Source organism: Dendrobates tinctorius, unplaced genomic scaffold (assembly GCF_039654945.1).
Source record: "Dendrobates tinctorius isolate UK_male_01 unplaced genomic scaffold, ASM3965494v1 ptg000113l, whole genome shotgun sequence".
Lineage (NCBI taxonomy): Eukaryota > Metazoa > Chordata > Amphibia > Anura > Dendrobatidae > Dendrobates > Dendrobates tinctorius.
The window spans coordinates 80,448-152,536 of NW_027361781.1; the positions used below are offsets into that span (position 1 = coordinate 80,448).

At 48.1% G+C, this 72,089-nt stretch overlaps 1 protein-coding gene and 5 non-coding genes across 6 annotated transcripts; all 6 read right to left on the reverse strand.

The window, feature by feature from the left end:
- Positions 1 to 24,901: 24,901 nt before the first annotated feature.
- On the reverse strand, positions 24,902 to 39,243 carry RPL17 (ribosomal protein L17). Its single transcript, XM_073589748.1, has 7 exons — positions 39,184 to 39,243; positions 36,628 to 36,680; positions 36,439 to 36,479; positions 33,178 to 33,312; positions 31,219 to 31,317; positions 30,426 to 30,617; positions 24,902 to 24,987 (listed from the first exon to the last, which is right to left on the reverse strand). The coding sequence occupies exons 2-7, from the start codon at positions 36,665 to 36,667 to the stop codon at positions 24,940 to 24,942; spliced, it is 555 nt and encodes a 184-aa protein (XP_073445849.1). The 5' UTR covers positions 36,668 to 36,680; positions 39,184 to 39,243; the 3' UTR covers positions 24,902 to 24,939.
- LOC141101034 (small nucleolar RNA SNORD58) lies at positions 25,220 to 25,286 on the reverse strand. The gene has a single exon (XR_012234863.1). It is a non-coding gene; the product is annotated as a small nucleolar RNA SNORD58 (small nucleolar RNA).
- Positions 30,724 to 30,790, reverse strand: LOC141101033 (small nucleolar RNA SNORD58). Its single transcript, XR_012234862.1, has one exon. It is a non-coding gene; the product is annotated as a small nucleolar RNA SNORD58 (small nucleolar RNA).
- On the reverse strand, positions 33,022 to 33,087 carry LOC141101029 (small nucleolar RNA SNORD58). The gene has a single exon (XR_012234858.1). It is a non-coding gene; the product is annotated as a small nucleolar RNA SNORD58 (small nucleolar RNA).
- LOC141101032 (small nucleolar RNA SNORD58) lies at positions 36,339 to 36,403 on the reverse strand. The gene has a single exon (XR_012234861.1). It is a non-coding gene; the product is annotated as a small nucleolar RNA SNORD58 (small nucleolar RNA).
- Positions 36,765 to 36,831, reverse strand: LOC141101035 (small nucleolar RNA SNORD58). The gene has a single exon (XR_012234864.1). It is a non-coding gene; the product is annotated as a small nucleolar RNA SNORD58 (small nucleolar RNA).
- Positions 39,244 to 72,089: the final 32,846 nt, after the last annotated feature.

Here is a 72,089-nt window from a genome sequence, read left to right on the forward strand (position 1 = left end):
TATGTGCCTACAGAGACTCTGTAAGAACTTTTGAACAATCCTATTTTGTTTTCGGTGGACAATCGGGCCACAGGACTATGTTTGGCCAAAACTATACTTGTATATAGTTATCAACTGCTCAGGAATTGGACCATGGACATTGACGCATGGACTAATCGTCACAAGGACTATTTTTGAGCTTTGGTTTTTGTAATTTTTCATTTTTGAAATCTTGTAACAGTTTTAATTGTTCATTTGTTGATATGTTTGCTTATGTTTTCTCAGTCCGAGAGTACTGAATTGCACTAGGGGGAATGTGGTGCCCCCAGGAGTACGGTCGCCACAGTGGCATTACCTCCCTCCTAAGGAGTGTGATGTCATGCTTGGAAGCAATGAAAGGGTCTCTCTATCAGGTAATTCCAGCACACAGCACAGTTCCTACTCCAGGCCAGCAGAGGGAGATTTGAACCTAACTGCTGAGGAGCTGCTCTCTGTGGTCGGGTGGAAGGAAGTTGGTTAGTTAGTGCAGAGAGAGGGAAGAGTGTAGACGTGTGGAGATGAGCTGGAACTGAGCTGAGGTCAAGCTCTCCCCTAGGCTGAAGCGCATTGACCGGACCCCGGCGTCCGAGGCTGTGTGGATACTAAAGGTCCCACAGCAGAAACCGGAGGAACAAGAGGCTGTAAACGCTCTGTTCCCACCTAAGACTTGAAGTCACAGCAGCAACGTGTGTGAGCCAGAGAGAGAGGGCTACAGCTGCCTGCCATTCGAGAGTTCTAAGTGAGAGCTAGAAAGAGGAACTTGAGTGTAATTCATAACTAAAAGTACTTCAGATTAGCTCTAGAAAGGAGACTACACAACCCATCTGCATAGAGAGATACCCAAGTTGCTTCCAGGCCGATCAACTCCTGTACCATCTGTGATCTGAACCCTGGATTGTACCTATAAAGTACAGTAAAAGATAAAAGAAACTACACTCTGTCATGTTCTTTGAACCCTCCCTGCAATACCTTCAGCACTGCTACATCTCTGTGCCTAAACACTACATCCTCTACCTTAACATCTACTACTGCCCTGGGACTACAGCTCTGCCTGTGGGGAGCTTTGCTAACTCTGCTGCATCATACCATTTGTCCCAGTGTCCCAGAGGATATGCACTGCAGCGCTGGTCACCTCCCTTCTGACCAGATACCACATGTGGCGTCCCTAATTATCTACCTATAAACTTTATTCAGCTTCATTCCACCTATTTTACATGGACACTCAGGGCCACGGACCGGGTCACTGCCACCGAGACCTATCCCTTTAAGACACCGGCCCGGTACCAAGTGAACCCCACTTGCCCCTGGGGGCGATCCACGCACGCATGCACGCACACACAGCACCTCTCCGCACGCTCTACCGCAACTGCAGCATCACCATCAGCTTCCTCTCTCTGAATGATGATGTCATCCAACCGCGGCTGACTGCTCTGTGAGACAGGAAGCATGACAGATCGCTGCAGCTCCGCTGCCATTTTTCTTGTAGGCAGCAGAGCTGCAGGGATCTCTCCCTACCCGCCGCACATGAGGTCAATCTGGCCAGGGGCCCCCGGAGCCTCGGGGCCGGATAAACAGGCCAGATTGCCCTCATTATTAGCCGGCCCCAGCAGCTGCATCGGCTGCACATGTGGTATGTCTGCCCCTGGCTTTAGTGCAGTGCTCGCTACAATCATCTGTGTCTCCAGAACCTATGGAATGAATGGTACCCAAATTGACACACATTCAGCCCTATCTACCTTATATAAGCTTTGAGGACAGCCACAAACTAACCATTAGGGGCCCAAGCATGACCACGGCACTTTTATGTGCAAACGGACACTGAATACTCAACCCTCCACACAAGTTCTTCCATACCAGATGTCATATGATCTCTAGGTAACAGGCTTCCGCCACATCCCGATATAATCTGCCAACAGTCCAGAAATAACAGGACAGTCCTTAAAAATGGGGCACTTTTTTGCCCTGCTTGTTAAAAAAAAATGATGGCCGCAGGCCCTGAATTTTTCTCTTCCCATCCTGCCACAGGTATATGGGGAGAGATATCTATTCCTGGGGAGGGAGAGTTTATTGTGGAGTGGAAGAAGAACTTTTGATCACCTGCAAAAAAAAAAAAAAGAGATAGAAAGGATGACAGACACAATTATCACCTCAGGCCTCTGCCTATCCTGTCAGAGAACAATCTATGCCTTGTATAAATGGTCAGCCAGATAGGAGAATCACCCAACATGTTCTGTGGACACCTGGGAAAGTGAAGGGATTTCTCTCATCGATCACCAAACCACAGAGCAATCCATATGCATTTGCAAATGAGCTGTATAACATTAGTCAGTTACAATCCCACTTTTTGCAGAAAATTAAAACAAGAGCTGGACAGATTGATGCTTTGCCATCTGCAGAAGACTCATTCTGCCATCTAACCCAACTGAGCTGAGCAAAATTGGAGAGGTTTTTGCTCCCCAGTCCTGGTGACAAATATTCATCAAAAGGCGACGTAAAAAGTTGAGGATTACTTTGAGAGATTTAGGCAGGCAGTTGAGACAGTAGTATCCTGAAGGACCAATGTAAAAAAATGTTGATTGTCTTCTTGGTGTTAGGATTGAATAAGGAGAATCAATTTTTTCTCATGCTGATTGGCATGAGAAGTCAGTCCCAGCACTGAGTTTGGCTAGTTCAATTCAAAGGAATGTTCAAAAGGTGGAGGAAAAGAAATTCCAGAAGGTAAGTGATTAAAATGCCTATAAACAAATAATGGGAAAGATCAGGCAAAAAAGGGTGTTCCCTGGAAGGTTGGACCTCAGCAAGGTGATGTGCTACAATTGTGATTAATTGGGCGACTTCTAGAAGCAAGTGTAAGGCCCCAAAGAAAACACTGCAGAAAAGCAGCAATTGACATGAAGGGCTTCCAGTTCTACTAGTCATCTCTGAAACTAGGGGTGTGATGCCTTTGTTCACTTTACCATGTCTGATATGCACTTTAACACAATAGAGTGTCTGGTGGACACTGTAGCAGCCCGCAGTGTCCTAAAGAAATATGAAGTCTCTACTCTGAAGGCCACAGGATTAATTGAAGTTGTATGCCTAGATGGCGAATCCATAAAGCCCCCGTTACACACTGCGATATCACTAGCAATATCGCTGTAAAGTCACCGATTTTGTGACGTTGCCGCAATATTGCTAGCGATATCGCTGCATGTGATACTTACCTCCGACCGACCGGCTCCCCCGCTGGTTATCGCTGATCGCGCGAGAAGCTCCTGGACCATTCCTCGTCGGCCACTTCCTGCTGGGCTTCCTGTGGCGCCAACGAGCGACGCGTGGAGCCGGGCGGGAGGACGCAGGATTGCCGCATCTGACAGGTAATGAAGCTGACCGCACCCCCACCATCACCCTGATGAACCCTTAGCACCTAAGCAAATAAATGAGTTAGAGACTAAAGTAAAAGGATCCCTAAACTACTCCCTCTTTTTCACCAAAAAATACAGACAAAAGTAAGAAAAAGTGATGTACTTTAAAGTGATGTACTTTAGGGGTAAGGCTCAACAGAAAGTGCGTTTTCAAAGATATGAAACAGTCATTGCTTTTGAACCATTTGCACAACACAAGAGATAAATAGCGATATTCCTCCCTGTCATCCTATATTTTGTATGTCAGACCCAAGGACAGTCATGGAAACTAATATGACTTAACTATAATGGGGGCTGTTTAATTTCAAATAAAGTTTCCATCATTTGGCAGATGCCGTAATGGAATTTAAACAGATTCCATTATTGATTAAGAGATACGGATATGTATGATTGTTTTTAAAAAAGTATTCATATTAAAATTTTTATCCTTTTAAGGCTACGTTCACAAGTTAGGTATTTGATAAGTATTTTACATCAGTATTTGTAAGCCAAAACCAGGAGTTTGTCCAAAATGCAGAAGTGGTGAGGTGTTTCTATTATACTATTGCTCTGACTATTCCATTTCTGGTTTTGGCTTACAAATACTGTGGTAAAATACTGACCAAATACTGAATGTATGAACATGACCTAAAGGGGACATCCGGGACTTTTGGAAAAGCAAAAAATGTGCCTAAGCACCAACAGGTAGGTAGTTGTTATTTACTTGCTTGTTGTGCCTGGCGCCATTCTTCCCTGACACAGAGTGGTCATGGACCACTCCTGCCAGAGAGTCAGCTGCCTCTGCTAATGTCACATTGACAGAGCGGTGGATTCTTCTCCATGCCGCACTGTTAACGAAGCGGGACAGTTAGGCAGCGGGAATCCAGTTGTCAATCAGAATGACGTCGGAAGTCCCACCCTGTTAACAGAGCAGAGCGGAAAAGAATCCATTGCTTTGTCAATGCCATGTTAGCAGAGGCAGCTGAAGCGCTGGCAAGAGCGGTCTGCCATTAGATAATAAGCAATGGGTAAGATAGAAGACCACTAGGAAAAATTGTAAGGGAACAATTAGTGGAAGATAAAACTTAACTTTTAATCAAAAGAAGCTAATACAACCATAGACAAATATTGTCCAGCTGGACCAAAAGTGCAAATTATAGTGTAACATGTAAACAGCAATTATTCAAATGCATGTGATGTCATCAGTAGTGACCAACATATAGGACTTAAAGTCCTGGCAGCGTACAAAAAATGAGTCCATGCAAACAAAATATCAGCAGACCTGGTCAGATAACAATATTTCATAGATCCATTACCGGTAATCACAGTTACCCATATAATGACAGACAATCCGACCAAATGGTCATGCACATATCCCCGTTAATGAGAGCATGTATCAACCAAGGACACAACATGGAACACTCTCACCCGTTCAGATGACATATGCTGTCACGGTAATCCATTGGGGATTAAAGCAAGATAAGGTGCACTGTTCCCAATGTGTTTCCTTTAAAAAAATTTTCAGGGGAGTCTATAGCAAAACGGTGGGGGCTTCCACCAGGATGGCACCAGGAGACCGCTGATCTCTACTCCTCCGACCACTGTGCGGTATAGCAAGGCGTCACACTATCTATAATGAGGTACCACATTTAAATCCATATACCGGCAATGCTACCAGAAGTGTAAATCACCACTTCCGGTCAGCGGAACACAGTGCCCGTCCGTGACACGCAAGCATCATTAGCGGGAGAATGTCACGGACAGCACCCTACCCGAACCATGTCACGTGAACAACATGCACTGGTAGGTGCCGCCCAGAGACCGTATGCTATGCACTCATAATGCAGGGGGTGGAACCAACAGATAAAGACACTCTACACTAACCTCCCTGACTGGACTGAATGTGCACAATAAACATGGGAAGCAAGATCCTGATCATAACGCTGATACTGTGATCTGGGCCCATGCATAATAAATTCTCAGTGGGGTGTATCAATCATAATACTACACCCGACACTACCCTTAAAGGGGCAAAGCAGGTAATAAACCAGGAAAATAATAATCTGCAGTGGGGGTAAGAGGCCCAGGTGTCCGAATAAACAGAATGAGGCATCCCCAAACCAGCAGCAAGTATCTTGACAAAAAACAGATTTTAAATTTAAAGAAATCCCTCACGGACTAATCAGGGCAAAACAAACAGAACACTTCATACAATGGCTACGGGTATTGCTTCGTGATGACTGATCACTTCACCAAATTCGCGGTGGTGCAGGGCCACCATCAGGGCATTACTGCCCTTACTGGCATATGGGGCCCGATGAGCAGAAAGTCCCCCTGTCCTCTGCTCACCGGGCCCGCAGCTGTACGATTCTGCTGGCTCACAGACTGCCCTTGAGCCCTCAGATGCACGGGCAGTTAAAATTTGTTGCCATGCGGGAGCACACACAATTAATTGTAGGAGGAGCTGCTATGGGTTAAGCTAGTGTAGGTTGTAGGAATTGGTCAGAAGGGCGAGCACACCCGACAGGTCCACAAGGGCTCTAAGCCCGGGACAACATAGCAGCTACACAACGTTGTTCAAGTGAAGCACGGGCACACTCAGGCAGGTGCTGCATAAGACCGGAGCACCCAGGGAAGTTACAGTTCACGGCAGGAGAAGGAACGGAGAAGGAAATGTGGTCCAAAAGTCGTGTAAGGGTGCAGAATGTTAATGATGTGTAGGGCTGAAGCTGGCAAGTCCGGGGTGAAACGGATAAGCGGGATCCCCTATGGACTGAGGTCCTACAGTAGTTAAGCTGTGGTACCGCCAAGGGCGCTACTGCCCCGTAATGTACATGAGGGCGAAGAAAGTCAGAAAGGGAAAGTGCAGGAGGAATGCTGTGTGGACTGCGATGTAACTGATGTGTCCAGAACCATTGAAGAAAGTAAAAGTTGATTTTGCATCAGAACCGGTATCTGTGTCCGTTATTTCATCTTCATGTACTGGAAGCAAGTGTGCAAAAGCTGGGTCGCACCGGTAGATGCTGAAGATATTTCTGTGGGAGGAGGTCAGGAAACCAAGCCACCGGTGTCCTCGGCCATGACTACCATCCTGCTCTCCTCTTACACCAGCATCAAAGCAACCCCAGACCATCACATTACCTCCACCATGCTTGACAGATGGCATCTTGCACTCTTCCAGCATCTTTTCAGTTGTTCTGTGTCTCACAAATGTTCTTCTGTGTGATCCAAACACCTCAAACTTGGATACGTCTGTCCATAACACTTTTTTCCAATCTTCCGCTGTCCAATGTCTGTGTTCTTTTGCCCATATTAATCTTTTCCTTTTATTAGCCAGTCTCAGATATGGCTTTTTCTTTGCCACTCTGCTCTGAAGGCCAGCATCCCAGAGTCGCCTCTTCACTATAGACGTTGACACTGGCGTTTTGAGTGTACTATTTAATGAAGCTGCCAGTTGAGGACCTGTGAGGCGTCGATTTCTCAAACTGCAGACTCTAATGTACTTGTCTTGTTGCTCAGTTGTGCAGCGGGGCCTCCCGCTTCTCTTTCTACTCTGGTTAGAGCCTGTTTGTGCTATCCTCTGAAGGGAGTATTACACACCGTTGTAGGAAATCTTCATTTTCTTGGCAATTTCTGGCATGGAATAGCCTTCATTTCCTACAGCGGTGTTGTGCCTGCCGGCGCTCACCTGGGGTCCTCCTCCAGCCGGCGCCCCTCCTCTCCGCTCTCGCGTCGTCCCCTATCTGGCTTTGCAGGGGTTCGGCGCGTCGGAGGCCCGAGCATGCGCGCTCGCTCTTCCTCGGCCTCTGTGCATCATGGGGGCACGTGACCCGGTGGCTCCGCTACCATCATGGCGGCGCCCACCGGGTATTTCAGCCGGGCGTCGGGACAGGTAAGACGCCTGTTTGTCTTAGTCCGTGGCGCCGCTATCCTTGCGCAGCGTCACCCCTGGCCATCAGGTCCCCACGCACCCTCTGTGCTGCGCTCTCCTGTATCTCAGCCTTTGTCCCCGTCTGTAGCCTGCTCCCATGTCTCCCTGTCTCTGCCTACCGTCCTCCTTGGTTCCTCTGCTTCCTTCTCCTGTGTTCCCGTGCCGGTCCCTGTACCTCTGCCCTATTGTTACCTCCCTCCTGTATTTTACGCTCCTTCCCCTGTCTCATTCCTTGTCTCATTTCCCAGGCCCAGCCTTTCCTAATCCCCTTTCCCTCATCTTCCTTTCAGCTTCTGGTCCCGGTTCCGTCCTGACCCTTCGGGCTTCCACAGCCTGCCTCCTGCTTCGCTGGATCTACGCTACCCCTCGTATACCTTTCTCCACTCTGATCTGATCTGCTCTCCTGTATTTACCCCGGGTCGTCCCTTTGGTTCCGGCTGTCGTGGTTCCATCTCCCTTGGGCCTGCCCCTAACACTCCCTGTATAGGGGGTGGTCATCACCTGGTCCGCTCGCCCTCGGGGGCTCTGGAGCCACGACCCAGAGGGTCCACTCTCGGGTTTTCTACCTAGAAACCCTAACAAGCGGTGTGTAATACTCCCTTCAGAGGAGAGCACAAACAGGCTCTAACCAGAAACAACACAAAAGTTCTGTTTTTCTGGCCATTTTGAGACTTTAATGGAAGCAACAAATGAAACGCTCCAGATTCTCAACTAGCTCAAAGGAAGGTCAGGTTTATAGCTTCTCTAATCAGCCAAACTGTTTTCAGCTGTGCTAACATACTTGCACAAGGGTTTTCAAGGGTATTCTAACCATCCATTAGCCTTCTTACACAGCTAGCAAACACAAAGTACCATAAGAACACTGGTGTGATGGTTGTTGGAAATGGGCCTCTATACACCTATGAAGATATTGCATTACAAACCAGACGTTTGTAGCTCGAATAGTCATTTACCACATTAACAATGTATAGAGTGTATTTCTGAATCATTTAATGTTAGCTTCATTGGAAAAAACTGCTTTTCTTTCAAAAATGCCGGATTACTTACCGGTAATGCTCTTTTAATGAGTCCATGACAGCACCCACTGGAGGTATCGGATCCGCCCCATTTGGAACAGGAAACTCTACAGAAAGATAAAAGGGGGCGGTCCGCCTTTCCTCCTCAGTTTTGCATTTCAGAGTACCAGGAGGACCGCCAAGGGTTAGACAATGTCTTTCCATCTCTAACTTTACTTATTCATTTTTAGCAGATATATTTTATTATTGATATCTTAACAGGGAGGGAAGTGAGCGTGTGCTGTCGTGGACTCATTAAAAGAGCATTACCGGTAAGTAATCCGGCTTTTTACCCTTCGCCACGACAGCACCCACTGGAGAGATTCCAGAGACCATCACCTGGGTGGGACCACCGTGCCAAGGACAGTCCTGCCAAAGCTTAGGTCAGAAGTTGATGAAAGGTCAAGTCTATAGTGATTATAGAAGGAGTTGACCAAATTGCTGCCTTATATATTGCTTCAATTGGGACGTCTGCCCTCTCAGCCCAGGAGGTTGCCACTGCTCTAGTAGAGTGTGCTCTGATGTTCTCCGGAGGATCTTCATCTTTTGCGGAGTAAGCTAAGCGAATGGCATCCCTGATCCATCGGGAAATGGTGCTCTTCATGACTCCGTACCCTTTTTTACAGCCCTGAAAAGATATGAACAGAGCCCTACACTGCCTCCAGCTCCTGGACCTTTCAATGTATTTTAGGACAGCTCTTCTAACATCCAAGGTGTGGAATTTCCTCTCCTCCGGAGTGGAGGGATCTCCAAAGAAGGTCGGGAGAAGTATCTCTTGAGATCCATGGAATTTTGTTGATACCTTAGGCAGGTATGAGGGGTCTGGTTTTAATATTAACCTATCCTGGTATATCTGAAAAAAGAGTGGGTCTATGGATAGGGCTTGGATATCACTCACTCGCCTAGCAGACGTTAGTGCCACTAAGAGGGCCGTCTTGAGTGACAAGCATTTCAGGGATATTGTGTCTATTGGCTCAAAGGGTTCCTCCATCAGGGCGTCTAAGACCAGATTTAAGTCCCATGCAGGGACGGCAGGTATATGAACCGGAGTTATCCGTTCGCAAGCTGTAATAAATCGTGATATCCACTTACTTCCTGCTATATTATGGCCGTACAGTGCCCCTAATGCGGACACTTGGACTTTCAGCATGTTTACCGCCAGGCCCAAGTCCTTCCCTTTCGGTAGAAATTCCAAGATAGGAACTATCGGAACGTCTGTTGTTGTGAATGAGTCACCGTAGGAGGCAAAAGCAGAAATACAAGCTAAGTCCAGAAAACCAGAGAAGTTGGCAACTATCAGATTGCAGACCCCTGAACCTATCAACACAACTAGCAGTAGCCATGGGGGGTTCCTACGATGCTCTAGACACCTCGATCACAGCCGGAGAATTAAATAAGCCTAAAGAAAGAAAGGGGAAATCTAAACTGCCCCAGAGCAGACCCCAAAGCAATAGGCAGCCCCCCAACATATAATGACGGTGAAGCAAGATGAAAACACTAACACAGACAGAAAGATAGACTGAGCAAAGACGGGGCCCAAAACTACCTAGATAGGAAAGGACAGGAAGGCTGCTGTCTGCAATCTGCCAAAACCCTATCAAAGACATAAGCCAACAAGCTGATATGAAAAAGGCCCTGAAGCAGCTAGGCTTCAAAACCTAAATCAGCACTCAGGTATTTTCAGAAGACAGAGCTAAAGGAATTCAGCACACCCCAGCAGGGAATGGCAGAAATCCAGAAAAACAAAGCAAAACAAAGTCAAAGCACCAAAGCAAAAGGCCGAGCAGCAAACAGCTTTAGAGGAGCAGGAATTCAGACTGGTCTCCAAGGATCCCACAGAGAAATCACCCGCAGGGCAGAAGGGCGTCGGCAGCCTTATATCCAGTCAGTAACTCCACTCAGCCAGTCATCATCATCAGCCTCAGGTGTTTGATAATCAGGCTCACTACCTTTCTTTACCAGAAGAGGGAGTTCCTCGGGCCTCAGAAATGAAGGGGAAAATGAACTCACAACAGTACCTCCCCCTTGAGGAGGGGTCACCGAACCCTCAACTACGCCACCAGGGCGATCAGGGTGAGCCCGATTAAAGGCACGCACCAATCTTTTGGCATGAATATCAGAGGCAGGGACCCAGGAATTATCCTCCTGACCATAACCCTTCCACTTAACCAAATACTGGAGTCTCCGTCTAGCCAGACGGGAATCCAGTACTTTCTCTACCTCATATTCCATGTTACCTTCAACCAATACAGGGTCTGGAGGTGCCACCCCCGGAACAACAGGTTCAACAAACCTCTTCAAGAAAGATTTATGGAACACATTATGGATTTTAAATGTGACAGGAAGAGCCAAACGAAAAGAGACCGGATTAATAATCTCCACAATCTTGTAAGGTCCAATAAATCTAGGCTTAAACTTAGGAGAAGCCACCTTCATAGCAATAAATTTTGATGATAACCACACCATATCACCAACCTTAAACTGGAGACCAATGGTCCTATGTCGGTTGGAAAACCGCTGGGCCTTTTCCTGGGAGAGAGATAACTTATCCACCACCTGGTCCCAGATCTGGTGCATTCTCTCCACCACAGTGTCAACACCTGGGCAGGCAGAGGGCTCCACCTGCCCTGAAGAAAATCGAGGGTGAAACCCAAAGTTACAAAAAAAAGGTGACAGCAAAGTGGCAGAACTAGCTCTATTATTTAAAGCAAATTCGGCCAAGGGCAAAAATGAAACCCAATCATCCTGATCAGCAGAAATAAAACATCTCAAATATGACTCCAAGGTCAGGTTTGTTCTCTCTGTCTGCCCATTGGTCTGAGGGTGAAAAGCAGAGGAGAAGGACAACTGAATTCCCAGCCTGGAACAGAAAGTTCTCCAAAATCTAGACACAAACTGGACTCCTCTGTCAGACACAATGTTCTCAGGAATCCCGTGCAAACGAACCACCTGTTGTAAAAACAGGGGCACCAACTCAGAGGAAGACAGCAACTTAGGGAGTGGTACAAGATGAACCATCTTTGAGAACCTATCACAAATCACCCAAATAACAGTCATCCTTTGAGAGACAGGCATATCAGAGATGAAATCCATTGAAATATGGGTCCATGGCCTCTTGGGGACAGGCAAAGGCATCAACAACCCACTAGAGCGAGAACACGATTTAGACCGGGAGCACGTCCCACAGGACTGCACAAAATTCCTGACATCACGAGACAAGGAGGGCCACCAAAAAAACCGACTCACCAGATCTCTAGTACCAAAAATACCTGGATGACCAGCCAAAGCAGAGCAATGAACTTCAGACATCACTCTCTTCTTCCACTGGTCAGGAACATACAACTTTCCACTGGGACAACGCTCAGGTTTGTCCTCCTAGAACTCTTCCAGAGTACGTCTCTAATCGGGCGAGATGGCAGAAAGAACTACCCCTTCGCCTAAGATGATAGCAAGCTTGGTCACCACAGGAGAATCAGCAAATAAGCTCCTAGAGAGTGCGTCTGCCTTGACATTCTTCGTTCCAGGAAGAAAAGAAACCACAAAATCAAAACGTGTAAAAAACAAGGCCCACCTAGCCTGTCTAGGGTTCAAGCGCTTAGCCGACTCTAGGTAAATCAAATTCTTGTGGTCAGTGAGGACCTCGACTTGATGCTTAGCTCCCTCCAACCAATGTCTCCACTCCTCAAATGCCCATTTCATGGCCAACAGTTCCCTATTCCCCACATCATAGTTACGTTCAGATGGAGAGAACTTTCGGGAAAAGAAAGCACAGGGATTCATTTTAGATGTTACAGGATCCTTTTGGGACAAAACAGCTCCTGCACCAATCTCAGAAGCATCCACCTCTACCTGGAATGGAAGTGAGACATCAGGTTGCCGCAAAACCGGGGCGGAGGTGAATCTTCGCTTCAGCTCCTGAAAGGAAGAAACAGCCTCCGGAGACCAATTTAACACATCAGCACCTTTCTTAGTCAAATCAGTCAATGGCTTGGCAATACTAGAAAATTTTGCTATAAATTTCCGATAAAAATTAGCAAAACCCAAAAACTTCTGGAGGGCCTTCAAAGAAGTGGGCTGAACCCAATCGTAAATGGCCTGTACCTTGGCCGGGTCCATTTCAATAGTTGACGGGGACAAAATAAATCCCAAAAAAGAAATCCTCTGTACTCCAAAAAGGCATTTAGATCCTTTGACATACAGGGAATTCTCCCTCAAGATCCGGAACACAGTCCGAATATGTTCCACATGAGAATCCCAATCCTTGGAGAAGATCAAAATATCATCCAGATAGATAATCAAAAATTTATCGACAAAATCTCGGAAAATATCGTTCATGAAGCACTGGAAGACAGAAGGGGCATTAGTGAGCCCAAAAGGCATCACCAGGTACTCAAAATGTCCCTCCGGAGTATTAAACGCTGTCTTCCATTCATCCCCATGCTTAATGCGAATAAGATTATACGCCCCCCTGAGGTCAAGCTTGGTAAACCAGCAAGCACCTTTAACTCTGGAGAATAGATCAGAAATCAGGGGTAACGGATACTGATATTTAACAGTAATTTTGTTGAGGGCACGATAATCAATACAAGGTCTTAATGATCCATCCTTTTTGGCTACAAAAAAAAAAAGGCACCTAAGGGTGACGAGGATGGTCTAATATGACCCTTCTCCAACGCCTCCTTAATATAGGATCGCATAGCCTCGTGCTCGGGTACAGACAAATTGAAGAGCCGACCCTTGGGAAATTTACACCCCGGGCTCAGTTCAATTGCACAGTCATAACTCCTATGAGGAGGCAGAGACGCAGACTCATTCTCACTAAATACATCATAAAAGTCCGCCAAATAATCAGGAACATCATGCGACTGAGGAGAGGTGGAAAACACCGGAGCCTCACTAAAGGCACACCGACAACCCCAACTCACCACAGACACAGATTTCCAATCCAAAACTGGATTATGAATTTGTAACCAGGGAAACCCCAGAACAATAGTATCATGCAGATTATGCAACACCAAAAATCTGCAATTTTCTTGATGGTCTGGGGCGACCTGCATTACCACCTGGGTCCAAAACTGAGGTTTATTTTTAGCCAAAGGAGTAGCATCAATCCCCCTCAAAGGGATAGGCGTCTGCAGAGGTGTCATTGGAAATCCACAACGTTTAGCAAAATCCAAGTGCATTAGGTTTAGGGCTGCTCCCGAATCCACAAAAGCCTTGGCGGAAAATGTGGACAGGGAGCAGATCAGAGTAATAGCCAGAAGAAACTTAGGTTGAACACCCCCAACAGAAAACGTGTGTGCAAAGCGTTTCTCTCGTTTAGGACAGACAGAAATAATATGCGAGGCATCTCCACAGAAAAAACACAACTTATTACGCCTTCTGAACTCCTGACGCTGCTCTCTGGAAAAAACTCTATCACATTGCATAGGTTCAGACATTTGTTCAACAGGTGGCAACACCTCTCGTGCAGCTTTGCGTTCGCGCAAACGCCGATCAACCTGAATAGCTAATGACATAGAATCGTCAAGACCAGAGGGAACAGGAAATCCCACCATAGTATCTTTTACGGCTTCTGACAACCCCTTCCGAAAGAGAGCAGCCAAGGCATTATCATTCCAGGTAGTAAGTACTGCCCACTTTTGGAATTTTTGACAGTACAATTCTGCAGAATCACGACCCTGGTTCAATGCCAGCAGGGTCTTTTCAGCCTGATCAATGGCATTAGGTTCGTCATACAACAACCCCAAGGCCTGAAAAAATGCGTTCACATTAGTCAGAATAGGATCATCTGGTTTCAAAGAAAACGCCCAATCCTGGGGATCGCCACGCAGCAAAGAGATGACAATTTTAACCTGCTGCGCGGAGCACCCTGACGAGTTAGGCTTCAAGGCAAAAAATAATTTACAATTATTTTTGAAATTCAAAAATTTAGACCGATCCCCAAAAAATACATCAGGTGTAGGAATCTTTGGTTCAGCAGCATGTGAATGAGCAAGGTAGGCGGAAATTCCCCGCACTTCCGCAGCGAGCTGCTCTACACGATCAGACAATTGCTTTATCTCCATTGAGAGAAAAAAAAATTCCCCCTACGGCCTCAGAGATATAGAGAAAAAAATATACACACTTTTTTTTTTTTTACAATTCTTTCCTGCTATTGAGTACCCTAGGATCTGCGGTATGGCGGGTGATTCTGTTGTGAATGAGTCACCGTAGGAGGCAAAAGCAGAAATACAAGCTAAGTCCAGAAAACCAGAGAAGTTGGCAACTATCAGATTGCAGACCCCTGAACCTATCAACAACTTGCAGTAGCCGTGGGGGGTTTCTACGATGCCCTAGACCCCTCGATCACAGCCGGAGAATTAAATAAGCCTAAAGAAAGAAAGGGGAAATCTAAACTGCCCCAGAGCAGACCCCAAAGCAATAGGCAGCCCCCCAACATATAATGACGGTGAAGCAAGATGAAAACACTAACACAGACAGAAAGATAGACTGAGCAAAGACGGGGCCCAAAACTACCTAGATAGGAAAGAACAGGAAGGCTGCTGTCTGCAATCTGCCAAAACCCTATCAAAGACATAAGCCAACAAGCTGATATGAAAAAGGCCCTGAAGCAGCTAGGCTTCAAAAACTAAATCAGCACTCAGGTATTTTCAGAAGACAGAGCTAAAGGAATTCAGCACACCCCAGCAGGGAATGGCAGAAATCCAGAAAAACAAAGCAAAACAAAGTCAAAGCACCAAAGCAAAAGGCCGAGCAGCAAACTTAGCTTTAGAGGAGCAGGAATTCAGACTGGTCTCCAAGGATCCCACAGAGAAATCACCCGCAGGGCAGAAGGGCGTCGGCAGCCTTATATCCAGTCAGTAACTCCACTCAGCCAGTCATCATCATCAGCCTCAGGTGTTTGATAATCAGGCTCACTACCTTTCTTTACCAGAAGAGGGAGTTCCTCGGGCCTCAGTAATGAAGGGGAAAATGAACTCACAACAGTCTGTGGTATGAGGCGCTGTATGAAACTACAGGAATTTCTTCCATATCCTTGTATAAATTTGGGTAGAGGACTGCTTCCTGCTCTGTAGGAGCATAGCAATTAGTGTTTCAGAAAACCCTCTTGATATTAGTAGCTGCCTTTCAAATTCCACGCCGTCAAGTGCAAGCTGTCCACTTGGGGGTGGAAAAAAGGGCCTTGGGAGAATAGGTTGGGAATCGATGGGAGAACCCAAGGATCTGTCACCGACATGATTTGTAGCCATGAGAACCACGGTCTCTTGGGCCAGAATGGTGCTATCAAGATTACTCTCGCCTTGTCCTCTCTGATCTTCCGAATGACCTGTGGTATCAGAATTATCGGAGGGAAGGCATATGCCAGGTCGAATTTCCATGAGGCCTGGAGGGCATCCAGTATGTCTGGATGATCTGACGGAGACAGGGAAGCAAATGTTTTTATTTGTCTGTTCTCTTTTGTGGCAAAGAGGTCCACCTGAGGTTGCCCCCATAGAGCTACTATCTCCTTGAAGACTCGGCGATTGAGGCACATTTCCCCTTGCCGAAGTGTGTGTCGGCTTAAGAAGTCTGCCTCTTGGTTGTTCTCTCCCCTGATATGAAGGGCCGAGCGGGACAACAAATAACTTTTGGCTAAGTTTAAGATTCTTGCCGCAGAAGACATCAGAGTCTCTGATCGAGTACCTCCCTGTCTGTTTATGTAGGCCACTGTAGTGGTGTTGTCCGATAAGATCCTGACATGCTTCTGTTGGAGCTGTGGAAGAAAATGGTGTAGAGCATAATATACCGCCGTCAGTTCTTTCAAATTAGATGAGTAGCCCAGTTCATCTCTATTCCACCTTCCTTGACAAAAGCTATTCCCCATATGGGCTCCCCAGCCGTGTGGGCTAGCGTCGGTGGTTAGGATACAAGATGGTACTATAACCCATGGGACTCCTGTGGACAGATGGTTATTGTCTAGCCACCACTCCAGAGAAGCCAAGACCTCCTGTGTTAAGGTTATCTTGCTCTCAAGGTGCCCACTATGTCGCCTGTCCTCTTGGAGGATCTGATGCTGCAGTGTGCGGATGTGAAAATGGGCCCACCGGACTGCCGGGGCACAAGAAGTGAGTGACCCTAATAGTGACATTGCCCCTCTCAGACATACGTGGTCTACTTATGGCTGCCTCAACTTTCTCTTTTATGAGCGCAATCTTTACCCGAGGGAGTAGACATCTCGGGGTTGTGGAATCTAACTGGAACCCTAAGAACATCTGAAGGGAATGCGGAACGAGTCTGTTCTTGAAGTTGATGATCCAGCCTAGATCCTGCAAAGACGAGACCGCGTCAGCGACACGTCTGGTACACTGGGTGACCGAGTTCCCGAAAATTAGGAAGTCATCTAGGTAAGGCACGATTAGGGTGTCTTTCTGACGAAGATAGGACAATACCTCTGCCATCACCTTGGTGAAGATTCTGGGCGCTGTAGAGAGACTGAAAGGCATGGCCGTATACTGAAAATGACGGATCTTGCCTTCGAATACCATCGCGACCCTTAGGTACCTTTGGTATCTATCATGAATAGGAAGATGTTAGTAAGTTTCTTCCAAGTCAGTCCCTGCCATTACACAGTTTGGAAAGAGAAGCTTTATAGTGGATCTAATTGATTCCATTTTGAACTTATAATTTTTTATAAATGTATTAAGCTTCCTCAAGTTTATAATTGTCCTAAACGTACCATCTGGTTTGGAAACTAAAAATAAAGGAGAGTAAACCCTCTACCCTCTTGTCCCTCTGGGACTTCTACCAAGACTCCCTTGGACAGTAGGCTCTGAATCTCTACTTCGAGGGCCTTTTGTTGAACTATAGAGTTAAGGCGGGTTATGATAAAGAAATCATAAGGGATTTGACGGAATTCTATTTTCATTCCCTCTTTAATTATACTTAGAATCCATGGACTTGAAGTTATTTGTTCCCATTTTGAAGCAAAAAATTTTAGTCTACCCCCCACTGGGAGGACAGATTTATTAGTATTTATTTTCCTTTCGGCATGTTGAACCCCTAAACATGCTATCCTTTTGCTTTTCTTCCTTTGTGGGCCATCTATTTGATCTATCCGCTTGTCTCCTTCTTCCAAATGGTCGCCTTTTAAAAGGTTCTCCTGTAGAAAGGGATAGAAGAATCAGGGAAGGCCTTCTTCCTTTCTTTCGCTTTGGCGAGTATGTCATCTAGGGCTTTCCCAAAGAGAAACTCACCTTCGCACGGGGTTGCGCAAATCTTATTTTGATTGTGCGTCCCTCTTCCAGCTTTTCATCCATAGTGCCCACCTGGCATTGTTTACCAGACCAGCCGACCTTGCTGCTAGCCGCAGAGTGTCTGCCGATGCATCGGCCATGAAGGCTGCCGCCCCTCTAATTAACGGAATAGCGGCCCGTAGTTTTTTTGCCTAGACACCTTCTGCTCGATTTGTTGATCCAATTGATCCAACCATACAAGAATAGACCTGGCGGTGCATGTGCTAGCTACTGCTGGCTTAAAAATGCCTGTGGTAGACTCCCAAAACCTTTTCAATGATGACTCCGCTTTACGGTCTAGCGGGTCCACCAATAAACCTGCGTCCTCTACCGGAATAGTGGACTGCTTCGAGGTAGAGGCTACAACGGCATCAACCTTTGGAACTTTGGTCCATTTTAATAGTTCGTCATCGCTAAATGGATACTTCCTCTTTGAGGCCGATGGGAGAAAACTTCTTTGATTGTGTTTTTCCCACTCTCTTTATTAGGGCCTTAACTGCAGGTATTACTGGAAACGCTCTCCTTTTCTTTTCCGCCAACATTATTTCTTGTGCGGTTTGGACGCCCCTTGTCTCCTCACACCCCATAGTGTTCCTCACGGATTTGACCAAGTTATCCACACTATATAGGGGAAAACATGAACGTCCCTCAATGTCTGATGATGACGATGATGTGAGTGAAGAATCAGAGATTATCCCGTTCTTCCTCTGATTGAGCTGGGGGTCACTTGTTTTTGCTCCTAGCCTCTGAGGTAGTACTGGCACAGGTGATAGCCTGTATTTCCTCCCTAATTATGGCCCGAATGTCCTTTGATGACACCGCAAAGCCTTGTCTAGTCTCTCTGGTGCATTGCTTAGAGCTTTTTGGGTTAGGAGTTAGGGAGAGGCTGAGCACATAAAGCGCATTCTTTATGTTTGGATTTCTCCTTTTTCTTCGCCTGGAAGAGGGGAGACAAGGCGAGCGGAGGGGGGAGATGGTCAGCTTAATAGGCAGAGTATATGTTTCACACTCACCCAGTGAAGCTATTATTACCGGATCAGATGGCGGAGATCCTGTCCTAGGTCTTGACTCTCCCACCTCGCTCCTGCGGGCAGTGTCTGTCCTGGTAGCGCGGTCCCTGGAGGAGCTGCCCCCTGCAGAGTCACCTGCTGGAGCGTGTACTTCCGTTGGAGATGACATGGCTCCCTGCCGCTATGCTGCGGCGCTTGTTTAAATAGATCTTTTTCCTTTTTTCCTCTGGAAGTCGCTCCTCCTCCCCGGGATTACTGCGCATGCGCCGTCACGCTCCTCAGCCGTCATGCCCCGGAAGTTCACCCATTACTTCCGGGGCCTAGGAGCAGCTGCGCCGACCGGCCGCCGCCTTAGTATGTGGCCCGCGCTTCTCCCCTCGCTGCCCTTTTTCACGCCACTGGCGCACTTACCGCTCCCAGCGGCGGCTCCTAGGTGAGACTAGGCGGCCCTTCCCGGACCCGGTCATCACCTTCTAGCCATCAGACGAGGGGGGAGCCGTCTAACGGAGTATCCCCCGACGCTGCCTCCGGACCGCAGTCCCTGCCATTCCCGCGGACACCGCACAGGTAGCATGCACAAGGCCCAGGTATGTCTTCCTGAAGGATATCCGGAGGTTCCCTGGTAACAGGAAACCAAAACTGAGGAAAGGCGGGTAGGGTTTCCTGTTCCAAATGGGGCAGATCTGATACCTCCAGTGGGTGCTGTCCTGGCGAAGGGTAAAATATGGAAATTTCTAAGTGACCCTAAACTTTTGAACAGTAGTGTATTGACACAATGACTGCACCAGCAGAATAGTGAGTGCAGCTCTGGAGTATAATACAGGATGTAACTCTGGATCTGTGGAGGATCAGTAATGTACAGTTGTGCTCAAAAGTTTACATACCCCAGCGAAAATTTTTGCTTTTTACCTTTTTTCAGAGAATATGAAGGATAACACCAAAAGAGAAAACACAGTAGTTTGGCAATAAATGACTTCATACAACCACTAACCATGAGTGGAGAAAAAGTTATGGCGTTTTTACATTCTCTGAAAAAAGGTCAAGAAATCCAAAATTCTGACGGGATATGTAAACTTTTGTGCACAACTGTATGTACACAGTGACTGCACCAGTTGAGTAGCGACTGCAGCTCTGGAGTACAATACAGGATAAGTATTGTATTCACAAAGTAACTGCACCTAATTTGTTTTTTCTTATAATTTTCTTGTAAGCTTTTCATGAGGGAAGCATCATGTCAACAGATTCATTGATTGCTGAAACAAGGAGCTAAAGCGCTCAGCTGAACTGTGTACTTTCAGCTTTCAAGAATAACTTAACTGTCACACACTTTAGCTTTGATTGCTGAAAAGAGCAGGAGGGTGAACTGCTGTGGCCCTTAGGCTGACATTGGCTCTCAGCTCCTTGTTAGATGAGGAATGTACATAGTTAGCGCTGATGACACACACAGTATAGAAGTTGGCCGGGCATTCTATCCTTTCAGCAATGATTGTCTCAGCTAAAAAAAAAACCCATTCTGACGTGAAAATTTCTGCCTGTGGTGACTATACGTCTTTACAGCTGAAAGTGCGGAGGGGGTTCAGCCGAGCGATTCTGCTCCACTCTGAAGCAATGTACTGTACCAGTGTATAAGTGTGTTCATGTATGCTCGTGGTCACAAGTCGCAGGAGAACACAGCACATTTATAAAGACACTCCGAGCCCAAGGACGGGTTCACAAGCTTTAGAAATACTACGATGCACAATCTGCGAGGAAGGAACATCAGATACATTTTAGCACTTGCTTCATATTATCAAGGAGGCATCCAAGATCTGTGCAAGTTTCAGGAATTTTTTCTTTCACTTAACCCCTTCACGACCCATGATGCCTACGTAGGCGTCATGAAAAGTCGTGCCCAAACGACCTATGACGCCTACGTAGGCGTCATGCTATAAATAGCCCCCCTGCGGGTCGGGTGACCGGGGTCACTGAAAGGTCACCCGACCCGCACACAAAGGACACTCTACAGTTAATCCCTGGGGGCGTGGCTTAGCCCCCACGTGCCTACGATCGCTCTGATTGGCTGTTAAAAGTGAAACAGCCAGAGCGATTTGTAATATTTCACCAATGAAATTTGGTGAAATATTACAATCCAGCCATGGCCGATGCTGCAATAGCATCGGACATGGCTGGACACCGACCCCCGACCCCCCCACACACCGACTGGCGGGGCTGATCGGCCCCCGCCACCGATGGACGGCGGCGATCATTCGCCGCCGTCATCATCTGCTCCCCCTCCCCTGTCTATCGCTCCCTCCCACCTTCCGATCCCCCCAGGACCTCCGATCGTGCTCCCGGTGTCCCGCCGTGGCTCCCGGCGTCCGGATCATGGGCGCCGCCATCTTGCAAAATGGCGGGCGCACGCGCAGTGCGCCTGCCATTGTCCAAGATGGCAGCGCCCATGAATTTGCCGGTTGCCCGTTCATTTTTCATTTTGATCACTGTGATACTCTCTCACAGTGATCAAAATGAAAAAAAAAGTAAATACACCCCCCTTTTATCACACCCATAGCCAGGCGCAAATAAGAAAATAAAAATATTTTTTTTTCCATTTAGGGTTGGAATTAGGGTTAGGGTTGGAATTAGGGTTAGGGTTGGAATTAGGGTTACAGATAGGGCTGGAACTAGGGTTAGGGCTGGAACTAGGGTTAGGGCTGGAACTAGGGTTAGGGCTGGAACTAGGGTTAGGGCTGGAACTAGGGTTAGGGCTGGAACTAGGGTTAGGGGTGGGTTGGGATTAGGGTTAGGCTTGTAGTTAGGGTTAGAGTTGGGATTAGGGGTGTGTTGGCGTTAGGGCTGTGGTTAGGGTTATTATTAGGGTGGGATTAGGGTTAGGGGTGTGTTGGGGTTAGGGTTGGAGTTAGAATTGAGGGGTTTCCACTGTTTAGGCACATCACGGGGTCTCCGAGCGCGACATGGCGCCACGATTTATTCCAGCCAATTTTGCGTTCAAAATGTCAAACAGCACTCTCTCCATTCCGAGCCCCGACGTGTGCCCAAACAGTGGTTTACCCCCACATATGGGGTATCAGCGTACTCAGGAAAAATTGCACAATTTTGGGAGTCTAATTTCTCCTGTTACCCTTGGGAAAATAAAAAATTGGGGGCTAAAAAAATGATTTTTGTGAAAAAAAATGATTTTTTTTGTTTTCACGGCTCTGAGTTATAAACTTCGGTGAAGCACTTGGGGGTTCAAAGTGCTCATCAAACATCTAGATAAGTTCCTTGGGGGGTCTAGTTTCCAAAATGGGGTCACTTGTGGGGGGTTTCCACTGTTTAGGCACATCAGGGGCTCTGCAAACGTAACATGACGCCCGCAGACCATTCCATCAAGTCGGTATTTCAAAACGTCACTACTTCCCTTACGAGCCCCGATGTGTGCCCAAACAGTGGTTCCCCCCCCACATATGGGGTACCAGCGTACTCAGGACAAACTGGACAACAACTTTTGGGGTCCAATTTCTCCTGTTACTATTGTGAAAATAAAAAATAGCGGGCTAAAAAAATCATTTTTTGAGGAAAAAAAAATATTTTTATTTTCACAGCTCTGCGTTATACACTTCTGTAAAGCACCTGGGGGTTCAAAGTGCTCACTATGCATCTAGATAACTTCCTTAGGGGGTCTAGTTTCCAAAATGGGGTGATATGTGGGGGAGCTCCAAAGTGTAGGCAGACAGGGCCTCTCCGAACACGACATGGTGTCCGCTAACGATTGGAGCTAATTTTCCATTCAAAAAGTCAAATGGCGCTCCTTCCCTTCTGAGCCCTGCCGTGCGCCCAAACAGTGGTTCCCTCCCACATATGGGGTGCCACCGTACTCAGGACAAACTGAACAGCAACTTTAGGGGTCCAATTTATCCTGTTACCCTTGTGAAAATAAAAAATAGCGGGCTAAAAAGTCATTTTTGAGGAAAAAAAATGATATTTTATTTTCATGGCTCTGCGTTTATAAACTTCTGTGAAGCACTTGGGGGTTCAAAGTGCTCACTACACATCTAGATAAGCTCCTTGGGGGGGTCTAGTTTCCAAAATGGGGTCACTTGTGGGGGGTTTCTACTGTTTAGGCACATCAGGGGCTCTGCAAACGCAACATGATGCCCGCAGAACATCCCATCAGTCTGCATTCCAAAATTGCGCTCCTTCCCTTCTGAGCTCTCCCATGCGCCCAAACAGTGGTTTCCCCTGACATATGGGGTATTGGTGTACTCAGGACAAATTACACAACAACTTTTGTGGTCCAATTTCTCCTGTTAGCCTTGTGAAAATAAAAAATAGCGGGCTAAAAAATCATTTTTGAGGGAAAAAAAATTATTTTTTTATTTTCACTATTCTGCGTCATAAACTTCTGTGAAGCACTTGTGGGTTCAAAGTCCTCACCACACATCTAGAAAAGTTCCTTGGGTGGTCGTTTCCAAAATGGGGGTCACTTGTGGGGGAGCTCTAATGTTTAGGCACACAGGGGCTCTCCAAACACGACATGGTGTCCACTAACGATTGGAGCTAATTTTCCATTCAAAAAGTCAAATGGTGCTCCTTCCCTTTGGGACCCTGCCGTGTGCCCAAACAGTGGTTTATGACCACATATGAGGTATCTATGCACTCAGGAGAAATTGCCCAACAAATTTTAGGATCCATTTTATCCCATTGCCCATGTGAAAATGAAAAAACTGAGGCTAAAAGAAAATTTTTGTGAAAAAAAAAGTCCTTTTTTTTTTATGGATCAATTTGTGAAGCACCTGGCGGTTCAAAGTGCTCACTATGCATCTAAATAAGTTCCTTGGAGAGTCTAGTTTCCAAAATGGGGTCACTTGTGGGGGAGCTCCAATGTTTAGGCGCACAGGGACTCTCCAAACGCGACATGGCAACCGCTAAATATTCCAGCATATTTTCCATTCAAAAAGTCAAATGACGCTCCTTCCCTTCTGAGCCCTGCCGTGCGCCCAAACAGTGGTTTATGACCACATATGAGGTATCGGTGTACTCAGGAGAAATTGCCCAACAAATCTTAGGATCCATTTTATCCTGTTGCCCATGTGAAAATGAAAAAATTGATGCTAAAAGAAATTTTTTATTGGAAAAATTAAAATGTTCATTTTTTCCTTCCACATTGCTTTAGTTGCTGTGAAGCACCTGAAGGGTTAATAATCTTCTTGAATATAGTTTTGAGTAGATTGAGGGGTGCAGTATTTAGAATGTTGTCACTTTGGGGTATTTTCTGCCATATAGACCCCTCAAAGTGACTTCAAATGTGAGGTGGTCCCTAAAAAAAATGGTTTTGTAAATTTTGTTGTAAAAATGAGAAATCGCTGGTCAACTTTTAACCCTTATAACTTCCCAACAAAAAAAAATTTTGTTTCCAAAATTGTGCTGATGTAAAGTAGACATGTGGGAAATGTTATTTATTAACTATTTTGTGTCACATAACTCTCTGGTTTAACGGAATAAAAATTAAAAATGTGAAAATTGCGAAATTTTCAAAATTTTCGCCAAATTTCCGTTTTTTTCACAAATAAATGAAAACATTATTGACCTAAGTTTACCACTAAGATGAAGCCAAATATGTCACGAAAAAACAATCTCAGAATCGCTAGGATCCGTTGAAGCGTTCCTGAGTTATTACCTCATAAAGGGACACTGGTCAATATTGCCAAAAATGGCCAGGTCATTAAGGTCAAAATAGGCTGGGTCATGAAGGGGTTAAAGAGGAAAAAAAAGCTTTGGTGCCTCCATAAATGAAGAAAATGTGACCTTATGGAAGTTTCTTACAGAAGCAGCACAGAATGTCTACGTTCAATCAGTAAGCCTGTCTGCGGCAGAGATAGAAGTCGCAGGATATTAGATTTTTATTTTTTACCTGTAAAAAGTAGCCCTCAAAGCAATGGACACTGATGAAACCCCGACAGCCCGTCTGTTTTCGTGCCATCCCTGTACCTGGCACTACTAAGGTGGGTGGAATAAACGTCTCGATAGGTCTCTCTCAAAGTGGTTTCTTACAGGTTGCAGATCCTTTGTGAGGATTTCACTCTTCTCTAAATGCAATGGATGAAATCAGCATAAAACCAGCCTGTAATGAGCACATTGTGCTGCAAGTATAGGAAAACTAGAAACGCAGCTCTGACTCCCCAACTAGGACGCCCACTGACTATAAGTTTGTGCAAAGTATTGAAAGTGGCAACAAAACACAGATGCTGGATTGAGAAGGACGACATTTTATTTCTGTACATTTTATTTTCACTCCCGAGCCATGAGCTTCTGCTTCTTCAGCTTCTTTTGAGAGATCTGCAATATAAAAATAGGTAAATAAATCAATAAAATTCATTAACTATTAATCCACCACATCAGTCATGTGAAACATTGTGCCCACCACCCATAAGCTTGGTGATGCTGCCCTCTGGATGGGTCCACAAGACATGTGTGCACCACCCTGAGGTCGTATGTTCGAGTTAGTGAGCGTCCATCGTCCCCCTCCGCCTCTCCAGGCAGGACCATTACCGGATCGTGTGAATACAGGGCAGCTCAGAACAAAGGTTTGTTTCATGTTTGATTCTAAAGGTGTCCTAAGATGGTCATCATTGCTGCCAGTACTCACAGGAGGTGCCAGGGGTCATTTAGGACTAACTTCCCACTTATTAGTTATTTCACAGCCAGAATCTCTTCCCACCCAATGACTTTCTATTACGTTACAGGAAGAAGTCTAAAACTTCACTAAACCATAACATGTGCTGATGATCATCCCGGAAACAGGAGTCCTATTAGGCCTCTGGATGTGTATAAGAATGTTGCCGTTCACTGACAGCAAGCATACATCTCAGACTGGTCACAAATTAGGAGCAATTTACCATACATAACTTGGCTTTAGGCTAAGTGCACACATACCAGAACTCTCGCGGAAATTACCTCGAGAATTCCGGAATTCCATTCCACGGGAAAATCGCATTTTAAATTCCCGCGATTTTCCCGCGGAAAAACTAGCATTTTGCAAGCGTATTTAGCTTGCAAAATGCTAGCGTTTTCCAAGCGATCTGTAGCATCGCTTGGAGAACGGATTGACAGGTTGGTCACACTCGTCAAACATAGTGTTTGACAAGTGTGGCCAACTTTTTACTACTGAGGCCGCCTATGCATTCTGTAATGCTGTAGATAAGCCCCCGATGTAACCTGAAAGATAAGAAAAACGAGTTAGATTATATTTACCGGGGGTCCGTTACGATGGGTGTCGCGGTCCGGTGCCTCCATCTTCTAGCGATGACATCCTCCTCCTTACTTCTGCCGCAGCTCCTGCGCAGGCGTACTGAAGAGTAAAGTACTGCAGTGCGCAGGCGCCAGACCGCTCTGACCTTTCCCGGCGCCTGTGCACTGCAGTACTTTACTCTGCCCTCAACAGGGCAGATAAAGTACCCCTGTGCAGGAGCCGAGGCAGAAGTAAGGAGGACGTCATCACTAGAAGATGGGAGGTGCCGGACCCGAACACCCATCGGACCAGAACCCTGGGTGAGTATAATCTAACTTGTTTTTCTTATCGGGGGCTTATCTACAGCATTACAGAATGCTGTAGATAAACTCCTGATGGCGGTGGCCGCATCTCATAGGTCAAAAATGAGGTGACAGATTCACTTTAAATATCAATGGCAGAGATTAAAAGCAGCATTTAAATTGCTGCAGTTTAGCCATCGGAGCGCGCTCCAGTCACTGCGGTCACAGGCAGATGCCGGCCTGTCGCAAAATGTCGCCAGAGCCCCGGGATTGGAACCGGAGACACCACTGGGCACGTGGAGACACGGCTGGGCACCCGGAGACACCCACAGCGCCGACAGACAGCCGGACACCCCTGCGGCCTACACCCGGTAATGTATATCCTCTTTGTAAGACGCACCCCCATTTTCCCATTTGGGGGGAAAAAAAAGTGCGTCTTACAAAGCGGAAAATATGGTATATACACACATATATATACACACATATATACACACACAGTACAGACCAAAAGTTTGGACACACCTTCTCATTCAAGGTGTTTTCTTTATTTTCATGACTATGAAAATTGTAGATTCACTCTGAAGGCATCAAAACTATGAATTAACACATGTGGAATTATATAATTAACAAAAATGTGTGAACCAACTGAAAATATGTCTTATGTTCTATGCAAATTGCCTCTTCAGAAAGAAAGAGGACTTTTACTCTACAGCGCCACCTATTGGTAGTAGCGATCCTACAAGTCACAATCAACCCTTTAACGAGTCTTGTAGTATGACTTAGGATACAAGCCAAATCTTATGTTCTAGGTTCTTCAAAGTAGCCACCTTTTGCTTTGATTTCTGCTTTGCACACTCTTGGCATTCTCTTGATGACCTTCAAGAGGTAGTCACCGGAAATGGTTTTCACTTCACAGGTGTGCCCTGTCAGGTTTAATAAGTGGGATTTCTTGCCTTGCAAATGGGGCTGGGACCATCAGTTGTGTTGTGCAGAAGTCTGGTGGATACACAGCTGATAGTCCTACTGAATAGACTGTTAGAATTTGTATTATGGCAAGAAAAAAGCAGCTAAGTAAAGAAAAACGAGTGGCCATCATTACTTTAAGAAATGAAGGTCAGTCAGTCGGAAAAATTGGGAAAACTTTGAAAGTGTTCCCAAGTGCAGTGGCAAAAACCATCAAGCGCTACAAAGAAACTGGCTCACATGAGGACCGCCCCAGGAAAGGAAGACCAAGAGTTACCTCTGCTGTGGAGTATAAGTTCACCGAGTCACCAGCCTCAGAAATCGCAGGTTAACAGCAGCTCAGATTAGAGACCAGGTCAATGCCACACAGAGTTCTAGCAGCAGACATCTCTACAACAACTGTAAAGAGACTTTGTGCAGCAGGCCTTCTTGGTAAAATAGCTGCAAGGAAACCACTGCTAAGGACAGGCAACAAGCAGAAGAGACTTGTTTGGGTTAAAGAACACAAGGAATGGAGATTAGACCAGTGGAAATCTGTGCTTTGTTCTGAGGAGTCCAAATTTGAGATCTTTCGTTCCAACCACCGTGTCTTTGTGCGATGCAGAAAAGGTGAACGGATGGACTCTGCATGCCTGGTTCCCACCGTGAAGCATGGAAGGGGAGGTGTGATGGTGTGGGGGTGCTTTGCTGGTGACACTGTTGGGGATTTATTCAAAATTGAAGGCATACTGAACCAGCATGGCTACCACAGCATCTTGCAGCAGCATGCTATTCCATCCGGTTTGCGTTCAGTTGGACCATAATTTATTTTTCAACATGACAATGACCCCAAACACACCTCCAGGCTGTGTAAGGGCTATTTGACCAAGAAGGAGAGTGATGGGGTGCTACACCAGATGACCTGGCCTCCACAGTCACCAGACCTGAACCCAATCGAGATGGTTTGGGGTGAGCTGGACCGCAGAGTGAAGGCAAAAGGGCCAACAAGTGCTAAGCATCTCTGGGAACTCCTTCAAGACTGTTGGAAGATCATTTCCGGTGACTACCTCTTGAAGCTCGCAAAGAGTGTGCAAAGCAGTAATCAAAGCAAAAGGTGGCTACTTTGAAGAACCGAGAATATAAGACACAGTATTTTCAGTCGTTTCACACTTTTGTTAATTATATAATTTCACATGTGTTAATTCATAGTTTTGATGCCTTCAGAGTGAATCTACAATTTTCAGTCATGAAAATAAAGAAAACTCTTTGAATGAGAAGGTGTGTCCAAACTTTTGGTCTGTACTGTATATATGTAATCGATATTACATAGTGTATTACATATTTACAATTTATTACAGTTTTTTGATATTATGTTCTGTTTAAATATCTTGATTATTGTATCATAAAAATGATTAAAATGTCTGGTGTTCACATTGTACTACAATAAATTTTTCACTTAAATATAAACAATATATGTGGGAGTCGTGGAGTCGGAGTAAGGGAAATTGAGGAGTCGGAGGTTTGGCTTACCGACTCCACAGCCCTGTCAGTGAGGTTGGATTTACACATCCACGCTTTGCCAAGTACGGACCGAGATGTGTATACCGGCTACCTGGCCCAAATGAGATAGCCCTATAGGCATATATGAGGCTGTAGAATTAGGAGTTAGGGGTCCCAAGGCCGGCCGTGCTCAGATTTGTGATTCCGGGCTAATTCAGTGGTCTAAACTGATGATCTGCTGACTGATTATCCATTCATAATTTAGTATTTTTTCCCTTTAGATTTTCAAATAATTTTTTGAGCAGAAACTTTCAACTCTGAAAACTCTGCATAAAGGCTGTGTGTGCAGATTAGTTTATGGAGAATCAGTCCAGGTCATAGGCCACGAAAAACAATAATCCAAAAACGTGATACTGAACATTTACAGCCATTGTGGGACTGAAAAAAGTCTGTTAGCAGGTACATATACATTTATACTACCTCCAGAGCCGCACTCAAAGCTCTGCTACTTAGAAATGCAGGGATGCTCCCTTCTAAGCTTACCTACAACCTTGTTCCAGCAATCAGCTTCCCCAGGCCCTGAAACTGCCGGTGTCTTTATTCAACACTTAATATACTACCAAACAAGGCCCTTTGGGTGGCTTATTGTCACCATCAACTTTTTTTTTTTTTTTTAAATAACCAGGCCTGTGATATGCTAATTAGCCGGTGACCAGTCGTGGGGCTGATTTTGCCCCCAGACTTAAGCTACCACCATACTAAATGCTTCAGCCGATCGTTCACCATCTAAGCAGACTCTCCCATACACAGGAGCGCTTGTTCGGCCGATCGCTCGTGTTCGCTATGAAAAAGCCACCAGTGGACATGTTGGCCAGCAGCTTATCTTCAGGACTACAATGCAATCGGCAACCTAAACTCAGACGTGTGCGATGGACATCTCTCCCAATGTCAGCATCCCCACACATTAAATAATTGGCTGAACCTGCTGATATTTCCAGGTTCTACTGATAAGTGTTGTGTATAAGGGTCCTTAATAGTCCCACTAATCACTTGTACACATCCCTTTGGGCGTGAATCTCATGATATGCGTCACCACTGCCTCCCTCACAAAGTGCAGTAAGCTGTGTGCACGTTCACCGACTATATCTGTCCACTACACATGCCCAAGGAGGCAGATGCAGAACATGGCGAACAGCGAGATTTGCGGAGCTGGCAGTAATGGCTTAATGCTGCTTTACTGCTGCCTCCCTGGGCATACGCAGTGCACAGATGAAGTCAGGGAACATACACGCTGTTTAAGTGCAAATTGTCAGGGAGGGGATGTCACTCTGGTGAAGTAACAACTCCCATGGGGAGGCCGACAGGCTCAGTGCAGCTGAAATTCGTTATCTAGGGCCGCTCACTTCTGCAGCTCAGGTGAATGGTGCCGATCACATCACAACCCCACACACCAGCAGCTATCCTGCGTGTGTCGGTGACCAGATTTCACAATACAAAATGCATTTATTAATAGATCTTAGACCTGATGAGGCTGATGTGCTGACTGAGTGCAAAATCTGGTTATTAAGCTGACCAATTTTAATATTAGCGAGACAACAACATAAGGATTTTCTCACCAGGACAAGCTACACGTCAGCAGTCGTCAGGTTATTGAAACTACAACTGGATGTAAATTAATCCGGTGGCATAAAGTGAAACTATATATTTCTAAACTGAAATTTGAAACTTATAGGTCTTCTAGATGTGACCCATTCCAGTAATGAACGACGCGGCAGCAAGTTGGCGGATTACCCAAGCCTCACCTTTTTCTTTTGAGCGACCTCCTCCTCTGGTTTGGGGACGATCTGCTCCTTTTCAGTCAGAATCATCTCGATGTGGCAGGGAGAGCTCATGTAAGGGTTGATGCGGCCGTGAGCGCGGTAGGTTCGCCTGCGCATCTTGGGGGCTTTGTTCACCTGAATGTGCTCGATGACCAGAGAATCGACATCCAACCCCTGAAAACCAGAAGGAAAAGGGATTACACAACAAGCAACAACAAGCAATATACCTGCATCTCCAGTATGAGGAAAGGTAAGACCAGAACTGAACATGTAAACACTGGGGGCTCAGAACAAAGGTTTGTTTCATGTTTAATTCCAAAGGTGTCCTAAGATGGTCATCACTGCCGCCAGTACTCACACACTGTCCAAAATCTGGTCATGATAATCTAGACAAGGTTAAAAAAAAAAAAAAAAAAAAAAAAAGGACCCGATACAGTAGGGGCACGTTTACATGGGCCTGAATAGTGTCTAGGATTTCCTGCAGATTTCATTCTGTGCATTGTAAGAGGTGAAAATTTACAGAATAAAAAACAGTCAGCGGATGGCATATACTCAGACGCAAAGAAGTCATGCAGGAAACATCATATGGCTGACTGACAGCGTCCAACGGACGCAAAAGGGTCGAATGGATTTTTTGTTAATATTTGCCACCAAAATTAAAATCCTAGTGCATTTTCTACCTGTAAAAATTGGAAGCTATGGTGGCGCCTCAGCGATACTAATGTGAACGAAACCTTATGCTGCAGATTTTGATAAGATTCTAAGCGCAGCTCACCTTCAGTTCTGCATTGCTCTCTGCGTTCTTCAGCATGTGCAGGAGAAATTCCGCGCTTTTCTTGGGCCAACGTCCCTGTGTCCAGCCCCACTGCTTGGCCTGGAAGACATAAGAAAATAGGTATTAAATCTGCAATTAAGGGAAATAAATCTGCAATTAATAAATTGGTATCGGCAGTGACGTGCTAACAAGTGACTGTTCGTAACTTTTCAGGTTCAAGTTTCTCCATCGATACCAAGTGATAATCTGAGGAGGCACAGAAGGATGCACACACCACAATCCCACTGCATCGAGCACAGACCCTATATGTTTTCATGTAAAACCCTTAGAACGGATATTACAAGATGAGAAAACAAAAACTACATAGGGGTCAGTTAAAGGGAATCTGTCACCCTTTTTTTGGCCTTTCACCTGCCGGCATAGACATCGGGGGCTTATCTACAGCATTCTGTAATGATGTAGATAAGCCTCCGATGTAACCTGTAAGAGAAGAAAACACGTTATATTATACTCACGGATGTGGGCAGTCCGGTCCGATGGGTGTCGCCGTCCCGTCCGGCGCCTCCCTTCTTCATGCGATGACGTCCTCTTCTTCCGTCCTGTAATGGCTCTGGTGCAGGTGCACTGCTCTGCCCTGTTGAGGGCAGAGCAGAGTCCTGCAGTGCGCAAGCGTCGGGAGAGGTCTGGCGCCTGCGCACGGCAGAATTCTGTTGAGGGCAGAGCAATGCGCCTGCGCCGGAGCCATTTCAGGATGGGAGAAGAGGACGTCATCGCATGAAGGGAGGCGTCGGGCCGGACCGGACCGCAACACCCATTGGACCGGACCGCCCACCTCCGCGAGTATAATATAACGTGTTTTTCCTTCTCTTTCAGGTTACATCGGAGGCTTATCTACAGCATTACAGAATGCTGTAGATAAGCCCCCAATGTCTATGCCGGCAGCTAATAAAGGGAATCTGTCACCCTTTTTTCCCCTAAGTGTAAAACACACAAGGTAGGTCTATACGAGTGGCTTTTGGTCTGGATATTTCAGGCAGGAAGTCCGCTGCATCCGCTTTATGGATTGGATTTTAAGAAATCTCATCCAGGAAGCAAGAAGAAAATCCAAAGTAGAAATTGTCTGTTGCTGCAAAAGCAATTTCAGAGCTTAAAGGGGTTGTCCACTACTAGTATAAACCTTTGTCATTCCCCATGTGTGGTCCCGTTAAAATAAAACCACCTATACTCCCCTCCCGTGCCGGCACCGCTCCAGTGGTGTTGGCATTCAAGTTCCCAGGGCTCACGTGGGGTTGTTGCACCACATGAGCCCTGCACCCAGTGTAGCCAAACAGAGGGGAATGAGGAGTTCTAGTAGTTAATTTTTTCTCATTTACAATATTTCCCCATATAGTATAAAAAAAAACTCAACCACTGATGTCGGCATCTCTTCAGCCATGTCAGATCTCACATGGCATTGTGAGCCCTGCAGCAAATTAGTGGACGCGTCATTCTCACTCACTTCGGAAGTACGGTAAATGACATCCAGAACGCAAAGCAGTTCTCACTTACGCTGGGTATACCGTAAGTCCCGGCACCACTGGAGGAGCATCAGAGGTGAATAGGTGGTGTTTTTATTCTACGTGAGAAAATACAGTAATCGAGAAGGGGTTGTCAGAGTAAAAGACAACTACTTTACGTTGTTTTTTTTTTTTTAAATTGCCACAAAGTGGACAACCCCTCGAAATCTGCAGTACATCCAATAAATTTCCTCAGTAAGAGGTTTCACATCTGTGGAAACTTCACATCAGATAAGTAACATGTGGAGTTGCTCAGAACATCAGTTATTTTCATGGTTATTCCAAAGGTGTCCTAAGATAGTCATCACTGCAACTCCTAAACAAATCCACCACAGGGTGATCCTACTGCAAAACCTGTCCTATGGGATCAGGAGAGCCATATTACACTCCTGGTTATACCGACCTGTGCGCAACGGCCAACGCCTCCATTGTAACGACGGAAGGGAACGCACTGCTTCTTCACAGTTACATCCTTTAGGTATTTGGTGGCCTTGCGGATGTGCATGCCCTTAATGGCCTGAGCCGTCTCACGAGTGTTCTGCAAAAGAGAAAATTTATGTATCACAGCATCCAATCTAAAAGGACATCAAAACAGAACTACACAAAAGCAACATTACCCACAATGGCCATCAGAAAGACTAACAGTCAGATGAGTTTAAAGGGAATCTGTCACACCATTTTAATAATAATCTTTATTTCTATATAGCGCTAACATTCCACAGCGCTTTACAGTTTGCACACATTATCATCACTGTCCCCAATGTGGCTCACAATCTAAACTCCCTAACTGTATGTCTTTTGGAATGTGGGAGGAAACCGGAGTACCCGGAGGAAACCCACGCAAACACGGGGAGAACATACAACTCCTTGCAGATGTTGTCATGAGTCAGATTCAAACCCAGGACTCCAGCGCTGCAAGGCTGCAGTGCTATCCACTGAGCCACTGTGCTTTGGCGCCATAAGCTGCGGCCACCGCCATCAGGGGCTTATCTACAGCATTCAGTAATGCTGTAGATAAGCCCCCGATGAAATCTGAAAGAAAAATAAGTTAAATTATACTCACCGGGGGCGTGGTCCGGTCCGGCACCTCCCATCTTCATATGATGTCCTCCTCCTTGCTTCTCCCTCGGCTCCTGCGCAGGCGTACTTTCTCTGGCCAATTGAGGACAGAGCAGAGTACTGCAGTGCGCAGGCGCCGGGAAAGGTCAGAGGTCCGGCGCCTGCGCACTGCAGTACTCTGCTCTGCCCTCAATAGGGCAGAAAAAGTACGCCTGCGCAGGAGCCGAGGGAGAAGCAAATCATCGTATTAAGATGGGAGGCGCAGGACTGGACCGCGACACCCATTGGTCCGCACCGAACGCCAGGGTGAGTATAATCTAACTTTTTTTTTTCTTATCTTTCTGGTTTCATGCTGAAGATAAGCACCTGATGGCGTGGCCGGTAGCTGATAGGGCTAAAATGGGGTGACAGATCCCCTTTAAGCCAATGAGTGTGATTGCTATATAACCAAAAATATCAGAATTGATGGGCTCATGTGTAAGGCAGCCATTAATTCCTGGTCCACTCCAGATAACAGACCTGTAGACAGTGTCCATTTGGCTCTGCAATACATCAGGAAGAGGAGAAAGCCATTTTTGTGGCTTGTAGGCCCACACCATATGCTTACAATTTACAAACGCCCAAAACAAACTAGTCCAGGTGGAACGGTCTGTTCACATTTTGCAGAGGTACATGTCAGGAGTATTCCTCAAAAGTATAGCTTTGAAAGAAGCCTCCGACTTATGCCGTTGTAATGGCACACAGTGGCATATGTTGTAATTTTTTATTTCCTATAATGAAAAGTAAACCATAAAATGTGAACAGACCCCTGCAAGGATACAATGGAGAAGATGTGCTAAACTGGTGCATCCCTAATCCTGGACAAACACATAGACCAGGCACCAATCTGTGTGTATGGGTAGCTCCTGACTAAATTAATTTTTACAAGCTACCTTTTGTTTCCATGGAAGATAAGCCACCATCGGGAGTTTAACAGCGACTTTTCCCCACATTAAAATAACGCTAAACAACGCAGAGCCTAAAGCTCCCAGTACATATTAGACTATTGTCGACTGAGCCTGCCAGTATTGCTGGTCTAATGCACACCTGGGCAAGGGGCGGCCCCCGGGCCACATCCGGCCCGCCCACTGCCTGTGACCGGCCCGCGGAGGGGTCTGGGACTTCTCCGGTTCCTGCTTTTCTCATGAATCATTCATGAGGAAAGCAGGAAGCAGAGGAGTCCCGGCAGACGCGGTGGTGAGCGGTGCGGACCCCGACCTCCTGTGAGCGGCGCAGAAACATTGCCTCCAGCGCACCGCCCACACACCAGACCTGCGGCGCTGACTGGTTAAGGCTGGAGGGGAGCGTGGTTTGTGAGAGAGGGCTGCGTAGATGCCGTTAGTGGAGTCTGCTTGCAGCAGTATACATCACACCACGCCTCCAACTCTGTGCTAAAACGTGTGGGCGTGGTGATCTATACTGCTGCAAGCAGACCAGTGACACTGTGGTTGCATCAATTACTTTGGACTGGGTGTTTACGTCAGGCCAGGGTCCATATTTTCATTGCATTGTAAATCTTTGCATTGTTTAACATATTGTTTATGAAAAGATAGCATATGTATACTATATACATATATAGTATTGGGTACAACTGAATTATATTAGTCCGGCCCTCTGACACCATCCCAATTTCTAATGCGGCCCCATGGCAAAATTGCCCACCCCTGGGTCTAATGTATACGAGTGGGCTGGGCGACTGATCAGGAGAGATGTCGATCAGACATGTCCAATCTCAGACTGCCAATCGCATTGTTCTCTCAGAGATAAGCCCCGTCACACAAAGCGATCTCGCTAGCGAGATCGCTGCTGAGTCACAAGTTTTGTGACGCAACAGCGAGATCGCTGTGTGTGACATCTATCAGCGACCGGCCCTCCTGCCAGGTATCGCTGATCGGTCTTGAAAGCTCTGGACTTTTTTTTGGGTTGTTGGTCTCCCGCTGGCCAGCACACATCGCTGCGTGGCAGGCGGAAGAGCAACGACCAGTAAGCAGGAGCTGGTAACCAAGGTAAACAACGGGTTTCTAAGCGCCGCACAGCACTTAGAAACCCTGTTTACCATAGTTACCAGCGCGCTGAAGCAGGAAGCTGGTAACCAAGGTAAACAGCGGGTTTCTAAGTGCCGCGCGGTGCTTAGAAACCCGCTGTTTACCTTGGTTACCCTGCATCAGCACGCTGGTAACTAAGGTACACAGCGACGCACCTGGTCGTCGTCACTGGTGCTGATCTTTGGTGATGCTGCCTGTTTGGCAGCTCACCAGCGATCATGTAGCGACACAACAGCGATCATAACAAGTTTATATCGTTGTCGGGATCGCTGGTGAGTCGCTATGTGTGACGGCTTTATCATAGAGAGCACATCATCATTCGGCCGATAGCCATCTAATGTGTATGGCTGCCATAAATGTTTAGATCCCATACAAGTCCTGTAAATGTCTGATCAATGGCAGTAGTAAAACACAGATGTTTGCTGCTCAGAATTCTTATTAGTTTCATGGTTAATCCAAAGGTGTCCTAAGAAAACATCATCGCAGCAGAAGAGCATGAACGGAAGATGCAGTGTGCGTACCTTGAAGTGCACTCGCAGGTTGGAGCCCCGGGCCTTGCATGCTGCAGGAAGATAAGCAAGAAGTTACTGCTTACTCGAATAACCTCCAACAAGTGCTGAGAAACTACAACTCCCAGCATGTTGGTAGTGGCACTTCCAACACACCCAGGGAACAATGATCTACATGCAGCTGAATAAAATGTCACTTACATTTTGTGGGGTTTTCCGGGTCGAGCGAGTAGCGGACCATTTTGAGATTTTACCTGGAGGAAAAGAAAAATCAATAACATACATTTAGATTTTGCAAAGCAGCGTCGTTATAAGCAGACAGCTCGGCGCGTATCACAGCCGCTCAGATCTGAGAGTTATTTTCATTTATATTTCCAAAGGTGTCCTAAGAAGTCATCACGGCAGCTGCGAGTCCTAAATTGTACCCACAACCCCCCATCACAGCAGAAACACCCCGATATGTGTCACGGTACAACCATAGAAGCTCAGGGGTGTCCACCGCTAAAGCCAAAACTGAACAAGGGCGAGTACATCCAGTTAACGCTGGTTAATAGGGAGCTCCAATACAGCAGACCCCCATTTATTAACTCCTTATTCATGAGGTTTATCCGGGTGCCCATACACAGCACCAGCTGCAGGTTTATATGGGCCCTTGGTTGGTTCCCTTTCCATCTTTTAAGCATTTTAATCAGCTTTAAGGAGGACTTGACCCTGCGATCACTTGTACAATACACTAATACTTTATGGTTCGTAGTAGAATACTACTGATCTGCCCTGAAGCCCAAGCAGATGTACTAACATGGCTGACACGGGGGGCTTTCAGTAGAGTTCCCCCACATGGTCACAACGCCATAAGCACCCCACCGTCACAGACCAAGGGGGCAGCAGAAAGGAGAACAGCCCCCAATCTGCAACCTCTTAGCTGCGGCATCTAGGCGATCAGTCAGCTGTTCTAACCTGCTGTGATTGGAGCAAGCATCAGTTACACTCCGGTGCCCCCACCGTACGTGCACACATCTACCCCATATGTACAGAGGATGTCGCCAATGGATACCTGGGCAAAGCGATGCCAGCGCCAAACATCAAGAGAGAAGTTTTGAGTACAGTGCACAGGCCACAATCATGGCAGTACCAGCAGCGTACAGGTCCAAGGCAGGGGGAACATAAAGATGGTCAGTCCGGGGCACAGGCCACAATCATAGCAGTTCCAGTACCGTACAGGGCCACGGCAGGAGGCACACAGTGGTGGTCAGTCTGGCGCAGTCCCCACAGTCATGGCAGTGCCAGCACCAAAGAGGACCCCGGCAGGGAGCACACAGCAGCGGTAAGTCCAGTGGAGAGGCCAGAATCATGGCAGTCCCAGCACCGTACAGGACCAGGAGGCACACAGATGTGGTCAGTTTGGGGCACAGGCCACAATCATAGCAGTGCCAGCACTGAAGAGGACCCGGGCAGGGAGCACACAGCAGAGGACAGTCCAGTGGAGAGGCCACAATCATGGCAGTGCCAGCACCGTACAGGACCCAGGTAGGGGGCACACAGGCGGACAGTCCAGTGGAGAGGCCACAGTCATGGCAGTGCCAGCACCAAGGAGGACCTGGGCAGGTGGCACACAGCAGCGGACAGTCCAGTGGAGAGGCCACAGTCATGGCAGTGCCAGCACCATAAAGGACCCAGGCAGGGGGCACACAGGCGGTCAGTCTGGTGCAGACACCACAGTCATGGCAGTGCCAGCACCAAGGAGGACCTGGGCAGGGGGCACACAATGGTTTTAAGCCCAGTGCAGATACTATCACTGCACAGGACTTGGGCAGGGGCCACACAGCAGCCTCCACACGCCGGGCAGGGGCCACACAGCAGTCACCCCCTCCACACGCCGGGCAGGGGCCACACAGCAGTCACCCCCTCCACACGCCGGGCAGGGGCCACACAGCAGTCACCCCCTCCACACGCCGGGCAGGGGCCACACAGCAGTCACCCCCTCCACACGCCGGGCAGGGGCCACACAGCAGTCACCCCCTCCACACGCCGGGCAGGGGCCACACAGCAGTCACCCCCTCCACACGCCGGGCAGGGGCCACACAGCAGTCACCCCCTCCACACGCCGGGCAGGGGCCACACAGCAGTCACCCCCTCCACACGCCGGGCAGGGGCCACACAGCAGTCACCCCCTCCACACGCCGGGCAGGGGCCACACAGCAGTCACCCCCTCCACACGCCGGGCAGGGGCCACACAGCAGTCACCCCCTCCACACGCCGGGCAGGGGCCACACAGCAGTCACCCCCTCCACACGCCGGGCAGGGGCCACACAGCAGTCACCCCCTCCACACGCCGGGCAGGGGCCACACAGCAGTCACCCCCTCCACACGCCGGGCAGGGGCCACACAGCAGTCACCCCCTCCACACGCCGGGCAAGGGCCACACAGCAGTCACCCCCTCCACACGCCGGGCACATACCAGTCCTTACATCACCCCAGTCTTCCCTGCACACACTATACATAACACAATGCTGGGAGCAGTAGTCCTCCCCGGCCAGAGCCCTGCACTACACCCGGCCTACAGGCCGCAACCTCGGCCTCTCCACAGGCCCCTGCCCGGGAGAAGCCTCCATCCCGCCGTCCTCCCCTCATACCGCAGCGCCCCGCACCGGGTCACGCTCCTCTCGCACCCCAGCACCGCGCAGCCACATTCAGGACACGATGGCAGAGATAGAGGCCGGATCCCGGAGCCGCTCACGGCAGCCATGTCTCACTCACCTCAGGCCGCGCAGGAAGAGGGCTGGCAAAGGATTCTGGGAGCGGTATTGCGCCACCAAGTCTCGCGAGAGGAGCGGTGGACGTGAGAAGGGGCGGCCATTTTGCCAACCATTACGCCAACCAAGCCTGATTTCTAGTTGTTTTGTACCACGGACGTCTATTTATCGCAGCATAGCTCCTTATTCACACGGGGACAGTTCTTTATCTGCATTTCTCTTTTTTTTTTTCTTCCAAGAGCCATCATTTTTTCTTGTTTTTCCGTCCACATAAACGTTTCAGGCTTTCTATTTTGGGGCAGGCTGAGTTGTAGTTTGGAATGACAGCGTTCATTATACCGTATAATTTACTGAAAAACTGGAGAAAGATTCTAGTGAGGTGAAATGGTGACTTACATTTAAAGCCCCACTCCAGCAGTGCAATGAAGGAAACACTGGCGCGCTGCTTTACGCCTGTTTCACACTTACTTTCTGTCAGTTCCGTGAAAAAGGCGGAGAACGGATCCGTGGACGTTGAGACACCAGCGTGTGCCACCGGACCGTTGTTGTGACTGATCCGCCGAGGTCTGCATTTTAAAGGGACCGCAGCCTGGGGAAAAAGGAGAGAGAGAATTTTTCGCCGCTCCCGGAACAGCATTTCCTGGTTAAAATGCCTCCCGGAGTGAAGCTTCCGGGCAGGCGCACTTAAAAATAGCGGACCGTCTCATCCGCCCTGGAGCCGCAAAAATCTTGGCGGATCCGTCAAAAAACGGGTGGGACGGACGACCGTCAGTCAAGATCCGCCACTAATGTAAGTCTATGGGGGGAAAAAACAGATCCACCCCTTTTTTGGCGGATCCGTTTTTTTCTAAAATTGGCGGATTTTGACTGTCGACAAAAAACGGAAGTGTGAAACAGGCCGTTGTCATGAAATGCTGCTCGATGGGGCTGAGATCTGGTGGTCGCTCATCCATTGCCGGATATTCCTCTTCTTTGCTTTCTCAGAATGTTTTGGGTCATTGTCCATCTGTTGGGTGAAGCTTCGTCCAATCATCCTGCTGCATTTGGTTGAGTCTGAGAAGAAAGTATCCCCCTGAACACACAGGATTCATCCAGCTGCTTCTATCTCCAGTCATCAAGAAACACTAGTGCATATAGGCAAATTGCCTCTTCAAAAAGAAAGAGGACTTTTACTCTACAGCGCCACCTATTGGTAGTAGCGATCCTACAAGTCACAATCAACCCTTTAACAAGTCTTGTAATATGACTAAGGCTAGTTTCACACTAGCGCTTTTGAGCGCAGCGACGGCCTGCGCACGGCCGCCGCTAAGCCCCGCCCCCTGCCGCGCCTCCGCCGGTAGCATCCCCTATCTTTATCACTGGGGGCGCAGGCCGTGCGCAGTATGCGTTTGGCGGCGCATGCGTCCTTTTGACGGTGCGCCGACCTGCGCCAAACGCCAAACGCAACCTGCTGCAGTTTGGTTGCGCCGGCGCACCGTCAAAAAGGCGCATACGCCGCCAAACGCATACTGCGCACGGCCTGCGCCCCCAGTGATAAAGATAGGGGACGCAGGACGCATGCAGCGTCATGCGCCGGTAGGCAGAGCTACCGGCGGAGGCGCGGCAGGGGGCGGGGCTTAGCGGCGGCCGTGCGCAGGCCGTCGCTGCTTTCAAAAGCGCTAGCGTGAAACTAGCGTTAGGCTAAAGGGTTGATTGTGACTTGTAGGATCGCTACTACCAATAGGTGGCGCTGTAGAGTAAAAGTCCTCTTTCTTTTTGAAGAGGCAATTTGCATATTATTTTCCCAGAGGAGCATTGCACGGCGAATAAACCTCCTTACCTTGACAAACCAGAGCTGGCGTGTCACTCTCCGCAAGGAGAAACCTTACCTTTTAGACCTTAGTGCATATAGGGGAGCTGTGGGCTATAATAATCTCTATATATAAAAATGAATGTGTGTGTGTGTATCACCAACCAATCATGAAGCATCTTTTATATCACCAGAGCTGTTCAAAAGAAGCTGAGCTGTGATTGGTTGCTATGCGCAAGTTTTACCACTTGACAACACCTCAGCAGACACTGACATGGTGGGAGAAATCTAGCATCCCCGGGAACATAAGCTCCAGCCATTGTCTGCCTCCAGAAAGGAGCACATGACAGAAATGAATCCCCCCCTCCCTGCCCATATCCCCATCACACATCCTCCATCCCGTAGGCACATCTTCCCTCATAAAGAGATCATTGGTATGGAAGTCAGGGCAAATCCACTCAGCGCTTTGGTTTTGACCCCAGGCCTCTCTCAGACTATGTGCCCACGTTAGCGTTTTTAAACGCTCAGGAAACTGATCCCCTTTCCAGAAAACGCGCGTTTTATTTCCGCACGTTTCTTGCGCGGTTTTGCACAAAAGACGCTCGTTTTTTTACGCGTTTTTTCCCGGGCGTTTTCTGGGAACATTGGAAAAGGCTAAAAACGATCAGCAATGCGGAAATTAATGAGCATGCTGCGTTTTTAGCCACTAAGCGATTCCTGAGCGTTTAAAAGCGCATGCATTGGCACAAAAAGCCAAAAACGCATGCAATTTAATGTGAAGCTTCTTTTAAGCGTTTCTGCAGCGTCTGAGTCGGCACAAACGCTGCGGAAGCGCTTAAAAAAACGCAACGTGGGCACACGGCCTTAAAGGGATCCCCAGTATGGAAGTTAGGACCGTTCCACTCAGCGCTCTGGTTCTGACTCCAGGCTGACAGGATGAGGTGGGATATTAGGGGTAGTAGTCCGGTGGCTCTGGCTGACGGGATGATGTGGGATATTAGGGGTAGTAGTCCGGTGGCTCTGACTGACGGGATGATGTGGGATATTAGGGGGAGTAGTCCGGTGGCTCTGGCTGATGTGGGATATTAGGGGTAGTAGTCCGGTGGCTCTGGCTGACGGGATGATGTGGGATATTAGGGGTAGTAGTCCGGTGGCTCTGACTGACGGAATGATGTGGGATATTAGGGGTAGTAGTCCGGTGGCTCTGGCTGACGGGATGATGTGGGATATTAGGGGTAGTAGTCCGGTGGCTCTGGCTGACGGGATGATGTGGGATATTAGGGGTAGTAGTCCGGTGGCTCTGGCTGACGGGATGATGTGGGATATTAGGGGTAGTAGTCCGGTGGCTCTGGCTGACGGGATGATGTGGGATATTAGGGGTAGTAGTCCGGTGGCTCTGACTGACGGAATGATGTGGGATATTAGGGGTAGTAGTCCGGTGGCTCTGGCTGACGGGATGATGTGGGATATTAGGGGTAGTAGTCCGGTGGCTCTTGCTGATGAGACGATGTGGGATATTAGGGGGAGTAGTCCGGTGGCTCTGACTGACGGGATGATGTGGGATATTAGGGGTAGTAGTCCGGTGGCTCTGGCTGATGAGACGATGTGAGATATTAGGGGTAGTAGTCCGGTGGCTCTGGCTGATGGGATGATGTGGGATATTAGGGGTAGTAGTCCGGTGGCTCTGGCTGATGAGACGATGTGAGATATTAGGGGTAGTAGTCCGGTGGCTCTGGCTGATGGGATGATGTGGGATATTAGGGGTAGTAGTCCGGTGGCTCTGGCTGATGAGACGATGTGGGATATTAGGGGGAGTAGTCCGGTGGCTCTGACTGACGGGATGATGTGGGATATTAGGGGTAGTAGTCCGGTGGCTCTGGCTGACGGGATGATGTAGGATATTAGGGGTAGTAGTCTGGTGGCTCTGGCTGATGAGACGATGTGAGATATTAGGTGTAGTAGTCCGGTGGCTCTGGCTGATGGGATGATGTGGGATATTAGGGGTAGTAGTCCGGTGGCTCTGGCTGACGGGATGATGTGGGATATTAGGGGTAGTAGTCCGGTGGCTCTGGCTGACGGGATGATGTGGGATATTAGGGGTAGTAGTCCGGTGGCTCTGACTGACGGAATGATGTGGGATATTAGGGGTAGTAGTCCGGTGGCTCTGGCTGACGGGATGATGTGGGATATTAGGGGTAGTAGTCCGGTGGCTCTTGCTGATGAGACGATGTGGGATATTAGGGGGAGTAGTCCGGTGGCTCTGACTGACGGGATGATGTGGGATATTAGGGGTAGTAGTCCGGTGGCTCTGGCTGATGAGACGATGTGAGATATTAGGGGTAGTAGTCCGGTGGCTCTGGCTGATGGGATGATGTGGGATATTAGGGGTAGTAGTCCGGTGGCTCTGGCTGATGGGATGATGTGGGATATTAGTGGTAGTAGTCCGGTGGCTCTGACTGACGGGATGATGTGGGATATTAGGGGTAGTAGTCCGGTGGCTCTGGCTGACGGGATGATGTGGGATATTAGGGGTAGTAGTCCGGTGGCTCTGACTGACGGGATGATGTGGGATATTAGGGGTAGTAGTCCGGTGGCTCTGACTGACGGGATGATGTGGGATATTAGGGGTAGTAGTCCGGTGGCTCTGGCTGATGAGACGATGTGAGATATTAGGGGGAGTAGTCCGGTGGCTCTAACTGACGGGATGATGTGGGATATTAGGGGTAGTAGTCCGGTGGCTCTTGCTGATGAGACGATGTGGGATATTAGGGGGAGTAGTCCGGTGGCTCTGACTGACGGGATGATGTGGGATATTAGGGGTAGTAGTCCGGTGGCTCTGGCTGACGGGATGATGTAGGATATTAGGGGTAGTAGTCTGGTGGCTCTGGCTGATGAGACGATGTGAGATATTAGGGGTAGTAGTCCGGTGGCTCTGGCTGATGGGATGATGTGGGATATTAGGGGTAGTAGTCCGGTGGCTCTGGCTGATGGGATGATGTGGGATATTAGTGGTAGTAGTCCGGTGGCTCTGACTGACGGGATGATGTGGGATATTAGGGGTAGTAGTCCGGTGGCTCTGGCTGACGGGATGATGTGGGATATTAGGGGTAGTAGTCCGGTGGCTCTGACTGACGGGATGATGTGGGATATTAGGGGTAGTAGTCCGGTGGCTCTGACTGACGGGATGATGTGGGATATTAGGGGTAGTAGTCCGGTGGCTCTGGCTGACGGGATGATGTGGGATATTAGGGGTAGTAGTCCGGTGGCTCTGGCTGACGGGATGATGTGGGATATTAGGGGTAGTAGTCCGGTGGCTCTGGCTGACGGGATGATGTGGGATATTAGGGGTAGTAGTCCGGTGGCTCTGACTGACGGGATGATGTGGGATATTAGGGGTAGTAGTCCGGTGGCTCTGGCTGACGGGATGATGTGGGATATTAGGGGTAGTAGTCCGGTGGCTCTGACTGACGGGATGATGTGGGATATTAGGGGTAGTAGTCCGGTGGCTCTGGCTGACGGGATGATGTGGGATATTAGGGGTAGTAGTCCGGTGGCTCTGGCTGATGAGACGATGTGAGATATTAGGGGGAGTAGTCCGGTGGCTCTAACTGACGGGATGATGTGGGATATTAGGGGTAGTAGTCCGGTGGCTCTGGCTGATGAGACGATGTGAGATATTAGGGGTAGTAGTCCGGCGGCTCTGGCTGACGGGATGATGTGGGATATTAGGGGTAGTAGTCCGGTGGCTCTGGCTGACGGGATGATGTGGGATATTAGGGGTAGTAGTCCGGTGGCTCTGGCTGACGGGATGATGTGGGATATTAGGGGTAGTAGTCCGGTGGCTCTGGCTGATGGGATGATGTGGGATATTAGGGGTAGTAGTCTGGTGGCTCTGGCTGATGGGATGATGTGGGATATTAGGGGTAGTAGTCCGGTGGCTCTGGCTGACAGGATGATGTGGGATGTTAGGGGTAGTAGTCCGGTGGCTCTGGCTGATGGGATGATGTGGGATATTAGGGGTAGTAGTCCGGTGGCTCTGGCTGACAGGATGATGTGGGATATTAGGAGTAGTAGTCCGGTAGCTCTGGCTGACTGGATGATGTGGGATATTAGGGGTAGTAGTCCGGTGGCTCTGGCTGACGGGATGATGTGGGATATTATAGTGAATGTGGCTATGCGGAGTGGGCGGAACTCTACACTCAGCTTTATATATATAGATATAATCATTATAATTTGTTATAACTAACCGTAGTTAGTTACTATGCCCGGGCAGCGCCGGGCTCTTCAGCTAGTACTGTATATAGGGAGCTGTGGGCTATCATACTGTGTAAAGGGAGCTGTGGGCTATCATACTGTTTACAAAGGCAGCTGTGGGCTATCATACTGTATATTGGGAGCTGTGGGCTATCATACTGTATATAGGGAGCTGTGGGCTATCATACTGTATACAGAGGGAGCTGTGGGCTATCATACTGTATACAGAGGGAGCTGTGGACTATCATACTGTATATTGGGAGCTGTGGGCTATCATACTGTATAAAGGGAGCTGTGGCTATCATACTGTATATAGGGAGCTGTGGGATATCATACTGTATACAAAGGCAGCTGTGGGCTATCATACTGTATATTGGGAGCTGTGGGCTATCATACTGTATATAGGGAGCTGTGGGCTATCATACTGTATACAGAGGGAGCTGTGGACTATCATACTGTATATTGGGAGCTGTGGGCTATAATACTGCATATAGGGAGCTGTGGGCTATCATACTGAATATAGTGATGTGTGGGCTATCATACTGTGTACAGAGGGAGCTTTGGGCTATCATACTGTATATTGGGAGCTGTGGGCTATGATACTGTATATAGAGAGCTGTGGGCTATCATACTGTATATTGGGAGCTGTGGGCTATAATACTCTATATAGAGAGCTGTGGGCTATTGTGATGGTGTGATATGCTATATGGATATCATTTTGTGTATATTGCTATTTCACTGATTTGCATTGTGTTAATCTTGATGCCTTGCATGTCTGCAGCCTGACTTTTATCTATGACTCTTGATGACCCCCTGTAGTGTCATAATCCCCCAGGCACTTTTTGTCAAGTCTGGGAGGCCTGAAAACCGCCAAACTGGTTTGACTCTCCCTGGACATAATGAGGGGGCTGGGGAGGACAGGGGCTGGGCAAGTCAGTTGCTGTGTGCAGAGCATGGTGTGAAGACAGGACTTCGGAGAGAAAGAAGAATATATGGAACATGTTATCACTGGATTTTGGACTCTCATCTCCCTGGACATGTTATACTGTTACTGAACTGCATTCAGATTCTGGACTATCTATCTTTTGTGGGGTGGACTGAATATGGACCTTTCATATTTTTGCCTAAATAAATGTCTTGGAATTGTTCACTCTCCTCTTGCTCTGTTGATTGTGTGATACCAGAGAAGGTCCCCGTGACAACTGGTTGGCAGCGGTGGGATCAACAGAGCGTAACCCAATGGAGAACCACCCACAGAGTGAGTACAGAAATTGGACTGTATCCAGTTTACAGGAGAGAGCCAGAGACCTGGGCCTGAACTACCAGGGACTGACTAAAGAGGCCTTAATTGACCTACTGGTGGGTGCTAGTCAGACCACCTACTCCCATATGTCTGAAGGACGAGCACTGGAGACAGGGATCCCCACCCCCAAAAGCCAGTGGGTGGTGTGGTACGCAGAAGAGATGGCGGTTCTGGGCCCCGGAGTCTCTCAGGAGTACAAGGAGGCGGCTGCCCGCCGGGCACAGCGGAGACAAGAAGCAATGGAGCTTGAAAGAGGGAGTAATGCAATGTGGAGTGTATCCCCAATGATCCGGGAGCCTGTACGGATCACCCGGACAGAGTTTAAGCCATTTGATGAGGCTTCCGGAGATGTGGAGGGGTTCTTCTAGGACTTTGAGCAGCAGTGTGCTGTGATGGAGGTGCCCCACTCTCGCTGGATGCGTTTGTTAGTGGGGCTCCTGAACGGAAGCATGGCGGAGGCTTACCGAACCATTGATGCACTGCGGAATCGGGATTATAACATTGTAAAGCGGACTATCCTGGATTACCATGCTATCACCCCAGACTCATATAGGGCCAAGTTCCGAGACCTCCCATGCACCACAGGGGGATCGTTTAAGATGTATGCACATAAGATGTCCCAGGCATGTCGGAGATGGCTGGAAGCAGAAAACGCCTTTACTGAGGAAGATGTTATACAGGCGTTCCTTATAGAACAATTTCTTGCCAAGTGCCCCGCAGAGGTACGGGAATGGGTCCGGGAGCGCACGCCGTGTACCGTGGATAAAGCTGCAGTCCTGGCCTATGAAGCCCTTACTATCCGACCGCAATGGAGGAGGCTTCTGGACAATGAACCACGGCCTGCTCCCGCGTCCCGTCCCCCTCAGATTATATCTGCCCTTCCACCTAGTCGCAAGCCGCTGACTATCACGCCTCCCAATCCTGGGCCCCAACAGTTCCGACCACGACCTGGGAGTATCACAGAGAGGAGATGTTATGTGTGTGGGCAACCTGGACATTTGCAGTTTGGATGTCCCTCAAGGATTCGGAGGGAGCCCCACGCAGCCCCACCTCGTCCAGTGCATCTGGTGCACTCCATCCTGCCTGAGGAAGAGCTACCACCATCCCCACCAGAGTGGACCACTGACCACGGCACCATAGATACTCCTCCTGGAGTGTACGGACTTCAGCCTCTGTCCTTTGCCTACCCAGAGCAACGGCAACGCCACCTGCAGGATGTCTTAATTGATGGATACAAAGTGTCAGGATTTAGAGACACGGGGGGCATTTCTGACTATCGCTGACACCCGTGTGGTTCGACCCGAGGCAATTCACCAGGGTGCAGGAATTCCCATTGTCTTGGCGGGGGGTGTCCACAAATATATACAGCGAGCTTTGGTGCGTTTGGATTATGGTTTTGGAGAAAAACTGTGCTAGATTGGAGTTATGGGAGGACTTCCTGCAGATATCCTCCTTGGGAACGACATTGGGGAGTTACAGTGTCATTTTGTGGGAGCAGTCACCTGACTACAGGCCCTTCAAGCACCACAACATCCGGACCCCACTGAGGAGCAATCTGTTTGGCCAGAAGGTCCGTGGGCCTCTCACTCTTCTGAAAGAATAATTGGAGGGAGATATCGCAGACATTGGAATGCCCATCATTCTCTACGTTCTAGAGTTTAGAGTTCAGAGATCGTCTCGCCCAGCTAGTGGCTAATGATCAACAGCAAATGGCCCAGTCCAGTCAAGAAACCTGGTATGACCGTAACGCCAGGACCCGGGAATTTATGGAAGGACATCAAGTGCTTATAATTATTGCAACCCCTTCCACTGTACAAGGAACTATAAATAACTGAGCAATGTGGACTAAAGTGAGCAGGCCAGAGGTCTGTGTAAACCTCATGGCGTGCTCACTTATTATGGGGGGGGAGAGGTTGTGATGGTGTGATATGCTATATGGATATCATTTTGTGTATATTGCTATTTCACTGATTTGCATAGTGTTAATCTTGATGCCTTGTATGTCTGCAGCCTGACTTTTATCTATGACTCTTGATGACCCCCTGTAGTGTCATAATCCCCCAGGCATCTTTTGTCAAGTCTGGGAGGCCTGAAAACCGCCAAACCGGTTTGACTCTCTGTGGACATAATGAGGGGGCTGGGGAGGACAGGGGCTGGGCAAGTCAGTTGCTGTGTGCAGAGCATGGTGTGAAGACAGGACTTCGGAGAGAAAGAAGAATATATGGAACATGTTATCACTGTCAGCGTCAGCTGGATTTTGGACTCTCATCTTCCTGGACATGTTATACTGTTACTGAACTGCATTCAGATTCTGGACTATCTATCTTTTGTGGGGTGGACTGAATATGGACCTTTCATATTTTTGCCTAAATAAATGTCTTGGAATTGTTCACTCTCCTCTTTCTCTGTTGATTGTGTGATACCAGGAAAGGACCCCGTGACAGCTATAATACTGTATATAGGGAGCTGTGGGCTATCATACTGTATATAGGGAGCTGTAGGCTATCATACTGTATACAGAGGGAGCTGTGGACTATCATACTGTATACAGAGGGAGCTGAGGACTATCATACTGTATACAGAGGGAACTGTGGGCTATCATACTGTATACAGAGGGAGCTGAAAGTACGGACTATTGTGAAGTACAGTATTCAGATGTACGGGACGTCTTGTTCTCCAGACTCCATTTTTGTGCTTGCGGTGCCATTTTGTTGTTTACGAGTTAAATTTTGTAACTTAACTAGATGAAAGTTCACGGTTGTTATGAAACCACACTGTTCCAGCTTGTACAAGATATGAGACCCTTAGGATTATGCTATTGTTCTATTTTCTACGTCACGCAGCTAGGGACATATTCCAATTTTCTGGCAATACTATTGGCTTATAAAGTAAATGTATTACGACGATGCTATTGGTAGCTATGTACTTTGCATAATTAAGCAAAATACTATAAAAAGAGGTGACAAAATAAATGGGCTTAGTGATCTGCCTTGATCCTCCCATACAGAGACACATCTACGTGTGGTCATTCCCCGTTGCTAGCAACATCCTGCTAATTAATTTGGAAATCACTTGGTCAACCGTGAAGGGTTAATTTAGCCCTCCCTCAAAAGCTACCTCAACAGTTTGGCGCCCAACGTGAGGCCCCCGAATAGGGAAGCGTCTGCCCCCCAGAGGACAACAAGACAAAGGACCCTCGGACCAGACACAGGTGCTGGAAAATTGGGACTGATCATCCCCCACGACAACCACGGTAAGTTGGCAGTTATACTGTTCAGACTGACCATTGGTGTGGTTTTCCTGTGCTTGTTGCTGCAAAGAGGATCTGAGGTTTGTCCTTGATGGTGGGGTGATTTTTGGGTAGAATCATATAGAGGTGCAGTCCTGTTGGGGGCCCAGTGCTTGAACCGTACCTCATAAGGAACGGACACCCCGGATTGACCAGTGATTGTGACTCTCTTTATAGTCAAAATATCCTGAAATCCTGATCACTGTTAGAGTCAGGATGGTGAGGTGATCAAAGATTGGGTGGGATACGTAACTCAGGTATATATATATATATATACAGTTGTGGCCAAAAGTATTGACACCCCTGCAATTCTGTCAGATAATACTCAGTTTCTTCCTGAAAATGATTGCAAACACAAATTCTTTGGTATTATTATCTTCATTTAATTTGTCTTAAATGAAAAAACACAAAAAGAATTGTCCTAAAGCCAAATTGGATATAATTCCACACCAAACATAAAAAAGAGGGTGGACAAAAGTATTGGCACTGTTCGAAAAATCATGTGATGCTTCTCTAATTTGTGTAATTAACAGCACCTGTAACTTACCTGTGGCACCTAACAGGTGTTAATCCAAATTTTGCAGCATAATGTAGGGCCCAGTGTGAGAAAGCTGGGTCTCCTTCAGAGGTCATGGGTCTTCCAGCAGGACAATGACCCGAAACACACTTCAAAAAGCACTAGAAAATGGTTTGAGAGAAAGCACTGGAGACTTCTAAGGTGGCCAGCAATGAGACCAGACCTGAATCCCATAGAACACCTGTGGAGAGATCTAAAAATGGCAGTTTGGAGAAGGCACCCTTCAAATATCAGGGACCTGGGGCAGTTTGCCAAAGAAGAATGGTCTAAAATTCCAGCAGAGCATTGTAAGAAACTCATTGATGGTTACCGGAAGCGGTTGGTCGTAGTTATTTTGGCTAAAGGTTGTGCAACCAAGTATTAGGCTGAGGGTGCCAATACTTTTTTCTGGCCCATTTTTGGAGTTTTGTGTGAAATGATCAATGTTTTGCTTTTTGCGTCATTCTCTTTTGTGTTTTTTCATTTAAGACAAATTAAATGAAGATAATAATACCAAAGAATTTGTGTTTGCAATCATTTTCAGGAAGAAACTGAGTATTATCTGACAGAATTGCAGGGGTGTCAATACTTTTGGCCACAACTATATATATATATAACCAGAGGTGTCCGGAGGGATAGTCTGAGACGCCCTCCTCCTTTCACTGAGTACCGCGTTGAATTTTGGTTATCCCAGAGGGGGATTGACCCTGTGGAACAGATTGAACGGCCGTTCCAGTACCGTGCACAACTGATGTAAGGATATTTATCTCTAAAGGTGAGTATCCGTGGAAGAAAAAGAAGAATTTCGTGGCTTAGCACATTAATTGTGTGACAAAGGTGTTAGGAAGAACAGAGGAATTGAATTCTGATTGTTTCTCTTCCTGCTATGTTGAACAAGTATAAATTGTCTATTATTATGGCAAGGACTGGATGTTTTGTGGTACAAGAAAGTGACTGTGGTGTGAGAAAGTGATTAAGAAGGAACTGAGATTGAGACTAATGTGTCAGGCAGACAAACAGTTAAAAGTGATGATTTGAAACAAGAGGTCTCCCTGCTAGATGATAAGGTCCCTCCCCAGGAAATCAAGCCTCTCCTCCCGACTGTAAGCTCTGTGCCCCTTAACCCCAGGGCACCAATATATCCTGGACTACCAAAACTCAGTATGCCCCCACCCTATGATCCTGCTGGGTGGATTTGTGCCTTATGCGGAGTTACTAATCCTCAGTGGAGAGAGGTCTGTTACAATTGTGTAGCAAGGAGACCTGGAGTCGCAGACCACACCTTTCCTTTGTTAAACGCTGACGGTACCTATTATCAGACACCGCCGCCAGCCTCAGTCCCTGTTATGCCTAATATTGCTAGTGGTTATGAGTATAAACCCCTCCTACTTTAGTCACCCGATCCAGAGACTTCTCCCATGGCCTTCTACAGGCAAATGGCAGCAAATCGAGAGATTTATTCCACTCCGGACGATGCATTAAAAGTATAAAAAAAAGGCAAACTCCAGCCTGGCTTTTTTATGTCTCAGGGTAAGAAGTGGGGTCTTCCTGGGTCTCCTACCATACAGTCCCTTTTCATTCAGACGCCGACGGATAGTACGGGTTGACACTGTTGTACCCTCGGACTGCAGGGCAGCTTGAACTTGTTTGGATGTTAGTCGAGGTTCTTTACCCAACATCCGCACAATCTTGCGTTGAAATCTCTTGTCAATTTTTCTTTTCCGTCCACATCTAGGGAGGTCAGCCACAGTGCCATGGGCTTTAGACTTCTTGATGACACTGCGCACGGTAGACACAGGAACATTCAGGTCTTTGGAGATGGACTTGTAGCCTTGAGATTGCTCATGCTTCCTCACAATTTGGTTTCTCAAGTCCTCAGACAGTTCTTTGGTCTTCTTTCTTTTCTCCATGCTCAATGTGGTACACACAGGGACACAGGACAGAGGTTGAGTCAATTTTAATCCATGTCAACTGGCTGCAAGTGTGATTTAGTTATTGCCAACACCTGTTAGGTGCCACAGGTAAGTTACAGGTGCTGTTAATTACACAAATTAGAGAAGCATCACATGATGTTTCGAACAGTGCCAATACTTTTGTCCACCCTCTTTTTTATGTTTGGTGTGGAATTATATCCAATTTGGCTTTACGACAATTCTTTTTGTGTTTTTTCATTTAAGACAAATTAAATGAAGATAATAATAACAAAGAATTTGTGTTTGCAATAATTTTCAGGAAGAAACTGAGTATTATCTGACAGAATTGCAGGGGTGTCAATACTTTTGGCCACAACTGTATGTATGTAGCATGTTGTATGTATGTTGTATGTATGTAGTATGTATGTATGTATGTATGTTGTATGAATGTAGTATATATGTAGTATGTATGTAGTATGTATGTATGTATGTTGTTTGAATGTAGTATATATGTATGTATTATGTAGTATGTATGTAGTATGTAGTATGTATGTATGTATGTTGTATATATGTAGTATGTATGTAGTATGTATGTAGTATGTATGCTTTTTTTTTTTTTACATTCAACACATTAGCCGGATGATGGGACTACTACTGTCCCATCATTGGCTAATGTGTCAATCACTGTCATTGTAGCAGGCATCGGCCGATGGGACTTGTAGTCCCATCGGCCGATGCCTGCACACACACACAACCCCCAGCAGGCCCGCACAGACCCCCGGCAGCCCGCACAGACCCCCGGCAGGCCCGCACAGACCCCCGGCAGCCCGCACAGACCCCCGGTAGGCCCGTACAGACCCCCGGCAGGCCCGCACAGACCCCCGGCAGCCCGCACAGACCCCCGAGAGGCCCGCACAGACCCCCGGCAGGCCCGCACAGACCCCCGAGAGGCCCGTACAGACCCCGCCCGCACACACACACATGCACAGTCACCGCCCACACTCTTCCCCCCTCCCGAACTGGATGTGCAAGGAAAGAAAGGGTTTATTTTCATTCCGATGTTTGTGCCCCATTGACTTGCATGGGTTTCCGGTATCGGAATCGTCAATACCCGATATTTTTGTGGTAGTGTAGGGAAGGTGACCTGACGGACGGACGGACTAGTCAGAGTGAAGAAAGATAGGTTTGCACAGTGTAGGTAGGAGTCAGTGATTACAGTGGGGAAACAACTAGAAAAGTGTAGTGGACGTGCAGTACCTTGGGATGACCATTAGATGGCAGGGTGGAGTGTGAGCAAAGGACTTTACAGCAGCTTAGGGCTTTAGAAACCGTTGGTCATGGGGGGCGTGGTGACAGTTAGTGACAGTTTCAAGGAACCGGGGAAGTTATAAATTCTGAGGGAGGGTTCCAGAAAGTTCCAGTCCCCAGGGGGAGCCCAGGTGACAGGAGGACTTCGCCAGTCTGTGTGTCCTGAGGAGAATCCGACCAAGGGGACTGAGGAGAGGAAACGTCAGGGGGTGGTCCTGACAGAAAGATACCGCAGAAGAGACGAGGCAGTGAGTGCCATATACCGTATTTGACACGACGACTGACCAGTGAAAGCGCTGTTGGTTATTGGGCCTAGGGCGGCCACAGTGGCGGACCTGTCAGGAGCGTCGAACAAGTGAAGGAGGGACAGTACGCATATGTACGTCCCTATTGTAAAAGTACGGTGTGTAAACGGCTCTGGAAACGGAGGGCCGATAAGTGAAGAAACGTGCGGTGTGCTGCGGAGGCCGTCAGGCGGACGGCAAGTAATGAAATAAACTTGGACCTGTTGCACCCAGAATCTGCCTCATCGTGTCTCTGTTATCATCTCTGCGCGGTACAAAAGTAGGACCACCCCCCCCAGCTCGGCACCCCACCACCGACACTACATTTGGCGTAGTCGGCAGGATCGCCGCCGCTAATACGCTATCTTCTGCGGCAGGCCTGCAACTGAAGGACTGAGGAAAACTTGGACTGCTCTATTTCGGATTATAAACACCTGTGGACTAAAAATTACTGACCTGTGGATTACAAATTGGGACGCTGTGTCGGATCTGTGTTGCTTGCAGAGGATCCAAGGCAGTAGCTGATTCTGCCCAAGATGGCGGTATTACTTCAGCGCAGAGGAGAGGTCCGGGTGTTTGCAGTTGTTCAGAATGGACTGGGACCCCCTCCAACGTACCCCAAAAGGAAGCAATATATGCCCGGAGACCGACGTTTCCATATATTGGACCCTGGCAGATGGATGGAAAGGTCTGCCAACGCCCCACCCAGCAGGAGGAGTGGCACAGAAGAAAAACTTGGCTGCGGCTGTCTGACGCCATTCGAGTGCTGCCCAACGGACGGTATGAGATGCTGCGGGTGTCGGGGCATCGGCCGCCTAGAGTGGCAATGGCGGCGAGAGATGGAGCTGCATCAGAAGTCATCTTCAGATTTACGGGCAGGCAGCGGGATGCTGAGCCGGGGAGCGGAGCCTGAGGGGAGTCAGCGAGAACGGCTGCCACCAATACCAGCAGAGGACTTCTCAGCGGAGCCCCCGAGTCCGGAGGGAAGGCCCGCAGGACAGTGGAGCAAGGAACGGAGGCTGCGGGGGAAACTGCGTGATGATGAAACGGAGGCCGCAGCGCCGGGGAAGGTGAGAGTACCCCCGGCCCTACCAGTGCCTCCGCAAGCGGCCCCCACCATTCTGCTGCAGCACGCGGCCCCCTGCGCACCGGAAGGCCTAGTTACCACGGGCCCCGTGGTGTATGCAGAGCTGAGCGAGGTCCCCGCTCATGTCCCCGAACTACCCCGCCCGGAGTCACCAGTGCAGAGCTCACCCAAAGAAGATGCTGCTGCGCTTTCCCTGCTAATAGCAGCTGCATTGTTGAAATCGGCCGTTACTCCGACTCCGTTGGAAGTAGTGGATGCGGCCTGTCCTGAGGCCGCGGTTATGCCGCTGCTGGAGTCGGCTGCGACCGATTTAGCGGGCCCTGTGATTCCAGCCCCCGAGGACCCGGTTCTCCCCATTTGCCACCTGACCCCAGCGGCTGCTGGGCCGCAGAAATCTTCGGCCGTTTCTGTCTTGCGGTCTTTTTCAGCGGAGTCCCGCCCACCGGACTCCAGGGCCCGTGCTGTTCCCTCCGTGTGGGAAGCGGAGGTGATCAGGAAGAAAAAGGCCCGGGAGCAGGAAGTGTGGAACCTGCTCCACACTCAAGGAGAGGCCGTCATGGAAAAGAAGAGGACTTGAATGGACACCCTCAGTATCCCCGTGGAGCCCTCACCTCTGTCCATTGAGAGTGGTATAGACTGTCAGGAGTTCGATGCACCGTTGTGCAGATTATAAGGACAGTTGCATTTAGAAAAAAGTTTTGTTGTTGTTTAACTGATGCAACTATTTTCTCTCTCTTTCTTTCTTCTTTCTATGTTCTTTATATACGAAAATATGTTTACCTGACAGAACGGGGATACGGAAAAGTGGAGGAGTGTCCAGGTCCAAGGAAGGGGGGGAGGAAGAAAGAGGAAATGCAATGTTATGTTATATTTTGGTTTTAAAAGTAAGAGAAAATGGAAAAAAAAAAATTATAAAAAAAATGGGTACTTGTGCTATTATAAAGTTGTATGATGTATAATATGCAAAGTAAAATGCAACAGGTCCGGGTAAGGGAAGGTCTGCGGGACCAAAGGAAAGTGTGAGATCCGGTAGGGATCTAAGAGTTGAGGTCTGGGAGACCGGGACGCCGACCATGACATGTAATTGAAAGAAGGAAAATGAATGGGAAGATGTGAGAAAGACAGCCGTCCTAGGTCAGGTCCCCGACACCACGGACACCCCTGAAGAAGGAAAGGCGGGCGCCGGCAATGATCTGGTAGGTGAGTGGCCTCGATCATGGCGTACCGGATAGTGAAAGGTAACAGTAGGGGAGAGTAGGGGAAAGATACACGCCGTAGAGAGAATACGGGTGTACCTTGCCCAATTTGAAAGACGTTGTCATGTGGGGTGCGCGCTGGTGAGTAGCAGTAGGCTGCTCAGAGCATAGTGCTCCCAGTATGGTTCGGCCCCCGCAGATAGTGGGTTTGGCTCAACTTCTGGTCCGACAACAGAATGTAGGTGTAGATTCAGAACGACGAAGGCAGGGATGACGATTGTCGAGGACGACAATGGACAAAGGAAGGGGGAGTGTAGGGAAGGTGACCTGACGGACGGACTAGTCAGAGTGAAGAAAGATAGGTTTGCACAGTGTAGGTAGGAGACAGTGATTACAGTGGGGAAACAACTAGAAAAGTGTAGTGGACGTGCAGTACCTTGGGATGACCATTAGATCGCAGGGTGGAGTGTGAGCAAAGGACTTTACAGCAGCTTAGGGCTTTAGAAACCGTTGGTCATGGGGGGCGTGGTGACAGTTAGTGACAGTTTCAAGGAACCGGGGAAGTTATAAATACTGAGGGAGGGTTCCAGAAAGTTCCAGTCCCCAGGGGGAGCCCAGGTGACAGGAGGACTTCGCCAGTCTGTGTGCCCTGAGGAGAATCCGACCAAGGGGACTGAGGAGAGGAAACGTCAGGGGGTGGTCCTGACAGAAAGATACCGCAGAAGAGACGAGGCAGTGAGTGCCATATACCGTATTTGACACGACGACTGACCAGTGAAAGCGCTGTTGGTTATTGGGCCTAGGGCGGCCACAGTGGCGGACCTGTCAGGAGCGTCGAACAAGTGAAGGAGGGACAGTACGCATATGTACGTCCCTATTGTAAAAGTACGGTGTGTAAACGGCTCTGGAAACGGAGGGCCGATAAGTGAAGAAACGTGCGGTGTGCTGTGGAGGCCGTCAGGCGGACGGCAAGTAATGAAATAAACTTGGACCTGTTGCACCCAGAATCTGCCTCATCGAGTCTCTGTTATCATCTCTGCGCGGTACAAAAGTAGGACCACCCCCCCCAGCTCGGCACCCCACCACCGACACTACATTATCGGTCCAATCCAATCCGATCCGATATTTCCCGATATCGGAAGGTATCGCTCAACACTAGTAATAATGTGAAGGTGCTGCGTATGTCACCACGGAACAGACGGACGAAAAGTTAAAGGGGAGGTTTATTTACAGGGATTAATACAGGCAAAATAACGGTGCAAGTGTTGGTAAAAGGAAAAAACAGTTTAAAAAAGGCAAAACCAGGATTAAACAGTATTCTACTGAGTTTTCTTATGAGGGAACTTATCAGTCTGTAGGGGTCTTGATTGATGTGCCGGACTTCTCCCACGTTGGCACCGAATCACCAGCGGCGCTTGTCATCTGACGTCTCTCTCTACTCTACTGTCTTTACAATCCTCCACTGGGGTCTCAAGGGTTACTGCAGGAGGCAGAGTGGGTACTGGACAAACGGGGTCCCCTCTGCTCTGGCCTCCGTCTCTATTCAGGCCTCCACTTCTGCACGGGTCACAGTCTTTCCACAGAGATCAGGACGTACATTTGCTGTCACTACAGTACCCGGCCTCACGTACTCACAGTCTGCAGTCTCTGTGCGCGGTACCCCGGTCTTTACTCTGTGCACGGGAGCTCTGTCTCTCTCCCCATCTGTGTCAGCATCCTCTCCCGTCTCCAGCCCAGGTTGCTCTGAGGAAAGTGCGCACTCTTTTCCTGCTCTCTGCTCGGCTGTCTTCCTGTGCCCAGCCCCTTCTCTGTCCCCCGAGGAACCTGCTGCCCAGCTCAATGGTTTCGGGCATGGAGCAGAGGAGGCAGCCCTCCCCCGGCTCTTCCTGCACTTCACCCCTTTACAAGGGAACCATGGGTTAACACACTGTACACAGAGGGAGCTGTGGGCTACCATGCTGTATAAAGAGGGAGCTGTGGGCTAATATACTGCATATAGGGAGCTGTGGACTACAAAGGGAGCTGTGGGCTATCATACTGTATATAGGGAGCTGTGGGCTAATATACTGCATATAGGGAGCTGTGGGCTATCATGCTGTATACAGAGGGAGCTGTGGGCTAATATACTGCATATAGGGAGCTGTGGACTACAAAGGGAGCTGTGGGCTATCATACTGTATACAGAGGGAGCTGTGGGCTATCATACTGTATACAGAGGGAGCTGTGGGCTAATATACTGCATATAGGGTGCTGTGGACTACAAAGGGAGCTGTGGACTATCATACTGTATACAAAGGGAGCTGTGGGCTAATATACTGCATATAGGGAGCTGTGGACTACAAAGGGAGCTGTGGGCTATCATACTGTATACAAAGGGAGCTGTGGGATATCATACTGTATACAGAGGGAGCTGTGGGATATCATACTGTATACAGAGGGAGCTGTGGGCTATCATGCTGTATACAGAGGGAGCTGTAGGCTATCATACTGTATATAGGGAGCTGTGGGCTATCATGCTGTATACAGAGGGAGCTGTGGGCTATCATGCTGTATACAGAGGGAGCTGTGGGCTATCATACTGTATACAGAGGGAGCTGTGGGCTATCATACTGTATACAGAGGGAGCTGTGGGCTATCATACTGTATACAGAGGGAGCTGTGGGCTATCATACTGTATACAGAGGGAGCTGTGGGCTATCATACTGTATACAAAGGGAGCTGTGGACTATCATACTGTATACAGAGGTAGCTGTGGGCTATCATACTGTATACAAAGGGAGCTGTGGGCTATCATACTGTATACAGAGGGAGCTGTGGGCTATCATACTGTATACAGAGGGAGCTGTGGGCTATCATACTGTATACAGAGGGAGCTGTGGGCTATCATACTGTATACAGAGGGAGCTGTGGGCTATCATACTGTATACAGAGGGAGCTGTGGGATATCATACTGTATACAAAGGGAGCTGTGGACTATCATACAGTATACAGAGGGAGCTGTGGGCTATCATACTGTATACAGAGGGAGCTGTGGGCTATCATACTGTATACAGAGGGAGCTGTGGGCTATCATACTGTATACAAAGGGAGCTGTGGGCTATCATACTGTATACAGAGGGAGCTGTGGGCTATCATACTGTATATAGGGAGCTGTAGGCTATCATGCTGTATACAGAGGGAGCTGTGGGCTATCATGCTGTATACAGAGGGAGCTGTGGGCTATCATACTGTATACAGAGGGAGCTGTGCGCTATCATACTGTATTCAGAGGGAGCTGTGGGCTATCATACTGTATACAGAGGGAGCTGTGGGCTATCATACTGTATACAGAGGGAGCTGTGGGCTATCATACTGTATATAGGGAGCTGTGGAATATCATACTGTATACAGAGGGAGCTGTGGACTATCATACTGTATTCAGAGGGAGCTGTGGGCTATCATACTGTATATAGGGAGCTGTGGGCTATCATACTGTATATAGGGAGCTGTGCGCTATCATACTGTATACAGAGGGAGCTGTGGGCTATCATACTGTTTACAGAGGGAGCTGTGGGCTATCATACTGTATACAGAGGGAGCTGTGGGCTATCATACTGTATACAGAGGGAGCTGTGGGCTATCATGCTGTATACAGAGGGAGCTGTGGGCTATCATACTGTATACAGAGGGAGCTGTGGGCTATCATACTGTATACAGAGGGAGCTGTGGGCTATCATACTGTACACAGAGGGAGCTGTGGGCTATCATACTGTATATAGGGAGCTGTGCGCTATCATACTGTATACAGAGGGAGCTGTGGGCTATCATACTGTTTACAGAGGGAGCTGTGGGCTATCATACTGTATACAGAGGGAGCTGTGGGCTATCATACTGTATACAGAGGGAGCTGTGGGCTATCATGCTGTATACAGAGGGAGCTGTGGGCTATCATACTGTATACAGAGGGAGCTGTGGGCTATCATACTGTATACAGAGGGAGCTGTGGGCTATCATACTGTATACAGAGGGAGCTGTGGGCTATCATACTGTATACAGAGGGAGCTGTGGGCTATCATACTGTATACAAAGGGAGCTGTGGACTATCATACTGTATACAGAGGGAGCTGTGGGCTATCATACTGTATACAAAGGGAGCTGTGGGCTATCATACTGTATACAGAGGGAGCTGTGGGCTATCATACTGTATACAGAGGGAGCTGTGGGCTATCATACTGTATACAGAGGGAGCTGTGGGCTATCATACTGTATACAGAGGGAGCTGTGGGCTATCATACTGTATACAGAGGGAGCTGTGGGATATCATACTGTATACAAAGGGAGCTGTGGACTATCATACTGTATACAGAGGGAGCTGTGGGCTATCATACTGTATACAGAGGGAGCTGTGGGCTATCATACTGTATACAGAGGGAGCTGTGGGCTATCATACTGTATACAAAGGGAGCTGTGGGCTATCATACTGTATACAGAGGGAGCTGTGGGCTATCATACTGTATATAGGGAGCTGTAGGCTATCATGCTGTATACAGAGGGAGCTGTGGGCTATCATGCTGTATACAGAGGGAGCTGTGGGCTATCATACTGTATACAGAGGGAGCTGTGCGCTATCATACTGTATTCAGAGGGAGCTGTGGGCTATCATACTGTATACAGAGGGAGCTGTGGGCTATCATACTGTATACAGAGGGAGCTGTGGGCTATCATACTGTATATAGGGAGCTGTGGAATATCATACTGTATACAGAGGGAGCTGTGGACTATCATACTGTATTCAGAGGGAGCTGTGGGCTATCATACTGTATATAGGGAGCTGTGGGCTATCATACTGTATACAGAGGGAGCTGTGGGCTATCATACTGTTTACAGAGGGAGCTGTGGGCTATCATACTGTATACAGAGGGAGCTGTGGGCTATCATACTGTATACAGAGGGAGCTGTGGGCTATCATACTGTATACAGAGGGAGCTGTGGGCTATCATACTGTATACAGAGGGAGCTGTGGGCTATCATACTGTATACAGAGGGAGCTGTGGGCTATCATGCTGTATACAGAGGGAGCTGTGGGCTATCATACTGTATACAGAGGGAGCTGTGGGCTATCATACTGTATACAGAGGGAGCTGTGGGCTATCATACTGTATATAGGGAGCTGTGGGCTATCATGCTGTATACAGAGGGAGCTGTGGGCTATCATACTGTATACAGAGGGAGCTGTGGGCTATCATACTGTATTCAGAGGGAGCTGTGGGCTATCATGCTGTATACAGAGGGAGCTGTGGGCTATCATACTGTATATAGGGAGCTGTGGGCTATCATACTGTATACAGAGGGAGCTGTGGGCTATCATACTGTATACAAAGGGAGCTGTGGGCTATCATACTGTATTCAGAGGGAGCTGTGGGCTATCATACTGTATACATAGGGAGCTGTGGGCTATCATGCTGTATACAAAGGGAGCTGTGGGCTATCATACTGTATATAGGGAGCTGTAGGCTATCATGCTGTATACAGAGGGAGCTGTGGGCTATCATACTGTATACAGAGGGAGCTGTGGGCTATCATACTGTATACAGAGGGAGCTGTGGGCTAATATACTGCATATAGGGAGCTGTGGACTACAAAGGGAGCTGTGGGCTATCATACTGTATATAGGGAGCTGTGGACTATCATACTGTATACAGAGGGAGCTGTGGGCTATCATGCTGTATACAGAGGGAGCTGTGGGCTAATATACTGCATATAGGGAGCTGTGGACTACAAAGGGAGCTGTGGACTATCATACTGTATACAAAGGGAGCTGTGGGCTAATATACTGCATATAGGGAGCTGTGGACTACAAAGGGAGCTGTGGGCTATCATACTGTATACAAAGGGAGCTGTGGGCTATCATGCTGTATACAGAGGGAGCTGTGGGCTATCATGCTGTATACAGAGGGAGCTGTGGGCTATCATACTGTATACAGAGGGAGCTGTGGGCTATCATACTGTATACAGAGGGAGCTGTGGGCTATCATACTGTATACAGAGGGAGCTGTGGGCTATCATGCTGTATACAGAGGGAGCTGTGGGCTATCATACTGTATACAAAGGGAGCTGTGGACTATCATACTGTATACAGAGGGAGCTGTGGGCTATCATACTGTATACAAAGGGAGCTGTGGGCTATCATACTGTATACAGAGGGAGCTGTGGGCTATCATACTGTATACAGAGGGAGCTGTGGGCTATCATACTGTATACAGAGGGAGCTGTGGGCTATCATACTGTATACAGAGGGAGCTGTGGGCTATCATACTGTATACAGAGGGAGCTGTGGGATATCATACTGTATACAAAGGGAGCTGTGGACTATCATACTGTATACAGAGGGAGCTGTGGGCTATCATACTGTATACAGAGGGAGCTGTGGGCTATCATACTGTATACAGAGGGAGCTGTGGGCTATCATACTGTATACAAAGGGAGCTGTGGGCTATCATACTGTATACAGAGGGAGCTGTGGGCTATCATACTGTATATAGGGAGCTGTAGGCTATCATGCTGTATATAGGGAGCTGTAGGCTATCATGCTGTATACAGAGGGAGCTGTGGGCTATCATGCTGTATACAGAGGGAGCTGTGGGCTATCATACTGTATTCAGAGGGAGCTGTGGGCTATCATACTGTATACAGAGGGAGCTGTGGGCTATCATACTGTATACAGAGGGAGCTGTGGGCTATCATACTGTATATAGGGAGCTGTGGAATATCATACTGTATACAGAGGGAGCTGTGGGCTATCATACTGTATTCAGAGGGAGCTGTGGGCTATCATACTGTATATAGGGAGCTGTGGGCTATCATATTGTATACAGAGGGAGCTGTGGGCTATCATACTGTTTACAGAGGGAGCTGTGGGCTATCATACTGTATACAGAGGGAGCTGTGGGCTATCATACTGTATACAGAGGGAGCTGTGGGCTATCATGCTGTATACAGAGGGAGCTGTGGGCTATCATACTGTATACAGAGGGAGCTGTGGGCTATCATACTGTATACAGAGAGAGCTGTGGGCTATCATACTGTATACAGAGGGAGCTGTGGGCTATCATACTGTATACAGAGGGAGCTGTGGGCTATCATGCTGTATACAGAGGGAGCTGTGGGCTATCATACTGTATACAGAGGGAGCTGTGGGCTATCATACTGTATACAGAAGGAGCTGTGGGCTATCATACTGTATATAGGGAGCTGTGGGCTATCATGCTGTATACAGAGGGAGCTGTGGGCTATCATACTGTATACAGAGGGAGCTGTGGGCTATCATACTGTATTCAGAGGGAGCTGTGGGCTATCATGCTGTATACAGAGGGAGCTGTGGGCTATCATACTGTATACAAAGGGAGCTGTGGGCTATCATACTGTATTCAGAGGGAGCTGTGGGCTATCATACTGTATACATAGGGAGCTGTGGGCTATCATGCTGTATACAAAGGGAGCTGTGGGCTATCATACTGTATATAGGGAGCTGTAGGCTATCATGCTGTATACAGAGGGAGCTGTGGGCTATCATACTGTATACAGAGGGAGCTGTGGGCTATCATACTGTATACAGAGGGAGCTGTGGGCTATCATACTGTATACAAAGGGAGCTGTGGGCTATCATACTGTATATAGGGAGCTGTAGGCTATCATGCTGTATACAGAGGGAGCTGTGGGCTATCATACTGTATACAGAGGGAGCTGTGGGCTATCATACTGTATATAGGGAGCTGTAGGCTATCATACTGTATATAGGGAGCTGTAGGCTATCATGCTGCATATAGGGAGCTGTGGGCTATCATACTGTATACAAAGGGAGCTGTGGGCTATCATACTGTATATAGGGAGCTGTGGGTTATCATACTGTATATAGGGAGCCATGGGATATCATACTGTATATAGGGAGCTGTGGGCTATCATAATAATAATAATAATAATAATAATCTTTATTTATATAGCGCCAACATATTCCGCAGCGCTTTACAGTTGAACAGTTTCAAACACAACATTCATAAGTAACAACGTTAACAATACAATAATTAAAGCGAAATAAGACGACCCTGCTCGTGAGAGCTTACAATCTACAATGAGGTGGGGGGGATACAAAGCACAGGTTTGTATTTACAATGATGTATTTACAATGACGGTCCAGCCATCTTCAGGGGGTGGGGGTTAGATGGAGATAGTGAATGGGCTACACACACAAACATGACTTTGATTACTGAATGTGATAGGCCGCTCTGAACAAATGTGTTTTGAGCGAGCGCCTAAAACTATGCAAATTGTGGATGGTCCTAATATTTTGGGGTAGAGCATTCCAGAGGATTGGCGCAGCACGGGAGAAGTCTTGGAGTCGGGAGTGGGAGGTACGGATTAGGGCAGAGGTTAGTCGAAAGTCATTTGCAGAGCGCAGCGGTCGGTTAGGCCGATAGACAGAAATGAGGGAGGAGATGTAAGGGGGTGCCGCACTGTGGAGAGCTTTGTGGGTGAGAACAAGTACTTTGAATTGTACCCTGTAATGAATTGGCAGCCAGTGTAACGACTGGCGAAGAGCGGACGCGTCTGAGAAACGATTAGCCAGATGGACAACCCTGGCTGCTGCATTAAGGATAGACTGGAGAGGGGAGAGTCGAGTGAGAGGGAGGCCAATTAATAGAGCATTACAGTAGTCTAGGCGGGAGTGGATCAGGGCGACAGTGAGAGTTTTTGTTGTTTCCATGGTGAGAAAAGGGCGGATTCTAGAGATGTTTTTTAGGTGTAAGCGGCATGAGCGGGCAAGAGATTGTATATGGGAGGTGAAGGAGAGATCGGAGTCGAACATAACACCCAGACAGCGCACCTGCTGTCGGGGTGTTATTATGGTGCCACCCACAGAGAGGGAAATGTCAGATTTAGGGAGGTTAGTAGATGGTGGGAGCAGAAGAAGTTCAGTTTTGGAGAGGTTGAGTTTCAGATAGAGAGCAGACATGATGTTGGAGACTGCCAGTGGCGGATTATAATGAGGTCAATTTGGGCAGTTGCCCCGGGCCCAGTGGGGTTAAGGGGCCCACAGCCCAGGCCAGTAAATTGCCCCATTATAATCCGCCACCGCGCAGGGCCGGATTATAGGCAGGGCAGGCGGGGCTTCAGCCCCGGGGCCCCCACCACAAGAGCTTCTAAGGGGGCCCCCACCACATTCCTGCTGGCTGCTGCAATGGCACTCCATCTTCTCCCCACCTAAAAGTGAGTGACCGTGGGGGCGGCATTATGTGCTCTGCTACCAGCAGCATCTACAAGTAGCCTGAACACTGATGCTGCTGGTAGCGTACAAAGGCTTGTGATGAGATCACAGGAGGTAAGGTGTCAGGGCCCCGATCATGTGACCCCTGTCTCCTCCCCTCCTGTGACCTCATCACAGGTCCTGTGCGCACAGCACAGAGCACTGAGAGCAGCCATGTATGTGGAGTGCGGGTGGAGGTCGGTGCTGGAGGCCCCATTATTCTCTATGTGGAGTGCGGCTCTGCGGGTGGAGGTCGGTGCCGGAGGCTCCATTATTCTCTATGTGGAGTGCGGCTCTGCGGGTGGAGGTCAGTGCTGGAGGCTCCATTATTCTATATGTGGAGTGCGGCTCTGCGGGTGGAGGTAGGTGCTGGAGGCCCCATTATTCTCTATGTGGAGTGCGGGTGGAGGTCGGTGCTGGAGGCTCCATTATTCTCTATGTGGAGTGCGGCTCTGCGGGTGGAGGTCGGTGCTGGAGGCTCCATTATTCTATATGTGGAGTGCGGCTCTGCGGGTGGAGGTCGGTGCTGGAGGCTCCATTATTCTCTATGTGGAGTGTGGCTCTGCGGGTGGAGGTCGGTGCTGGAGGCTCCATTATTCTCTATGTGGAGTGCGGCTCTGCGGGTGTAGGTCGGTGCTGGAGGCTCCAATGTTCTCTTTGTGGAGTGTGGCTCTGCGGGTGGAGGTCGGTGCTGGAGGCCCCATTATTCTCTATGTGGAGTGCGGCTCTGCGGGTGGAGGTCGGTGCTGGAGGCTCCATTATTCTCTATGTGGAGTGCGGCTCTGCGGGTGGAGGTCGGTGCTGGAGGCTCCATTATTCTCTATGTGGAGTGCGGGTCTGCGGATGGAGGTCGGTGCTGGAGGCTCCATTATTCTCTATGTGGAGTGCGGGTCTGCGGATGGAGGTCGGTGCTGGAGGCTCCATTATTCTCTATGTGGAGTGCGGCTCTGCGGGTGGAGGTCGGTGCTGGAGGCCCCATTATTCTCTATGTAGAGTGTGGCTCTATGATTCGTGACCCCCGTCACGTGACGAGGGGGGCCCACAGAGTCTGAACTGCCCCGGGCCCTGGCTACCCTTAATCCACCCCTGGAGACTGCAGACAGACAGTCAGTGGCGTTCTGTAGTACAGCGGAGGTAAGGTCAGGGGATGATGTGTACAGTTGTGTGTCATCAGCATAAAGATGGTACTGAAAGCCAAATCTGCTGATGGTCTGTCCAATTGGGGCTGTATAGAGAGAGAAGAGAAGGGGGCCAAGGACTGAGCCCTGAGGTACCCCAACAGTGAGAGGAAGAGGAGATGAAGTGGAGCCAGAAAACAGAACACTGAAGGAGCGGTCGGAAAGATAGGAGGAGAACCAGGAAAGAGCAGTGTCCTTAATGCCTAGTGACTGGAGCCTAGAGAGTAGGAGAGGATGGTCAACAGTGTCGAAAGCTGCAGAAAGGTCGAGAAGAATGAGCAGAGAATGCTCACCATTACGTTTTGCTGTCAGAAGGTCATTGGTCACTTTGATGAGTGCAGTTTCTGTCGAATGTAGGGGGCGGAAACCGGACTGTGAAGGGTCTAGGAGGGAGTGAGTGGAGAGGTAACGGGTAAGGCGTGAGTATATCAGGCGCTCCAAGAGTTTAGAGATGAAGGGGAGATTGGAGACTGGTCTGTAGTTGTTTGTGCAGGATGGGTCAAGGGTGGGTTTCTTTAGTAATGGAGTAATGATAGAGTGTTTGAATGAGGAGGGGAAAATGCCAGAGGAGAGGGAGAGATTAAAGATTGTAGTTAGGTGAGTTGTGACGACTGGGGAGAGAGACTGGAGGAGATGTGAGGGAATGGGGTCGGTTGTGCATGTAGTCGGACGAGAAGAGGAGAGGAGCCTGGAGACTTCTTCTTCTGTGATGGGAGCAAATGTGGAGAGTGAGCCAGGGGAAATGCAGGGAGGGATGGGAGTCACTGAACTTGGTGATTGGGAGCGGATTTCCTGACGGATATTGTCTATTTTCTCTATAAAGTGGGAGGCCAGGTCATCAGCGCAAATGTCTGTGATAGGGGCTTGTGCTTTTGGCCTGAGGAGGGAGTGAAAGGTGTCAAAAAGTTTCTTGGGGTTGTTGGATAGTGAGGAGATCAGGGTGGTGAAGTAGGTCTGTTTGGCGAGGTGAAGGGCAGAGTTATATGTCCTTAACATAAATTTGAAGTGTATGAAGTCTTCTGGTGTGCGTGTTTTCCTCCATAAGCGTTCAGCACACCTAGAGCATCGCTGGAGAAATCGGGTTTGCGATGTGAGCCAGGGCTGTTTCACTCTGTGTTTGGAGGTTCTGAGGGTGAGGGGAGCTACTTGGTCAAGGGTGCTTCTAAGAGTGTCATTGAAGTGATGTACAGCCAGATCAGGACAGGACAAAGAAGAGATTGGGGACAATGATGAGTGTAGGGAGTCTGAAAGTGTATGAGGGTTAATGGCTTGTAGATTTCTGACTGAATGGTAGGTAGGAGGGTGCTGGGGTGAGCGAGGATTTGTGAGTGTAAAGGAGAGAATGTTGTGGTCAGAGAGGGGAAGCGGTGAGTTATCTAGGTAGGAGATTGAGCAGAGCCGGGCGAAAACCAGGTCCAGGGTGTTACCGTCTTTGTGTGTTTCAGAGGTTGAGAGCTGAGAGAAGCCTAGAGAAGTGGTTAGTGATAGAAGCTGGGATGCAGATGTGGAAGTGGGGCTGTTAATGGGGATGTTGAAGTCTCCCAGGATAAGGGTTGGTAGTTCTGAGGACATGAAGTGCGGCAGCCAGGCAGAGAAATGGTCCAGGAAGTGGGTGGGTGAGCCTGGGGGCCGGTATATGACCGCTACTCTGAGGGAGAGGGGACGAAAGAGCCTGATGGTGTGGACTTCAAAAGAAGGGAATGAGAGTGATGGAACTGAGGGGATGACCTGGAAAGTGCATTGTGGGGACAGGAGTATGCCGACTCCACCACCAGGTCTATTTGTCGGTCTCGGGGAATGGGAGAATTGTAAGCCACCATGGGAAATGGCAGCAGGAGAGACAGTGTCAGAATCCTGAATCCAGGTTTCCGTGAGGGCCAACAGATTCAGAGAGTTTTTCAGAAAGTAATTGTGTAGGAAAGGAAGCTTGTTGCATACAGACCGTGGATTCCAAAGGGCACAATTGAAAGAAGGAGATGAAGGAGTGCAAGTGATATTAGTAAGATTATTAAGGTTTCGATGTGAGGTAGGGTAGGGGTTGAGGTTGGGGGATGGTGGACCGGGGTTGGGGGAGATGTCCCCTGAAATCAGTAGGAGCAGGAAGATAAAGAGCAAGTAGTTTTTGGAATTGTATGAAGATTTTATGTGCAGTGTGTTTGGGCAAGATGGGCTGAGGCTTTTTAAGAAGGTGAGAAGTGCATGGGAGCTGTACATGGGAGAAGGAAAGAGAGAGGAGCTGATGTATATGAGTTGTGATGGAGGGGGGATTGGTCGGTGAAAGTGGATTGCAAGAGAACATAGGAGGATAGGAATAAAGCACATGGATAAAAGGGAGAGCAGAGTGTGGGTTACCTGATTCCTGCCCTGACTAACTGCCATGTAATAACTGCTGTATCCCGACGCTTATCTTCGTGACGCTTTGCTTCTGTGATGCGTGCATCCCCACATGCGTGCACCCCTATGGATGGTTCTAAATTTATAGTCCAGACTGCAGGGTCTGAAGAGATGGATTGTGGGAACTGGTTGAGGATAATTTGGCAGCTGGGGTCAGCACACCAGGGTTTTTTTTTTTTTGGGATGATCAAAGACATTCAGCCTGGCAACATCTATTTTAACAACTCCACCAGATAAGATCTACACTGATCCCAGTCATGGAAATGCAGCAGTGAGTTTTAAGTACAATGCACCAAATGATTTATAACAAAGAATTAGCAGACACATTAAACTATGTTTCTAGATGGTAAAGCAGCAGATGACACAGCAGACAGCAAGCAGAGGGAATTTTTACCATTAGAGTCTATTGCAGCAGATGAGACAGCAATCAGAGGTGGGAAGTTGCTTGCTATCATGCTGTATACAGAGGGAGCTGTGGACTATCATACTGTATACAGAGGGAGCTGTGGGCTATCATACCGTATACAGAGGGAGCTGTGGGATATCATACTGTATACAAAGGGAGCTGAGGGCTATCATACTGTATACAAAGGGAGCTGTGGGCTATCATACTGTATACAGAGGAAGCTGTGGGATATCATACTGTATATAGGGAGCTGTGGGATATCATACTGTATATAGGGAGCTGTGGGATATCATACTGTATATAGGGAGCTGTGAGCTATCATACTGTATACAGAGGGAGCTGTGGGCTATCATACTGTATACAGAGGGAGCTGTGGGCTATCATGCTGTATACAGAGGGAGCTGTGGGCTATCATACTGTATACAAAGGTAGCTGTGGGCTATCATGCTGTATACAGAGGGAGCTGTGGGCTATCATACTGTATACAGAGGGAGCTGTGGGCTATCATACTGTATACAAAGGTAGCTGTGGGCTATCATGCTGTATACAGAGGGAGCTGTGGGCTATCATACTGTATACAAAGGTAGCTGTGGGCTATCATGCTGTATACAGAGGGAGCTGTGGGCTATCATACTGTATACAGAGGGAGCTGTGGGCTATCATACTGTATACAAAGGTAGCTGTGGGCTATCATGCTGTATACAGAGGGAGCTGTGGGCTATCATACTGTATACAGAGGGAGCTGTGGGATATCATACGGTATACAGAGAGTCCGGTAAGGTATATAGGCATTATAATAATAATACATAATAATATATAATATAATAATATTCATCCCATAATGTTGGAAAAGAAAAATTGCGTATTATAATGTGTTATATAGGGTATGTGTAATTTTTGCTAGTAATTTAATTCTGAAATACGCCACCGTTCAAAAGTTTGGGGTCACCCAGACAATTTTGTGTTTTCCATAACTCATACTTTTATTAATCAAATGAGTTGCCAAATGAATTTAAACTCTAGTCCAGACATTGACAAGGTTCGAAAAAAAGATCTTTATTTGAAATAATAATTTTCTCCTTCATACTTTGCTTTCACCAAAGAATGCTCCCTTTGCAGCAATTCCAGCATTGCAGACCTTTGGCATTCTAGCAGTTAATTTGCTGAGGTAATCTGGAGAAATCTCTCCCCATGATTCCAGAAACCCCTCCCACAAGTTGGTTTGGCTTGATGGGCACTTTTTGCTTGCCATACGGTCAAGCTGCTCCCACAACATCTCAATGGGGTTGAGATCTGGCGATTGCACTGGCCACTCCATTACAGATAGAATACCAGCTGCCTGCTTCTTCCCTAAATAGTTCCTGTATAATTTGGGGTGTACTTTGGGTCATTGTCTTGTTGTAGGATGAAATTGGCTCCAATCAAGCGCAGTCCACAGGGTATGGCATGGCGTTGCAAAATGGAGTGATAGCCTTCCTTATTCAAAATCCCTTTTACATTGTACAAATCTCCCGCTTTACCAGCACCAAAGCAACCCCAGACCATCACATTACCTCCACCATGCTTGACAGATGGCGTCAGGCACTCGTCCAGCATCTTTTAAGTTGTTCTGCATCTCACAAATGCTCTTTTGTGTGATCCAAACACCTCAAACTTGGATTCGTCTGTCCATAACACTTTTTACCAATCTTCCTCTGTCCAATATCTGTGTTCTTTTGCCCATACTAATCTTTTCCTTCTATTAGCGAGTCCCAGATATAGCTTTTTCTTTGCCACTCTACCGTGATGTCCAGCATCCCAGAGTTACCTCTTCACTGTAGACTTTGACACTGGCATTTTGCGTGTACTATTTAATGAAGCTGCCAGTTGAGGACCTGTGAGGCATCGATTTCTCAAACTGCAGACTCTAATGTACTTGTCTTGTTGCTCAGTTATGCAGCGGGGCCTCCCACTTCTCTTTCTACTCTGGTTAGAGCCTGTTTGTGCTCTCCTCTGAAGGGAATAGTACACACCGTTGTAGGAAATCTTCAGTTTCTTGGCAATTTCTCGCATGGAATAGCCTTCATTTCTAAGAACAAGAATGGACTGTTGAGTTTCACATGAAAATTCTTTTTTTCTGGCCATTTTGTGAGTTTAATGGAACCAACAAATGTAATGGTCCAAAATCTCAACTAGCTCAAAGGAAGGTCAGGTTTATAGCTTCTCTAATCAGCCAAACTGTTTTCAGCTGTGCTAACATACTTGCACAAGGGTTTTCAAGGGTATTCTATCCATCCATAAGCCTTCTTACACAGTTAGCAAACAGAAAGTACCATAAGAACACTGGAGAGATGGTTGTTGGAAATGGGCCTTGTCAAGGGGTCCTTCTCCGATACCACACAATCAACAACGAGGGAAGTCTGAACAATCCCAAGACCTTTATTATAGGCAAAACTAAAAGGTCCATAAACAATCCACCACACTGAGGATACAATAGTCCAGAACATGAATGCAGTTCAGTAACAGGATGAATGTCCAAGGAGATGAGAGTCAAATAATCCAGCAGACAGAGGATAAAATGGATCCATATGATTCCCCTTCTCTCTGACATGCTATCTTCACACGATCATCACCACACAGTGTCTGACTTGAGCAGCTCCTGTCCTCCCCAGCCCCCTCCTTATGTCCAGGGGT

What these genes read in the sequence shown, in the direction of transcription:
- RPL17 (XM_073589748.1), bottom strand. Translation starts at nt 36,667, where the DNA reads ATGGTCCGCTACTCGCTCGACCCGGAAAACCCCACAAAAT. An exon ending in CCCGGAAAACCCCACAAAAT is followed by an intron (nt 36,480 to 36,627) that starts GTAAGTGACATT and finishes ATCTTCCTGCAG; the next exon opens with CATGCAAGGCCCGGGGCTCC. An exon ending in ACCTGCGAGTGCACTTCAAG is followed by an intron (nt 33,313 to 36,438) that starts GTACGCACACTG and finishes TCTCTTTTGCAG; the next exon opens with AACACTCGTGAGACGGCTCA.